Source organism: Oryctolagus cuniculus, chromosome 4 (genome assembly GCF_964237555.1).
Source record: "Oryctolagus cuniculus chromosome 4, mOryCun1.1, whole genome shotgun sequence".
NCBI lineage: Eukaryota > Metazoa > Chordata > Mammalia > Lagomorpha > Leporidae > Oryctolagus > Oryctolagus cuniculus.
In genome coordinates, this window is record NC_091435.1 from 18,291,575 (window position 1) to 18,363,663 (window position 72,089).

Sequence of the window (72,089 nt, forward strand, 5' to 3'; positions counted from 1 at the left end):
ACATTGGATTTGACACAGTTTTAGCATGAATGGACAAGTATTGTCCCATGTTTAATATCACTTATATGTTTAATAATACTTGGTCTATTTTTATTATTATTGGAACCAAAGGGAGGAGTGAGCCTTGTGTGAGAAAGAAGGTATCACCCGCCAGAAATAGGTCTATCTCTGTTGGTCTGGTTCTGAAACTGGAGCAGAAAGATTCTTTTTCTGGGACTATAAAGCACTTGAGGCTGGATTTCCATGGGTGATGATACCTGTCTATCCCACTGAGAGATGCCAAACTGCCAACCACACAGCAGATTTCTTGTGCTTAAATGAGGAGTCAATGTTCTGTTTGTTTGCAGTCTTGAAAACAATAGACTTTTCTAATGAAAATTATAATCACTTTTTTATTATAAATACTTTATTCCTGAGCTTTAGTAATGCTCTGCTGAAAGCCATACCCTGCCCAGAGTTGTGCTGTGGGGAATGAAGGAAGAAATGTCTCCTCTCAAACCTTTCGCTGAGATATGACAGTCAGGGGCCAACGAGAGCAAGCTTTGTCTCACAACATGGTTATCTCACAAAGGCAAACTCTACCAAAGGCAGCCACATGATTTTACCATGAATTCGTCAATTCCAAAGAACTTAGAAGTACACTTGAACTAATGCTGACGTAAGATACTCAGAAAGAGTTGGTGGGTTTGGATAGACACTTGAAAAATGATTTTTTGATTATGTAAGGAAATGCTTGTTTTAAATTTTTTTACTTGGACAGGTGATCAAGGAATGCTGCAAAATTTCCATATTGGGGGCTGGCATTGTGGCACAGTGGGTTAAGCTGCTCTCTGAGATGCCAGTATCCCGTATGAGAGCTGGTTCAAGTCCCTGTTGCTCCACTTCTGATCAAGCTCCCTGCTAATGTGCCTAGGAAAGCAGCGGAAGATGGCCCAAGTGTTTGGGCCCTGTACCTACATGGAGGCCAGGAAGGAGCCCCTGGTTCCTAGTTTCAGGTTGGTCCAGCTCTGTCTGTTGCGGGCATTTGGGGAGTGAACCAGTGAATGGAAGAGCTCTCTCTCTCCTTGTCTCTCCCTCACTCTCTCTCTGTAACTCTACCTTTCAAATAAATTAATAAATCTTTTAAAAAATTTCCATATTCTAAGTATTTATGAACATGCACATGAATGTTTTACATATATGTTTGTGTTATGTGCCCTGAAATGAAGTATGTATATACTAAATATATCTTACCTCTGTAGTTCTACATAAGTTATAAGGAAAAGGTGATTTTGTTTTCTATTCTCAAATACTGAAACAATTTATTTAAAATAGGTCAACAAATAAGCGAAAGTTTTAAGATAATTTATAGAAAAGTTAAATAGGCTCTTTTTTGTATTCTAGGGGAATAAAAGTAATTTTCTCTCTACTTTTTGTTTTAATTTTTTTGTTTTAATTAATTTGTAACAAATTCAACATGATTTGAAGATACAAGTCTAAGTACATAACTGATATTCTCTTCCTGCCTCCCTCCCTCCCACCATTCTTCCTTCTACCTTTCTCTTTGTGTTTTTGTTTTAGGTTTGAAATAACATATTATAAATTTACATTGCAGGCTGACACCAAGGCTCAATAGGCTAATCCTCCACCTAGCGGCGCCAGCACACCGGGTTCTAGTCCAAGTCGGGGCGCCGGATTCTGTCCCGGTTGCCCTTCTTCCAGGCCAGCTCTCTGCTATGGCCCAGGAGTGCAGTGGAGGATGGCCCAAGTCCTTGGGCCCTGCACCCCATAGGAGATCAACAGAAGCACCTGGCTCCTGCCTTCGGATCAGCGTGGTGCGCCGGCCACAGCGTGCCGGCCGCAGTGGCCATTGGAGAGTAAACCAACGGCAAAGGAAGACCTTTCTCTCTGTCTCTCTCTCTCACTGTCCACTCTGCCTGTCAAAAAAAAATTACATTGCAGAAAAAGTCTTAATACTTCACCAAATAAGTTTAATAAGTAAAAAGTAAAAAAGACCCTAATTTAGTGGCAGTGTAGACAATGGCTGGTTCCTATGTTGTAAATGTGTCCCCAAAGTTCATGTGTTGGAAACTTATTCTCCAATGCAAAAGTGTTGGGACATGGGACCTTCAGAAGGTGTTTTTGTGGTATTGACCTGAGGGCATGAACCTGAGGGCAATTTAGTGCCAGTGTAAAAGGGCTTGACAGAGGGAGTTCTCTTCTTTTTGCTTTTCCTTCTTCTGCCAAGTCAGGACATAGATGCTATATTCTCCCCTTGAGAGGACGCAGCGTTTAAGCTACCATCTTACAAGTAGAGACCAGATCTTCACCAGACAACTGACCTGGCAAGTGCCTGGATCTTAGACCGCCCAGTCATCATAATCATGAGAAAATAAGTTGCTATTCTCCATAAGTTAATAAGTCTGGCATTCTCTTACAGTACTACAAAATGGACCAAAACAGAATTTGGTTTTAATGTAGTGGACATAATAAGTACCTAAGCACGTGAAAGTAGAATGGTTTCAAAGCAAATGCAAGAAAACACTTGAGTTCTTATGGACAGAGAGCATTAAGAGCAGTTCAGGTGCGAGCTCAGGAAAGAACTACAGGAGAAGCCTCATTCTTGCTAAGATTACTTAATTGGTCACTCACAATGCTGATGGAAATACAGACAGCAAATACCATTCTGGAGTTCCTGATGGAAACGAGGAACAGGGTTCAAGAAACAAAAGAAAGGATTGCCCCTGATATAAAGTGACAAAATACTGGCTCAATCATGTTCATTTCCTAGCAGTTTCATGAAGGCACATCTTCAGAACAGTGAACTAGGGTATGTGGCAGAGGAAATAGCTAAGCACGAGCTATTAAGGATGTTGAATGTCTTCTCTTAACTGCTTGTAGCAAAATATGAGAGAGAAAAACAATTTGAAGATGGAATTTATAATGAAAAGAGAAGTAGCATTTAAAGACTTGATGGGCAGGTGCCGCGGCTCAATAGGCTAATCCACCACCTGCGGCGCCAGCACACCGGGTTCTAGTCCCAGTCGGGGTGCTGGATTCTGTCCCAGTTGCTCCTCTTCCAGTCCAGCTCTCTGCTGTGGCCCGGGAAGGCAGTGGAAGATGGCCCAAGTGCTTGGGCCCTGCACCCACATGGGAGACCAGGAGAAGCACCTGGCTCCTGGCTTCGGATCAGCGCAGCGCGCCGGCCGCAGCTGCCATTGGAGGGTGAACCAACAGAAAAGGAAGACCTTTCTCTCTGTCTCTCTCTCTCACTGTGCACTCTGCCTGTAAAATAAATAAATAAATACTTGAAGAATTCTGAGTCTGACCATTGATGTATAAAAAACTGCATGTAAAAGAGAAATTCAGAGGTCTTTGATAGTTTGATAAGGCAATTAATATAGATAGAAGAAAGAGAACTTGATACTTACCCTGAGGGCATTTCAGAGACATTTGAGGCTGCCCTTTCCATCATTGACCCAAAGTACCAGGACTTGGGGGCCCAGGTGTCCTTGGAACTCCAGAACACGGTGCCAAGGGCTGCATCATAGTTTCTTACTTTAATTTGTTACAGTGTCTCTCAACCACACTAGCTGTGGATCTAGAAGATGCAGATTCGATGTTGGCCACTGTTCTGTAGGTGCAAGCAGTAAGCCTTCATGGTGTGCATTTGATATCAATTCTGCAGACACACAAAGTGCAGGAGCTGAGGAAGTATCCTATTTACCCATAAGATTACAGAAGATGTTTCAGACAGCTTCAAAGAACAGGCAGGGAACTGTTGTAGGGCATACAGCCATCAGAGAGAGTCCTTTTAAAGGAGCTTAGCTGAGCTATGTTTGCAGTGCTGTGGGCAAAATCACAAAACATTAGAGACAGCTCTATGTAATACCAGCCTGGGAGAGCAATAGGCATGCAATTCCTACGCATGAGAGCTGAAATTACTGGCTGTGCCCAGCAAAGTCATGGCAACACAGTTTCCCAAGGCTTTGAATGTCTAACTTCTGCCCTAAAAAGTCCAAAGGACAGAACATGGAGTCATAGATGATTATTCTCAAATTTTAAGATTTAATGGTGTTTGAACTACTGTGTTTAGTACCTCCTTTGGACTTATTTCTCCTTGCATACTCCTTCTTTTGAAACAGAAATGTCTGTCTGGTACCTATCCTGTCACTGTGTTTTGAAAGCACGTAACTTGTAATATTTAACAAAGTCACACTGGAGGGAAATTAGCCTAAGGATGAATTGTGTCCTGACTCTCACACATATCTGATTTGGATTAGACTCCGAATTCCAAACTTCTGAATTAGTGCAAGAAAAGTAAAGAATTTTTGAAATCATTGCGCTCAAGTTAATGTCTTTTGTATATGGGAAGTACATGAATTTGGGCAGTCAGGAGTGAAATGCTGTAGTCTGAATGGGTCCTCTGAAGTTCTTGAATTGCCACCTTAATCCTTAATTCTTTCTACAACAGTGTTGGAAGATGGAGAGCTTTTGTTGTTATGAAGCCTCCACTTTTGTGAAGAGCTTAATACTGTTAGCAAGGGGCTTGAGAAATGGAGTTCTCCCCTTTCTGTCTGTCATTCTGCCTTCTACCACGGGAAGACAGAGTATTCTTCCATCTAGACGACATAGCATTTAAGGAACTATCTTGGAAGGAGAGGCCGTATACTCATTAGACAGCCCAACCTACAGTCACTTTGATCTTGGACTTCCCCAAAAACCATGAGAAAATATATTTCTATTCTATGTATAAACTAATCAGAGTGTAGAATTTTAGTACAGGAGCACAAAACTGAACATAGTTACCTTACAGTGAAAAACACAGACTTGTTTTATGCGAGACATCAGGGCACAATTCCATGTTGATTTCCAAAAGATATTATTATTTTGCTGATGTCAGTGTTATGTGATTTAGGACTATTAAAACAATTTATTTCCTCATTAACTTGAAAATTGAAACAATTTTTTCCCTCATTAACTTGAAAGTTGAAATAATTTGTCCCTCATTAACTTGAGTCATCCTTGAGTGTCTCTTTGTCCTCATTCTTAATAATAATGGAAAACGTTCTCTGTTTTCATCTTTGGTAACCCCATTTTTGAAAATAACATAAATATAATAGGAAATGCTGGTACTACTAACAACACTGATGATTTATACGTTTTTATATGTTTTCTCTATTCCTCCCAGTGTGATTTAATGCTTTGTGTTCTCCACAGAACTATTGGAGTGTTTGCACTTCATAATTCATGAAAGGCTTTCATATTTATAAAATACATCAATAATTTATTTGTATACACTGCAAAATCTTTCCCCATTCCTGATTCCTGCCCTCTTACTTGATTTGGTATGTTATGACAAACAGAAGATTTTTTAAGTATTTAAATCTGTTGAATTTTTTTTTTTTTTTTTTTTTTTTTTTTTTTTTTTTGACAGGCAGAGTGGACAGTGAGAGAGAGAGACAGAGAGAAAGGTCTTCCTTTTGCCGTTGGTTCACCCTCCAATGGCCGCCGCTGCAGCCGGCGCACCGTGCTGATCCGATGGCAGGAGCCAGGATCCAGGTGCTTTTCCTGGTCTCCCATGGGGTGCAGGGCCCAAGCACCTGGGCCATCCTCCACTGCACTCCCTGGCCATAGCAGAGAGCTGGCCTGGAAGAGGGGCAACCGGGACAGAATCCGGCGCCCCGACCGGGACTAGAACCCGGTGTGCCGGCGCCGCAAGGTGGAGGATTAGCCTATTGAGCCACGGCGCCGGCCTAAATCTGTTGAATTTATAATCCCTTTCTCAGTTCAGTCTTTAGTATCATATTAAGCAAAATCTACTAGTTGCATATGGTTTCATTTTGTATGTTAAGAACTTTAATCGAACTGGAATTTATTTTTTTAAAGTTGTGAAATAGGGATGTATTTTCCCTGTCATCTCCTCTCAAGTGTGCAGTTAATTTTCATCACCCTATTTTTTGAACAATCTTTAATTTTCTCATTTTTGAAATACCATTTTGGCAATTCACTAATTCTTATACATGCAGCTATACTTTTCTAAAGTTTTAGTTGAATTCTTTTGAGCTATTTCAATGTACCTAAATGATACATTTTTTACTTATTGTGATTGATTCTGTTAAGATAATTGATTCCTAAATAGATATAATTTTAAGGAATAGGTGAAAAGCAAGTCTACACAAACTACTAAGTCTGAGAATTGATTACATAAACCTACCAAGGATCAAGGACTGTGTAAGAATAAAAAAAAATTTGCTTCATGGAGTTTACACATATTTGAGAGGCTAGGTTTCAAGACTTTATATTACTTTTAAAAGGAGCAATAGCAGTTTAAAAATTATTAACTCCTTTCTTGGCTTCAAAAGTCTTTTTAAATAAGATGATTCTTCCAGTTAAATAAGAATATGTGCTATTCTTTTTCCTCAGACAAAATCTAAAAGCCCAAGAGGAAAAAAAAAAAAAAATCTTATGTAGGCAACAGGATCAGCCACTAGAGGAAGTAAATGCTTGCTTTGCGGAGCAGCAACACAGGAATGGGCTTATGCGAGGAAATCATTGCAGAGATTTATTCTACCTAATATAGTGCCCGGAAACTCTAGGAAAGGACTTTGAATTTATAATTTAGTAACTCAATCAGAGTATATAAATACATGCTTTAAAATAACCACATTTGACCGAAGGCAGTTAGAAAGTCCGTACAGTATGTAAAAGAAACAAAAGGAAAAAAACCCTGACATCTCAAGTAGATCATTGACTTTCAATTATTTAATTCATAAAACGTGACCCAATCATCTATCACAGTTGCTAGAATTTATGGAGAGCTAAAAGGGAGAAACATTGCCTTCTCTGCAAAAAAGGCAAAAGCAAGTTGTCAGAAATTGAAGTATTAAGCCTTTTTAATTGTAGAATTTACTTTGTAGAAAGGGCCACAGTCTTAAAGGCATTTAAATATGAGTCGGGACACATAGGTTTTAACCTGAGATAAACTAAAAGAAGCTGAAGAAACGCATTTTTCATTTTGTATTTTATTCTCATTTTTTTTTTACAAAATTGGAATCAAATCCCATTTAAAATGTAGTGACCAGGAGACAGCAATGTTTATTCATTAATAAATAATTAGTTTTGTGTAGCACCTTCCCTATTCAGCTATTGTGTTAAATACCTAGCACATCACACAAGCATGTGTAATTTATTTATTCATTTAACACACTTATGACTGTATTGTGTGCTGCACACCTTTATCTGTTCTCTGTCAATTACCCATGTTCTCTGTAACCACCAGGTGTCTTGAACTTGTGGTTCCCTTTACCTGGTACATTTTCCCATCAACTGCCTTATCTAGCAACTCTTTATCTTGTGAGTGACTATGTCCAATATTCTCCTACTAGTTCCCAAATTAGTCAAATGCCCTACTTCAGAATCATGGAATCTAGTATTGATTGCCTGTGTGAACTTCCACAGTGTTCACAATATTGCAAATCCCACAAGAGCTTCATTCATTCAAAAATATTTATTGAGTGTTGGTCTACTTTCTGGATATCAGAGTTTAAAATGAAACCAAAGAAACAAAATAGATTGAAATGGTGAAAACAAGCGTTTTATGCCTAATAGAATATAAATCTATTGTTATTTTTTGCATCATGTGATTCGTATGGATCAGCATTTCTTAGAGTCATTGAACAATAAGCCCATTTCTGCGTCCTAATCCAAGATTCTGGGTCAGGATAGCAGTGATGTATCTCAGAAACCTGCATTTTTATACAGTGCCCTATGTGGTTAAAATACGTAATGAACTGGGAGATCGATCCTTACTCAATAATGGAGAGACTGTTGTATTCAGGGCTGCCTGTAGAGTCCCTAGAACAAAGTGAGTTGTTATATAAGTTATGAACTGAGTGAATGAATGAGTTGCTGACAGCTTCAAGTTGTTTACATAACCCACACTCCCCAGAGAAGTAGGGCAGATTCTACAGAAGCACATGGAACTGCATGACTGACTCTTCATGGAGACCAGAAAACATTCACAGAGGTCTGTGATATATGCAATGGAGGATCAGAAAGTTGGGAGAGAAAACAAACAAACAAATAAACAGAAAAACAGCTAAGAGAGTATTCCCAACAGAAGGGAGAATAATAGTTAAGACTCATAAATTAAAGAGCATGAGATGTTCAGGAAACATCAATGTACGTTGCAAGACATCGCATAAACACAAAGGAAGCTATGGAACATAGAAAGTCTTACAGGTGTTCTGGTCTCTTCTGCAACTGATAGTGGTCCAGTGAAACCAACCAACTTGTCTCTGCACAGATAAGTCATGGCAAGCTTGTGGAGAATGGATTGTCTGTTTGGAGGCTGTGATAGAAAGCATTGAGACAGATGGCCATAAGTTTTATGAAAAGGAATTAGAAGGCAACATTTGTGGAATATTTATCAAACAGTCTACCAAACATAATGACCTTTGAAAGGATATACTAAGTATAACTAATGTCAATATTTTCATAAGGACATCTACAACAAAGTCCAAAAACTGTAAGAAACTGTTTATGCCAATGTTAAAATAATTAGCAATGCAATCATTCAAAGATTTGCATAGATCTTCAAATAATCTTATGACACTAAGATAGTTCTGATAATACTAGATGTTTACTGAGTTTTCTTGTGAAGTTTTATTATTAAAAGTAGATTTACTTTTTCATTAACATAACTAGATAAAAGATTAGTATGCTTGACCTTAGCAAATAATTTTAAAAGCAGTAGTAGACATAGATTTCAAGAGAGTTTCACTTTTAAAAATGGTTTTTAAAGATTGCCCTTGTTACCTACACATCAAGCCTGATAAAGTGTTGCTTCTAATGGTAGAAAATTTATACACCTTTAGATGGCATTTTATCTCTGGTTTCTCTGGATGTACTAGACAGAATAGCTAATATTCATTGATTAAAAAATGACATCTTATAGAAAAATGCATCTTTCTGTCTCCTGGGCGAGACAGAATTTAGGTGTCCCGGAGTACAAAAGAAATCATAATCGTATTTAATCCCCAAAAAAATGGAGGCCAAAATATTGTAACCTCCTCTTTTCTGGTTGCTTTTGAAAAGGTGTTGATTTCTCTTTGCAGAAAGTGCTGAGTGCAAACAAAAAGAAAAACACTTCAAGACTGAATCAAAGAGACAAGTTTAACCAGTCCTGTCAGAGGCATTTCATCAGGAAAAATGGAAATCCTTGTTTGCAATTATTTTGTCTGATTCATTTCTCCATTATGAAAAAATATTTTAAGAATATTCTCTTCCAATCTCAAGAAAAGGAAATTGCTGGCTCTGTAGAATTGACAAAAATTGGGAGAGAATTCTGAATACTATATAAAATTTTTAATTATGTGATCTCCTCCCTCTGTGATGTGTAAATATGCATATATGTTATCTATGTACATGCTTAATAAAGTAGTTCTCAAATGTGAGAGAAATTAGAGACATTTTATTGTGAAGTACTTTGGAAGGACTTCAGTCAAATGTACAATGTCCCACACACAGAACAGAGACTGAGAAGAAGATAACAGAGCATGTTACCAATTGTTATTCTGTCCTCTCTACAAGGGCTGTGAAACATCATATTGACGTGTTGAATTGAAGTCTGTCCTGTCTATCTTGGCTCAGATAACTCGTGCTTGAAAGTGAAACACCCAAGGCAGACAAAGTTCAAATTATTCATATTGTCCGATAGACATTCAATTCATTTTATACTGCATTCTTGTACTTTAACAGGTATCCTTGAATAAATATTTTAATGGCAATGTAAAGAGAAACCATTTTGATTATTAAAAATTTTGAATTCAGTCTTCTTCATCCTATAGAGCCAAAACAAAATCTAAGGAAAAGTTTTCTTTCCTTTCAAAGAATATTTGAAACAAAAGAAAATAAAAGAAAATAAAAGCATGTTTCTTTCTAAGTATTCTTTTACACATACTTTCTCGTCTGCTTTTTATCACTTTACCATGATACTTTCCATGAGTATCCAAGGTCATAAATTGGGAATTTAGTTAAGATTAACTGATACTATGATAAATGGGGCAATAGTGGAAATCATAACCTATAGCAGTAACTATTAAATAATGTAACAAAACAATTTAAGAAGACTTTTCCACCACTAATTAAAACCAATTTGGGTTTGTGGACCAAGACTGGTGCTCATGTGGTAAGAAGTGTGTTTCCAGAGGCAATGGCCTGATTGGTATCTTGACATGCACTAGTCAAGTGACTACAAGAAAATCACTTAAAATCTCTGTGCTTTACATCCCTCTTTTTTTAAAGGGGGGAAGGAAACAGTGTTCATAGCATAAAATTCTTTATTTACATTGAGATAGTTAATCTTTCTAAAGCACTTTCTTCTTGTGCACCACATCTAAGCCTTCAAGTTCACCTATCTCCAGGGACCTTGGCCATATATAGCCCACTTGCCCACTTTTGAGGCCTCAGAACCTGCCAACTTTCCTCTCAAACTTCCAGTAGCACAGTTGCTTGTGAGTAGTATCAAGCCTGCTCCATGCATCCCTCTCTCACCTTGTACCTCAAAGCCTGGGTGGTAGGACTAAGGCTTGAGGGATCACGGGACCAGGTTCGTGACTACACAAAAGGAACCCAGATGTGTTGAGATGTTAATGCACTGAAGAATTGAAAAGTATAAGGGAATCACGGAATTAGCACAGAAATGCTTTCTCTTCTCCCCCAGTGATTACTCCAGGAAATCTAGTTTACTTCACTACGAAGATGGTCCTGGGAGGTAGAGCAACCTCCTGTGTCTGGTTGCAAGAGCTGGGTAGATCAGGAGAACCCTGTTTATTCCTTTGCCCTTCATCCATGATTCAGTTGCATTCTCCTTCAACACGCTTCCTTAGGTTCACTCTTCCCAGTGAAGTATTAGAACATATGTGTTGTTGGAACATCCCATGGTGAGGAACTACATGAATTAGATCAAGCGACCCTTATGAAAAGGCTCATCAACCACATTATAAGAAAGAGCACCTGATTTTGGTAATTCTTTATTGCCATGTTACCCCCGTCACCTAATGCATTTCATAATTTAGTATTATTGCCTTCCCTTCCATTAGAATCAACACAACACATTCTTAGATTAGTTTCTTTACTAAATTTCTTTAACAACTAAAGTATTTTGGGGAGTCCAATCTCAAAAATCACTTCTAAAAGATCCATTGAGGACCACTCGATCTGAAGTTGTAATCTGCCCCTCAGCCCTTGTAACCAATCTCCTTTGGCATTTCTGTTTTTCTGCAATATATATCATTTTCTAAGTTACTATGTAATTTTTTTTGGGGGGGTTAGTTTATTATCGCCATTTATCACTATCATAGAAACATTATATAGCAATGTTTGTTGTGCATTGTTCTTTTTTCAGCTTTGTTTTTCTTATGAATCTATGTTTCCTACATATCTAAAACAGTACCCATCACACAGTGGGCACTTTATTTAATGAATGAGAACTGCTCTATATCAGAGATATGAAAATTGGCTATTGGTCACATGCTCCACTCAACCAGATAATCTGTGAGTCAGAATCTTGTACATTAGGTGTGGAGAATAAAACTCACAAATATAGAATGATTATCTGACTTTAAGAGACCAGAATTATCTCTCAAGATGTTAGAAAACAGGGGCTGGCATTGTGGCAAAACAGATAAAGCCACTGCCTGTGACCTGTGACACTGGCATCTGATATGGGTTCCATTTTTTGTCTCAGCTGCTCCAGTTCCAATCTGACTCCAGGTTAACAGGTTGGGAAAAGCAACAGGAGTTAGGGCTCAAGTGTTAGGGCTCACATGGGAGATCTGGATGAAGATCCTGGCTCCTGGCTTTGCACTGGCCCAGCACTGGATGTCATAGACATCTGGGGAGTGAACCAGCAAACCAAAAATCTATCTCTCCCTCTCTCTCTCCTCTTCCCCCATAAATCGGATTTTCAAATAAATAAATAAAACTTTTATGAAAGATGTTAGAAAATATATCAAAATGTTTTACTACCAGTTTACCAACAAAAACACCTTTCAAGAATTTTCTTTGATTGCATTTGTAAATTCCCCCATCAGCTATCTGTAAGTACAGTTTTCAGACCTTTCTGTAAAATTGTCATAGAAGTATATACAACTGAGATTCAATATATTTCCTCATTTCTGAAGAGATACCGAAGAGTATAAACTACTTTCTTCTTTTTACTTATTGTGGAAATTGGAATATGCATTTTTAATGGTAGCATAAACAGGGCCAGTGTTGTGACACAGCAGGTTAACCTTCAACCTTGTGAGGCTTACTGGAGTGATTGTCAAGTCCCGACTGTTCCAATTCAGCCTTCTGATAATGCACCTGAAAATGCAGTGAAAGGTGAGCCATGAATTTGGACTCCCCCCACCCATGTGGGAGACATGTTTGAAGTCTCTGGCCCTTACCTTCAGCCTGGTCCAGACTTGTCTGTTATGATAATATGGGGAGTGAACCAATAGATGGACAATCTGTCTCCCTCACTCCCTCTCTCCCTCTCTCTCTCTCTCTCTCTCTCTCTATATATATATATATATATATATATATCAAATAAATAAATTAATAAAATAAGTTACAAGTCACAGGACCTAAATGTCTTTCTAGAAGCATTTTGATCTTATATATAGTATAAATATAAAATACACATTGTGAAAGAATAATGAAAAATTCTTTATCACTACTCTGTTGTTAGTCTACTTCTTACTCCATTGATTACTAGTTTCTGCTGATTTCTGTACTAGCTTTAACCATACTCTGGCTTTAAATTTACAAAGTTATCATTTCTTGATCTACATGAAAACCCATGGGTAGGCATTTCGCAGAGAATAGACCCTTCTTGGGATGTCCATGTTCTGTATTGGAGTTCTTGAGTTCCAGTCCTGGCTCTGCTTTGAATGCCAGCTTACTGCTAATGAATACCCTGGGAGGCAGAAGAACACAGTTCAAGTTGTTGGGCTCCTTTCATCCACATGGAAGACTTGGATTGCGTTCCTGGCTTCTGGTTTCAGTCTGACCTAGGCCCAAATATTTCGGGCATTTGGGGGAGTAAACAATGATATGGGGACATTTCTGTTTTTGTCAGGATTAAGTACCCATTGATAAAGAAAAGAGCAGTATTACTATTGGTATCTTGGCTAAGGAATATGATAAAACTTTAATTCAAGGACAACTACCTCATATGTTAACAGCTAAACCATAAAAAAGCCTTGCATTAGGGAGTAGTTCCCTAAGCAAGCCACAGTAAAAGAATTAACCACTAGACTAGGTTAAATAAACAATCTATAGAACTCAACATTATCAGGATAGAGTTGGAAGGGAGGCAATTTTGGAATTGTCCTAATAGTTCTGTCCTATTTTAGAGCCAAAAGATTTCATTGGTTTTTGTATAATTATATACCACTAGAATATAGGATCAACATGTCAGAGAAAATGCAATTTTAGAAAATGTGTTTTTTCAGTTCGGATTGTTTTGGGAGGTTCAAATACATTGAGCTATGAATTTTTCAGTCCTTTTAAAATTTACATTTCAAAAATTTGTTTGAAATATTAAGAAGACATCTTCAATTTTCTTCAAGCTTTCAAATATATTTTAAGAAAGAGTGGCAGTAGACGGAGTGGAATGAATTAAAATTTACACCTATGTGATTAAAATAATGACATACGGTACACTGGAATAATTTAGAAATCAATGATCTCTGAGTCTCAGGCTGAGATTGGAAAAGTAATAGCCCATCATAGTTACATGCATTGGATCAAGAAAGACGTTATATCTATGTACTGAGTAATTATTAGTGGTGCTTGATTTCACTATACCAACTGTCACTAAATTGATTGAAAAACAATACCCAAAGCAGATGATAGAGCCAAAATCTGTTATGGTAGAATAGGTCATGGATATTAGGTCAAGAAGATTTGCAATGTCTAAGTAAATATATGACTAGTAGGGTTGTGGTGATACTTTAATTTTTATATTATAAGCAATTATTCTGGAAATGCAATAATAAGCTGAGCATATATAGGGATCTTAACACAAATATTGAAATCATTTAGAAACACAGTGTTTTGGCCCATTTGGGAAGCTATCACAATGTACTATAGACCAGATGACTTATGCATAACACGTATTTATTTCTCACAGTTCTGGAAGCTGGATAGTCCAAGATCAAGGCATTGGCACATTCATCTCCAGGTGCAGGTCTACTTTTTGATTCAACCATGTGATCTCATGCACTATATTCGCATGGCAGAAAGGTTGAGATATCTCTCTGGGGCCTCTTTTGTAAGAACAGCAACCCACTAAGGAGATTATCTAAACACATCCCCAAGGCTCCACCCAATAACATCACTGCAGAATGAAGATTTCAACTTTTAAAGGAACACACATCTTCAGACCATAAGACAAGACTTCAAAATGGCAACACAACATTTATTTTGTTTCAGGAACAGTTTAAATAGTAAATTAATTATTCAATTTAATCATCAAAACAGACTTTGGGTATTATTATTTTCATTTACGAGATGGTGAAAGTGAAATTGATAGAGGTTAAAAAATTCTCTAAATTTGCTCATGTTTCCTTTTTTTGACAGGAAGAGTGGACAGTGAGAGAGAGAGACAGAGAGAAATGTCTTCCTTTGCCGTTGGTTCACCCTCCAATGGCCACCGCAGCCGGCGCATCGCGTTGGTCCGAAGCCAGGAGCCAGGTGCTTCTCCTGGTCTCCCACGGGGTGCAGGGCCCAAGTACCTGGGCCATCCTCCACTGCACTCCCAGGCCACAGCAGAGAGCTGGCCTGGAAGAGGGGCAACTGGGACAGAATCCCGTGCCCCGACTGGGACTAGAACCTGGTGTACCGGCACTGCAAGGCGGAGGATTAGCCTAGTGAGCAGTGGCGCCGGCTGAAATTTGCTCATGTTTCTTGTGGTAGGACTGTAGTGTTACATCAGCTAGCTCCTTAAACCATCTCATTCTAAAACCCATGCTCATTTCTGCAATTCTTTGTGACATTAACATTTGGGGCCTGAATATTCATTGTGGCAGTAACTGTGCATTGTAGGCCGTTTTGCAGATCTCTGGCTTCTACTATATAGATATAATTTGTATTGCTCTTGTGTGATAGCTGAAAGTGTTCATAGGCAGTGCAGGTGTTCAATTTGAGTGCATATTGGCAGGAGGGAGCGAGTATAGGCTGTATAATTCCCCCTCCCCCTGCATGGAAGCCAATCATTACTCTACAGCTACTTGCATAGTAGGCATTAGTGATGTCAGTGACATTAGTAGAGAATTTATTTGTTTAGTTATCTCAACTCACGGCTCAAGACTATGCCTCAGTGGTATAAAATTTTTTAAATGAGATAATCAATCATATTTCCACCATGGAAAAAGAAAATCTTTGAAGCTCTACCTCTTGGATTGTATAAAAATCTTTTGAGATGATTTGATACATAAATTTGTCTTAGCAAATTCCTATAAGTGTCTTTTTCTTTTTACCTTTCTTTTAAAGATTTATTTATTTATTTGAGAGGCAGAGTTAGAGTTAGAGAGAGAGAGAGAGAGAATGAGAAAGAGATCTTCCGGACATTGGTTCACTCCCCAAATACTCAGAATGTCTAAGGCTGCCCCATACCAAAGCGGAGGGTCTGGAACTTAATTCAGATTTTCCTTTTGAGTGGCAAGGATGAACAACTTGAACCATCACCTGCTATATCCCAGAATGCACATTAGCAGGAAACTGCAATGAGGAGCAGAGCCAGAACTCAAAATCAGGTAATTTAATGTGCAATACAGATGTACCAGATGGAATCCTAACCATTATGCCAAACACTTTTCCCTCGTTCTCTTTTCTAAATAGCAGTGGAATGGAGAACTAGAAATTACCTATAGTTCTCGGCATGACAACAATTATTCTGTTTTCTTTCTAACACTGAAAAGGCCAGTAAGTCATCATTTGGAAGGCCAGGTGAAAGAGGATTAATTAACAGATCCTTAATTAATTATAAGTAATTAGCTGTAGCCAGAGCTCTCATCAACTAATCTAAGACACTGATTTCTGAAATTTATTTTATTCAATTTTTTTAGATTACATGAAATAATTTTACCCTTTTATGGTATATTTCAACACACGAGTGCTGTTAAAGTTACCAAATAAGGTACTCAGCATCTTCACTTCCCAACCCTTCTTCTCTATTTTGAGTTTACCAGATTGTCTTTTCCAGATTATTAATATTATTATTTTTAGTTTTTTTTTTAATTTCAGAGGCAAGGAGACATAGAGAGAGTGGGAGAGAAATGGGGACATAAAGAAACACACACACACACAGAGAGAGAGAAAGGTGAGAGGGAGATATTCCATTCACTGGGTCACTCCCCAAATGTCTGCAATGGCTTGGGCTGGCCTAAGGTAGAATCAGGACTTGGAATTCAATCCAGATTTCCCACATGGGTAACAGGGATTCAATTGCATGAGGCATTATTTGCTGCCTCTCAGAGTTCATTGGCAAGATGCTGGAGTTAGGAGCCGAAGACATGATTGAATCTAAGCATGTTGTGGGATGTGGGTGTCTTAGCAGCTAGGACAAACACCTGCTCCCCCTAGTTTTATATAGTGAAAATGTTATGATTTATAGTCATCCTACTGTGCAGTAAGTTTTGATATGCTGATCCTAAGAGTTTCCACCAGTCCTCTGTCTTATTTGTATTGGTCATGCATTTCAGTCTACAGATTTGTGCCTGGCAAAACTCATGTCACATAAACACTAAGTAAAACTCCACTGGCTCTTCACACAAAGTGGTACCAATACTGACAGTAACTTTTATTTTTTGCTATGAGTGTTCTTTTTCTTGTATCATGTGCATCTGCAGTTGAAATAGGTGGAGTAAATGATATTTTTCGTATTTCAATTCACCAATGAGATATAAAAAGAAATATGTTTCAGAATCATTTTTGTTGCAAAACTAATTTATATTCAGAGGGCTTTTCTGTTAATTCTTTAATGTTCTTGCTCAAACATGCTTATAAAAGAAAAAAAACAGTGAACTCTATTTTCTCTTGAAAAAGAATCTTGAAAAAATTAATATATGTGCTTATGTTAGATTATAGCAAACTTCCAGGTCAACAAATATTTATTGTGCTCATATGAGTTTCAAGGAATAAGGCTAAATAAAGCATAGAGTTACTATGAAAGCTATAACCCAGTATCCATGAGGAAGGGACCTGCAATATGATAGGAGTAGAAGACAAATACAATTGATACTAAGACGAGGTTGTGTAAGATAAGTGGCCTAAGAAAAGTTCAACCAAAGTTCATTGGATTTGAACATCTTAAAATATTGTGCTGAATGGGAGGATCAGAAAGGCCTTATGGATGAAGTGGTGTTTGAGATGTGACTTGGAATGATTGCAGTAAATGACAATGAGGTGGGAGGAAGCACTGGCCTATGTGAGCAAATAAAAATGCAGTGAGGGTAGAGTCAACACTGAGTTTAAACTGAGTTTAAAGAGCAGGGGCTAGAAAGTGTTGCCTAGTGAGCGAGGTATACATTTACAAAAAAAAAAAAAAAAAAAAAAAAAAAAAAAAAAAAAAAAGATAAATCGGAATGCCTGAGGCAGGCCTGATTGATTGACAACTGACTGATAATAGTGAATCCGTGCAGATCCTTCCCAAGTGCAGGGAAAAATCAGTCAACTCACATTAAGAAAAATTATACTTGAAGCTGCTGGGAATATCATGAATGTGTGAGTAAACTGAGGAGAAGGGCAGGCATTTGGCCTAGAGGTTAAGATATTTGTTACGACACTCACATCCCGTGTTGGATTACCTAAATTTGAATCCAAGCAACTCTCAATTCCAGCTTCTGCTAATTCAGACTCTTGGAGGCAACAGGTGGTGGCTCAAGTAGTGGGTCCCTGCCACCCCAATGGGAGCTCTGGCTTGAGTTCCTAGATCCTGGTTTTAGCCTGGCTCAGTCCCAGCTATTGCAGCCATTTGTGGATGGAACCAGTAGGTGGGAACTCTAACACTATTTCTTTGCCTCTCTAATAAACTAATTAATGTGAAAACATTAAAAATAAATGAACTGAGGGTAATGGAGCAGGGGGGCCTAAAATCTAGTTTTCCAGTAAGGAAAGATATAATGAAATTTATATATTATAGAATAAGAATGAACATACTTTAATCCTTACCATTGTGTTGTAAAAAACTAAATTTTCACATTATTGTGGCAGAAATTAAATCTTGAAAATACTTAGGATAGCAATTTTTTATTTTAATAATATTATAATGATGCAAAATATTTGCTAATTATTTTCCATGTATCAAGGACTGTGTCAGACTTTACCCACATTATCTCACTGAAACTTGACAGCAAAGCTATGAGAGGGAGACTATTACACATCTTCCTTTTATAGATGAGGACAGAAGAGTGTATTAAGTTGCAAAACTCACAGAAGATTAAGAGAGAGAAATAAGAAACTCAGCACTGAATTTTACAGTCTGTGCTACTGACCAACAGACTCTTCTAGATAATCAGTCTTTAAAAAGAAGGGACGTAAGCCAGAATCAGTCCATGAACACTGCTAAAAGAGCAATGGAAGTAGACACGTATCATATATGGAGCAATTCAAGAAACTGGGAAGTTTTGGGGGGGAGAAAGAGGAGTCTTTGATGGCAGAGTAGATCTTGTTGCCTAATAAATTGTCTAATATTTTCCATCCTATCTCTAGAAAACAAATGGCTGGGGTCAACTCCAAAAAGGCAGATTTGGGTGAAATGTAAAGAGTATTCTAAGAGCTAGAACTGTTCAGAGATGGAGTGAGCCATATCCTGACGCAGTGCCTAAAAATGCAATATTTGAACTAACCTGAGTAAGCACAGTGTATGGACGGTCCAAGCCGCACAGCACCGTGAAACTTGGGACACTTTTCTCACTGAGATGATTGTGCTTCTGTTAATAGCCCAGTCAATAATCCAGGGGCCAGAAGTCATGGTCACCAAAATAAAATAGAAGACATAGTGGGGTCTATTCCTTAGAGTTTAGTTTGTATATAACACTAGAGCAATTAATAAAAATTATAACAATAGGTAATATTTACTGAATACTAAAATGTATCAGGTTATGTGCTAAATATTATACTCAGATAATTTCATGTATCTCTTGACAATATCCTGATGAAACAACGCTATTTTATAAGAATTATTATTTAAATTTGTGTCCAGTTATTGTGGGACAAGATGTTCTGTTACTTTATCATACAATTCTGGATATTCAGACTTTAAATGAAATAGAAAGACGTGAAGCAATAATATGAGTCTTCCTCCTCCCAAGGTACAACGCTGTCCAAATTTAATATCCAAGCATGGGGAACACATTGCCTCAGGCATATGGTGCAATGCCAAGTTGGTGTATGATATATATGAATATGGTGCATATATATTACATATGACTTATTATATGATGTAAATGTTTTATAGAAATATATTTATATAAAAAGTATGTTTTATATAGTTCTAGTAAAATATGTTGCATGTATAGAAAACATAAGAATACTTAGAAATACTATTTTTACACATTTATATCCTTGAAATATTGTCACATGGAAAAATTAGATTTGTAATCTAGATCTAATAAATAGGGCAATCAGGTTTTTTGTTGTGAAGAAAATATAATAGCTCCTAACCTTTATTCATTTTATCTGTAAATAGGGAAATAGAAGAAAGTGCATGGAAAGAAATGATACAATAAGGCAGGAAATATATGCTTTGTAAGGTTCTGAGTTTCCACAATAACTTGATTCATTCAGATGTTGGGAGTCTGTGTACCTGACTGCTGTGTAAGGAAGAGATTCTTGATGAATTGATATAAGAACAAGACATAGATAGCATACCTAACATGTATTTGCTTTAATACTACTAAGAACCTAGACAATTTTTCCCCTCTTCCAAATGTCCAGGTCATTCAAACTAAAGGTAATTTTGCTAATAGTAAGTACTAATATTTGGGAAACTCTAATTTAGTTGGCCTAAATGGAAGAAATGCTGCACCTCAGTGAATTATTTAAAGATTTGTGATATACAGTAAAGATGATGTGCCACCTTTGTTAACTATCTTCAGATTTATTTCATATATATGCACATATATACTTATAATCTATACACGATTTATAATATATATGTACATGTAACAAAATAGACATTCAGCTCAGGTATTTGTTTACTTGTATTTGCTGTATTCATGATAACTACATTTTCAGTTAAGTTGAACATTATCATATTAATCTATCTTAAAATGATTGATGCTCAAAACTCAAAATTTGACAAAGGAGTTTAAGCATAATGTTATCCCAGTTCATAGCAGAGAGGTGTTCCCTAAAAAACTGGGAACAGGACATAAGCGATCAAACTACAGAGAGTTCTCGACAAAGACAGGATTTATTGTACAAAACAAATACCAGATGACTACTCTGTTTTCAGGTAAAAATATGGAAATGACCAAGATATCCATACTATCTTGAAAAATTATTTAGCAGCCATAGCATAAAGGTCTAAATATTTCATGACATTCTATTAACTTTAGGATTAAATATAGCTGAGCATTTAGCCTCAGGCATACATAACTTTATATGGAAAATGCAGACTGCTAGAAACATCTTTGCAAGCTTTTGTGCATTCCTATTTATATGCATGGTTTAGAGTTCATATAGAATGAAAGTGATTTACCAAAAAAAAAAAAAATGAGGTCACATACAGGACACAATATCCTCTTATTTGAAAGGTTCTGTATACAGATGAAAAGTGTGTGCCAAGTAAGGGTGAATGGGGGGGTTATTTTTTTATTGTTGTGATTTTCAAATGGATCAGTAGTGAAGACTTAAACCTTATGAAATAATTCCTTTGAAGGAGTAAAATCCTTTTGGGATGTTTATTTTCGGTGGTGAAATTTCCATGTCTCGTATTTCTGAATGTTACATTATAGGAATTTTTCAGTAAAATTATCTTGTTAATGACAGTAGAGGGAAAATGCTACAATCAAAATTTAAACTGTCTCCTGGAAATCCAAAATTATAAGTTGTGCCATAATTCCTAGATTTGAATACTCTTTTATAGCAAACATCACCTATAGGCCTAAATTATGGTGTAACTTTGCCTAATTCCTTTGATGTGAAGACAGTTGAATATGGAAATTATGCAATCTGATTAGCAGGATATTGAGAAAAAAGAAAATCTGTATGTTTTAAAATATTATATTTCATCTCTAAAAATTGAAATTTTCTTTTGTTAACAATAAAGTATATGATGGATAGCTCATTGATTAGATAGATGATAGATAATTAGATGGAAAGAAAGAAAGAAAGAAAGAAAGAAAGAAAGAAAGAAAGAAAGAAAGAAAGAAAGAAAGAAAGAAAGAAAGAAAGAAAGAAGGAAGGAAGGAAGGAAGGAAGGAAGGAAGGAAGGAAGGAAGGAAGGAAGGAAGGAAGGAAGAAAACATACGGGACAGAGACTGCTAACACTGTGGTGAGAATGTGAACTAGTACAGCCATGGTGGAAGACAGTGTGGAGAATCATCAGAAATCTGAAAATAGGTCTACCATCTTATGAGGCTGAGGCCTTTCCATTCCTGGGAATTTACCTGAAGGAAATGAAACCAGCATATGAAAAAGATCCCTGTTAGGAATTTGGAAAACATTATGCTGAGTGAAATAAGCCAATCCCAAAGGGACAAATACCACTTGTTCTCCTTGATAGGTGACAACTAACTGAGCACCAAAAAGGAAACCTGTTAAAGTGAAATGAACACTATGAGAAACGGTGACTTGATCAGCCCTCACCCTGACTGTTGATGAGCAACTTAATATGTTATCCCTCTTAGTATTGTTTTTTGTTTGTTCTACTTAATACTTTTGGTTGAATACTGTAATCAATACACAATACTTCTTAATGGCTGAAACTTAACTGAAAAGTGATTGCTGTTAAATGTAAGAGTGGGAATGAGAGAGGGAAGAGATGTGCAATTCGGGACATGCTCAAGCTGACTTACCTCAAACGGTAGAGTTAGAAACATACCAGGGGATTCCAATTCAATCCCATTGAGGTGGCATGTACCAATGCCATCTCACTAGTCCCAGAGATCAATTTCTGTTCACAATTGATCATAATGATAGGACTAACAACCAAAGGGATCACATAAACAAGAATAGTGTCTGCAAATACTAGCTGATAGAATCAAAAAGGGAGAGAATGATCCAACATGGGAAGTGAGATACACAGCAGACCCATAGAATGGCAGATGTCCTAAACAGCACTCTGGCCTCAGAATCAGCCCTTAAGGCATGTGGATCCAGCTGAAAAGCCCATGAGAGTATTTCAGGCATGGAAAGCCAAGACACTCTGGGGAAAAAAAAAAAAAAAAAAAACTAAACTAAATGAAAGATCTCCGCGAGTGAGATCCCAGTGGAAAGAACAGGTCATCAAAGAAGGAGGTACCTTTCTCTAAAGGGAGGAGAGAACTTCCACTTTGACCATGGCCTTGTCTAAACATGATCAGAGTCAGTGAACTCAGGGGCTTCCATAGCCTTGGCAACTCATGACAAGGGCCTAGGGTGATTACTGATGCCATAAACAAGAGTGTCAATTTGTTAAGTCAACAACAGGTGTCACTGTGCACTTACTCCTCATGTAGGATCTTTGTCTTTAGTGTGCTGTACATTGAGATTTAATGCTATAACTGGTACTCAAACAGTATTTTTCACTTTATGTTTCTGTGTGGGAGCAAACTGTTGAAATCTTTACTTAATGTATGCTAAACTGATCTTCTGTATATAAAGAGAAATGAAAATGAATCTTGCTGTGAATGGAAGGGGAGAGGGAGTGGGAAAGGGGAGGGTTGCAGGTGGGAGGGACGTTATGGGGGGGAAGCCATCGTAATCCATAAGCTGTACTTTGGAAATTTATATTCATTATATAAAAGTTACAAAAAAAAAAAAAGAAAAAGTTACCCATACTTCCATGACTTTAGCAGCTCACCTCAGACTAGCTAAGATATAGAATCAACCCAGATATCCATCAGCTGATGACTGAGTAAAGAAATTGTGGTATATGAACATGCTTGAACACTACCTAGCTCCAAAAATGAATGAAATCATGTCTTTCTCAAGAGAATGGATGCAACTGGAGAACATTATGCTTAGTGAAATAAGCTAGTCTCCAAAAGACAAATATCACTTGTTCTCCCTGATCTGTGGTAACTAATATATAGAGTACAAAAAAGGAATCCATATGAACAAAATTGTCATTTTGAGATTTGATTATTGTTTGTAGTCCTTGTCTATGATTGAAGAACAGTGGCTTACTACTTATTACTTGTTGAATTCTTTATCATTGGAGGTTTAAGCTTGTGATTATCAAGTAAATTGCAAGTATTTCATTGTAAAAATTAAAAGAAAAATAAATGGTAGAGGAGGTAAAGTGGAAAGGAGAGTAGCGAGAGAATATCATTATGCCCTTAAAACTGTATATGTTAGAGCCGGCGCCGCGGCTCACTAGGCTAATCCTCCGCCTAGCGGTGCCGGCACACCGGGTTCTAGTCCCGGTCAGGGCGCCGGATTCTGTCCCAGTTGCCCCTCTTCCAGGCCAGCTCTCTGCTGTGGCCAGGTAGTGCAGTGGAGGATGGCCCAAGTGCTTGTGCCCTGCACCCCATGGGAGACCAGGAAAAGCACCTGGCTCCTGGCTCCTGCCATCGGATCAGCGCGGTGCGCTGGCCGCAGCGCGCTGGCCGCGGCGGCCATTGGAGGGTGAACCAACGGCAAAAGAAGACCTTTCTCTCTGTCTCTCTCTCTCACTGTCCACTGTGCCTGTCAAAAAAAAAAAAAAACAAAAACAAAAAAAAAAAAAAAAACTGTATATGTTAAACACACGAAATTTGTTCCACTTATATAAATGAAAAAATGTAAAGCCACATTGTAGTATTAGCACTAGCTAAGAGAGAGATAGCTAACCAATCTAGATAGAGAACCTCAATAAACCATATATGGGAGAGGTTGTAACCTTGACAGGAACAATGTAAAAAATGGAGATATAGCCCCAGTTTTTTCTTTGTAACAAATTTGTCTTTCTGGGTAAGACAGGAAGATGAGGTTCAAAGCAAAGATGTGGACCTCAACAACAATATTAGCCATGTGATATGTATCCCTTTTTTTGAAAAGATTTATTTTATATATCTGTAGTTCACAGTTACAGAGAGAGAGAGAAAGAATCTTCCATCCTCTGGTTCACTCCTCAAATGGCTGCCATAACCAGGGCTAAGCCAGGCAAAGCCAGGAGCCAAGAATTTTTCCAGTTCTCCCACATGGGTGCAGGGGTCCAAGTACTGGTGCCATCCTGTCTCAGACAGATTAGCATAGAGCTGGATCGGAAGTGGAACAGCCAGGACTGAACATTGCCCATATGAGATGTCGATAGCTTAATCCTCTATGTCACAGTGCCAGCCCCCTCTATTATTTCTTGACTACCAGTCTTATACCTAGTACTGTGCTAGGCTCTTTGTATTCATAATTTTAATTAGTTCTTACTACTATTCTATGGGAACTATCTCTATTATAACCATGACCACTGAGAGTTAGTTTGCCCTAATTTGACCAAATGTTTACATATCAATGAAGACCTTTGAATCTTAAAGCTTACATATTTAATGAAAATATCTTATTTTTCATGCAAACAAGGACTAACTTGATGATATGAAATTCTTACAGTAGTGCTGCCCTCAATATAATGGCAGTTATGTAGATTTAGACTGATGAACCAGTGTAGCAGAGTATTAAATAATCTCTTGAAAGGTAATCTGTAATATAATGTATTATGAATATCTCACAATTATCTAATGAATCTTGCTTCCAAATGGTAAACTAGCTCAGACAGGTTCTTACCTGGGAATGAAAGATACTTATAACCTAGCCAGAAATTGACATAATTATAGGGTGTGCCATATGTCTGATGGTGGTTCTGTTATTTTCATCATGAATTTATTCTTATTTATTTAGTTTGCTGTAATGTGCATACATTGTGTCTTATCTCTGCTACAACAATTTACAATTTTAAATCTGATGTCCAGTCATGGCATAAAAATCTTTACTTCCAGCTTCCAAATGCCACCACCACACACATACATACACACACACACACATACACACACAATCCATTTTGCTCACCAGAAAACCAAGATGCGTTTTCCACGGCAGAGGTGGTGGGATCTGCTTCTTTGACTGGTTATATGTTTGATATGGCTATTAATAATGTGAAACAAAGCGTAATTTCTTATTTCCCAATAGGATAAGGGAAACCTAAGAAGTGGCATATTGATCATCCCATCCAGACTAAGCTATAATATGATGGGAAAAGCTACACTGACTAGAAGTCAGAAGATTTTCGTGTGGCTAAGATAAATATCCTGTGAAAATTGCCAAAGAACTTTCCTTTACCTCATATCACATGATATTGTTGAGCTACGTGATAGTTGAGGATTAGCATCATCTTAATTCAGACTTTCAATCAGTCCCAAATTAAATCAGTATCTTTTAGCTTAAGGAGAGGCATTTTAAAATGTCTCCTCATTTTCCTATAATTATGTGAACCATCTACAGAAACAAGCATAGTAAGTTTCAAAAGAAATTTTCAATGAAAATAGAAAATTGACTATTTTCAACTTCTCTTGTATAAATGATTCTTTTAGAAGCTAGTTAAAAGTCTTGAGTCATCAGAACATTAATTAGAAATCAAATTATTTATAGGAAGTACTAAATTGAGGGCCGGCACCATGGCTAACTTGGTTAATCCTCTGCCTGTGGTGCATGCCGGTATCCAATATGGGCGCCGGATTCTGTCCCTGTTGCTCCCCTTCCAGTCCTGCTCTCTGCTGTGGCCCAGGAGGGCAGTGGAGGATGGCCTAAGTGCTTGGGCTCCTGCACCCACATGGGAGATCAGGAAGAAGCACCTGGCTCCTGGCTTCAGATCAGCGTAGTTCCAGCCATAGTGGCCATTTGGAGAGTGAACCAACGGAAGGAAGATCTTTCTCTCTGTCTCTCTCACTGTCTATAACTCTACCAGTCAAATAAATTTTTAAAAAAAAGAAGTACTAAATTGAAATAATTGTCTTCTATGATTCACATAGTTTTTATTTAATAGTTCCCTCCTTCCAGAAAATCTTCTTGATAGTACAAGCAAATATACACTGAACAGTCTATGTTGCATCATGTTTATTGTATTTTCACCTATTTTTCCTAACATATCTGGAAGCCTTTGAAAGCAGACATACTGTATATCCCAATTTAGAGATTCTAACAGCATGCATTTAAACAGATTCCTTAGAGTTCATATTTCACATTAAAAATATAAATTAGGCATTCATCCTACTTTAAGTCAGTAGCCTTCAGTAAATTGTATATTTCCTTTACTGTAACAATTATTGAAATAATTTAGTAAAAAGAGTATATAAGAATAGTTAAATAAATAAAAATAAATATATATTAACATTATTTGTAGATGAACAAATATATAGAATATATGTGAAACTATATTAAACTATTATTTATTTTATAAGTAATGCATCCCAGTTTGTCCTATAATAATTACAGTATCATTACACCAAGTGTTTAAAAATATATTTTTTTTGACAGGCAGAGTGGACAGTGAGAGAGAGAGACAGAGAGAAAGGTCTTCCTTTTTGCCATTGGTTCACCCTCCAATGGCCGCCGCGGCCGGCACACTGCGGCCGGCGCACCACACTGATCAGATGGCAGGAGCCAGGTGCTCCTCCTGGTCTCCCATGGGGTGCAGGGCCCAAGAACTTGGGCCATCCTCCACTGCACTCCCTGGCCAGAGCAGAGAGCTGGCCTGGAAGAGGGGCAACCGGGACAGAATCCGGCGCCCCGACTGGGACTAGAACCCGGTGTGCTGGCGCCGTAAGGCGGCGGCTTGGCCTAGTGAGCTGCAGCGCCGGCCTAAAAATATTTTTAATTAATTTGTTCGTTTGGAATTGAGAGTTACAGAAAGATTGTCCATCCATTGGTCCACTCCCCAACTGGCCGCAAAGGCCAGTGATAGCCCACACCAATCCAGAAGCCCGGAACTCCTTCCAGATCTCCCCCATGTGGCTAGCGCCCGAGCACTTGGGTCATCTTCCACTGCTTTTCCACGTGCATTAGCAGGGAGCTAGATTAGAAGTGGAGCAACTGGGACTCAAATTGGGACTTGAACAAGCACTCATATGAGATGCTGGCATCTCAGGATGCAGCTCAACCTGCTGCGCCACAACACTGACCCAAAGTACGCTAAACCAATTGCAGTGAAGAAGACTGTGATGGTGAGCATACTCAATTCCTATATTCTGGCCAATCCCTTAGAATTTCTTTATCAGATTTTCATAGCCAGGAGTCTTGGAATCTGTAAAGAAAAACATTTTTCTTCACAAATGGGTCTTTTTCACTCTTACCCTCTTCCAAATGTGTAATGGAAATTTCCAGAATTGATAGGACACATGATGATATTATCACTATGGCTAAAAATGGAATATGCTATCTGTGTGTTTTTTTATATTTTAAAATTTTCAGGAGCATCATAGGTCTTCAGAACAAAGGCTTGAAAACCTGCCATGTTGGGGAAGACAGTTGGACCAAGTAGGAAATACTATAGCAGGAGGTTAATAGGATAACCATGTTACTTGGCATTTATTTCCTACTTCTGAAGATGTAGACTCTGAGTCTTCTAAAATTACAGAATGAATTTATAAAAAATGATATTTGTTAGGTATTTAATCCTGTGGTTTCTATAACTTAGCAATGTCAGATGATTTTAATCAAAGCTGTGGATGTGCTTAATAAAAAATACATCTCCCAAAGGAGAAATGCATTGCTAAAGAAAATTGTATTTCTTATATTTTGTATAGACTATGATATTTTCAAACTTTAACAGATTATTTTTTGCTCCCAAAGAGAGGAAAGACAAATCCTTTATTTCCCCAATTGTAACCAACATCATTCCAAGCATGAACATTTTACACAGAAATTGAAGTAAAGTATTAAAGTATTTTTCAAAAGAGACTGGAGCAGCAGTTTCTTTTCCACTATTTAAAATATGTTCCTTCAAAAGAAGGGAACATCTTGTCCAAAGTACAGGCTTCCTCACAGTGAAAATTTGGAGGGATTGCTTTTTTTCCATGGTGACAATATCCAGATCTGAATTACTTCATCAAAGAGGTGTGTCCCTTGCCGTTAGCCAAACTGGAGGGTTCCCAGTATCATAGCCTGGATTTTCAACCGAAAAATCACTTCTGAGGAGTAACTGAGCACTCCTGAGTACACGTTCAAGCCTTCAGAGTTATATTTATTAACCAATAAACATGCACATCTGGTTTTCTCCAAATGGGTTGTGAAATTATTATCAAAGAAAATAAAACCAAAATATTTTTATTACTCAAGGTCAGAACCTACTTTCTTTTTATTTTATGACCACCAGTCTGCTTTAATGAAAACTTGCAGAAGTTTTCAGTCTCAAAAGTCCACTGAAAGCACACAATGAATGAGCATTTTTGAAAGATTTGCTGTTTAGAATAGCATTATTGACTCAGCAGAATGGATAGAGACCTGAGCAGTTGCTCCCCTCTCCAATCCCTTGCACAGGTGTGGCCCCTAGGAATGCTGGGAATTGAGTGCAGCACTCTTTGCTTGTTTCTTGTACATTACAGCAGCCCCTGTGGGAGGCACCAATGACTGACTTACATGAAGGGCCCCAAAACCTGCCCTTTGAAAAATGCCGCTGGGACTTAGACCTCACCGCAGTCCCACTGAAGACTGGGCATGGCACACAAACAAGGCCAGCTCACAGACCGCTTAGCTCCCTTAAATGCCCTGCCTACATCTACTTAAAAGATATTAGTAATCACTTAACAAACGATTTATGGAGCCCGAATGGTGTCAAATGGTGTTAGGCTGTTAGGACAATGGTGCAGCAAACAGCAATGATAGCTCACATCATGAAATTCTAATGGTTGAAATGGACAAAAAAAAGCAAGGTAAAGAATAATTGTTAATTGTGATGTGACATGAACAGAATTGACAAGGGCCTGAGTTAATAGGAGAAATAGGGAGAGAGATATGTGAAATAAAGGAGTAGGGGTGGCTTTTATGATAAGAAATCCTCCAAAAGAGAGCCAGAGAGCGTAACTGTCAGCATAAAGCACCATTCAGAGAAGAACTCAGGAGTGCCTGACGTGGGAGAGAGCGGCAGAGTGCCTCCACCCACCGGGCTCAGGTTTTTGTGAGGAATGGATACTGTGGTTCTGAACTATGAACCGATGACGGGTGCAATGATTATATTTTACTGATGAAGGAAAGGAAAAAAGGCAGGATGGGGAAGAAGGAGGGAAGAAAAGAGGGAGGAGCTAATCCCAGAGCACACTGCTGATCTGATCTCATGGGACAAGAAAATGGATACAACTGGAAACCATGATGCTTAGTGAAATGTCAGTCCCCATAAGACAAGTACCACATGTTTTCTCTGATATGTGGCAGTCAATATAGAATACAAAAAAAAAAAAAAAAGAACAGGAGGGAAACTGACATCTTGTGCTATGATTGTTGTTTCAGCCCTTGTGTATACTCTCTTGTGGAACTGTGATCTTTCTTTTATGCTCTTTGAATATTATGATTAGTGGTGAATTAAGCCTGCGATTATACAGACAGCTGAAACTGTGTCTTTGCAAAAATTAAGGAAAAAAAGGAATGAGTGAAGGAAAGAAATAGGAAGATTGAGGGAGGGAAGCATTTGTACCATCTTAGAACTGTACCCATGAATTACGTGAAATCTGTTCTCTTTATATTAATAAAGATAATAAAAATAAATCTACAGTAGGGGAGCTCATGCAGTCAAATGATAATATGTGGACTATGCTTTGTCAGAGTCTATGGAATTATGATAAGGAACTATCGTGAAATATGAGAAATTTATTTGGTCTTTATACGTGTACCGATATGTGTATATATGTATGTGTATAATTGTATATGTATATATATTTATCTATCTTTACATTTATTGATCTAGAGTTCTTTTTTTATTTGATTCTCTAATGGTTTTGTTTTAATAGAATGGATAATTGACTTTTTTCAGGCATACTTAAACATGGTCATAAATTTCCAAGAGATTCTTTGTCCTTGTTCAAGGTAATTGTACGAAGTCATACAGGAAAAAGAAGTTTCTGATCACATCACTAAATTTCAGATTGTAGAGACTATCAAGGACAAAATAAACAACATTTACTCTTCAAATAATTAAAACATGATTCTTAATTATATCTGAGACTTTCTATCACACACATTTATAATAAAATGTCAATCCCACCATGAGTAAGAAGAGAAGACCCATGATCTGGTACTGGATAAAGGTCAGCTGCACCCTCAGGGCATATTCTATACTTTAGTCTAATAGACTTGATACAGGATTAACTGGTCATTGATATTCACAGTCAGGAAACAAGTTATACTTAATAAATATCTTTTTGTTATATAATGTGAGGACTCAAATTATGCTGAGGAATTTCAACTTAACTTCTACGTTCTAATTCTGTGTGAGTGATGTTTCATAGATACTTCCCCATGGTATTTGTATCCTTCATACTAACTTTAAATGATAGTTAACAAGTATGTCTAATTTTCATTGAAAATATATGAGATAATTCATTATTATTATTTATTATTATTAGAAATGTTTCAGTATCTTTAAATATTAATTAACTTTGTATGTGCATTATCTGAATAGTTTGGAGGAACTGGTGATTCGTGTTTATTGAGAAAAAAATGTAACCTGATTTCATTTAAAAAAAGAATTAAATCAGCTGTTACATGAATCGTCCATTACGTAGTGCTGTTTCCAACTTCGACCTATAAGAATAAAGAGATGAATCGATGTTAACTGTATTTATTTCACTCTTAAAATATTACTCATTGTTTATCTTGCTATTCTTCACACCATCGCTAAGGAATCTCAAGATCAAAAATGACTGTTTAATAGCTCATATATTTAAAATATATAAAAGCAATAGTTAATTTAGTCATCTATTCCATTTCAGCTGTTGAGATACCAAGATGGTTAATTTTAGGTTGCAACTAGAGTGGATTAAGTGATGCTTCAGTAGCTGATAAAGTATTATTTCTGGGTGTGTCTAGGATGATTTTTCTGTAGATTGGTATGAGTCAGTGGAAAAAGATCCACTTCAATGTGGGTGGTGCCTATCACTTGGTTTGGGGGCCCAGATACAGTAAAAAGGTGGAGGAAGAGCAAACCCTGTGCTCGTGTTCTCTCTCTCTCTTTCTCTGTTTTTCTCTCCTTTTCTCTCTCTCCCCAGCCCCCAAGCCCAGGCATATTTTTTCTGCCATTAAATATTAGAGCTCCAGATTCTTCAGATAGTGGGGCTCAGCACTATCAAAGGCATCCTACTGGACTCTCAGGCCTTCAGTCTCTGACCAAGAATTACACCATCTTAATTCATGGGCCTACTAATTAGATCAAGCCATGCTACTGGATTCCGTGTTTCTCTAGCAAGCAAACATCCTCTCATTGGACTTCTCAGCTCCCAAAGTCATGTGAGCCCATTTCACTCATAGAATTCCTCTCCTCTCCTATCTATCATCTATCTATCTATCTATCTATCTATCTATCTATCTATCCATCCATCCATCTATCATCTATCATCAATTGATACTGGTGAATATTGATAAACACAAATGCAAACAAGAAAAACAGAAGTACCACAAAGGACCCTGCTGTACTATATATTCTACATCTCACATAGGTCAATATTTGATGAAAGAAATGGACTTGGAGATACTTCCTATAGCAATCTTCTTTTATATCTGACCTGCAGGGGACATGTTCTAAAATCTTCCATGGACGTCTAAAACCACAAGTCATACTGGATTCTAAACATACTGCTCTTTCTTAAACTCAAACCTACATATCTGTGTTAAAGCTTAATGTATAAACTAGGCACAGTAGGAGAGTCACAATAGTATCTAAAAATAAATTTGAATAATTATAAAGATAATAAAGTTATCTTTAAATTTCTCATGTGGGACAATAGTTGCTTTTAAAATAATTATAAAGTTACTAAAAATAGGATGATGTGGTCTTCTCTCTCTTAACAATGTTCTGTTGTACAGTACCATTCTTCTTATGATGAAGTGAGAAGATGCAATGCCTATGTGATGAGGTGAAGTAAGGCATGTTGACACAGTATTAGGTTACCATGTAAAGGTACTGGAACACAAACAATGGAATACTGCAGTAATTGATCTGATAACAAGAACACTACCACATGACTAATGGGTGGATAGCGGATACAACATGGATCTGCTGGGCGAAGGGATGATTCACTTCCCAAGCAGGATGGAGTGGGATGGCATGGGATTTCCTCATGCTACTCAGAATGATGCCCAAATCAGAAACTATCAATTGTTTATTTCTGGAATTTACCTTTAATATTTTTGGACTATCATTGACCACAGGTAATTGAAGACACAGAGAGTAAAATCACAGGTGAGGGAATTGGCTAAGGTATTTATGCCAATGTATTTTTCCCCCTTTTTCCCTCTGTTTACATTTTGTTCCTATACACTGTTGCAATGGAATTTACACATCATCAATCATAACTTTCTGAAAAATCATTCTACCACTCTTCTAACTGGTACAATTTTCATATTTGGAAGTTAACTACTGCAAACTTCATAAATCTACAAATCCTTACAGGTAGTCATATCTTGGATTCTTATACCCATAATTATACTTCATATCTTTTGAGAGACCCTGAATATTACAATAATGTATTTGTCTTATTTGACTACATGTTTTCATTCACTTACTAGCCTGTGACCCATCACCAGGAAATGCCACATTTAATCAGGAAGAGAGTTTGGAGTGTACTTGTTCAGCAGAAATTCTGTGAGTTCTATGTGTAGAACAGAGTAATGAAACATCACAGATCATGAGAGTAGACTGTAGCCGAGAAAGTGGTGCTTTCATCAGAAGAAGAATGGTAATGCACAACAGAATATTGTTAAGAGAGAGAAGACCACAGGCACTCCAGCTGTTCATCACCATGTACATTTTCTGGTCACCTTAAATGGGGTAATATGAGTACCTAGATTGATAAATGGGGCCGAGTATAAATTTGTGCCACATTGGAGGTAAGAGTAGGAAAAGATCATGTACAATTCTCCATTCTCTTGCTTAGTCTGTGGATGCTGCAGCAAGGTCATATATTGAGGATGGTGCAGTTAGAAGATGATGAGCTTCAAAACATCCAAGTACAGTGAAATCATGTGGTAAATATGGTAGACTTTTGGGCAGGCAGGACCCTGGGTTGGCAGAGTCAGCTGCAAATCTTGGTGGAGCAGTAGCATAGACAAAATATTAATTTCTATATGATTAATTCAGAAATATATGGAGAACTCATTGTTAGTGTTATAACACACAGATGACTTTCTGGTTAAAATAAGATATTACATTAGCTGTTTGAGATTAAATTAATTTCATGAAAGATATAGATAATATACAAGTAAATATATAACTTAAATGTATATATAAGTATATTAGTGTACAGGTAAATATCAACTACATATAGATATATCATAATTAAATAAAACTATTGTTTTCAATTTATGAGACTAGACAACATTAAATCTTTTAGTTACATAGTCTATCAGTCAGTGAGTTAAATGCCCAAAGAATTTATAAATATATTCTATATTTATCTTAATACTATTAGTTTTAGGCCCGCTATATAATCATAGGTCTTGGGAGAGAAATCACTTGCTTTTCCTATTAGCTGATCGTATTTCAGTGAAGGGTATTTTCCTCAAGGGATGTTTCAATTTTAAAATGTTGAAATTCAGTTTCAAGTGTCATTACTCTCTGAAATGGATTTTGTTCCAGAGGGGTACTTAATTAATTTTTATTGCATCTGGGCAGAAGAAATGACTTGTCACCTGTCATCCTATCATTTTAGTTGTGTTCCTCAGACACTTGGCTATTATTCAACTAAAGTTTTTGGCTACATTTAAAGTTCTCTTGGTTCATATTGTGTCTGTTACATGTCAAGCTAATATCTTCAGGGGAATTTATAAAGGTGTGCTACATTCTAGTTTATAAGTCATAAGATCTGAGAGAATAACAGTATTTATAGACATGTGAAAAGTGTATAAATTATGATACAAGTATGCCTAAACTTGATACTCTTTAAAGAAATACATAAGGCAAAAAAATGATTCAGAACAGGAAGATACAGAGTCTGACTCAAGATGAGTCAACCTGAGAAACAATCAATAGGAGAAGGAAGGAGGGAGGAGATTAAACTTATTTTACAAGGTATAGGCTTGAATGCTTGATGCCTTTTATGATGGTGGGCGCTGGTTAGTAAGTGCAAAAGTCAGAAATCTCCAAGACAGCCACCAGGAAAGGCAAGCAGGCACATAGGGCTTGCAAGCGCATTCTGGAAGCTGCAGTCCACATGCAGAATTTCTTTTTCAAGTCCATCATATCTACTCTGAAGACTTTCAGCTGACTGACTGTAGTCCACCCTGATTACCTATGATTATCTCCCTTATTTTAAGTTAACTAATGACAGACATTTTATCCTAACTCAAAAATATCATCTCAGAAGCACTTAGATCAGTGGTTAATGGATTCATTGAGGACCATACCCTTGTTTTTTTTTTTTCCTTTTTTCACTTTTATTTAATAAATATAAATTTCCAAAGTACAGCTTATGGATTACAATGGCTTCCCCCCCCCATAACTTCCCTCTCACCTGCAACCCTCCCATCTCCTGCTCCCTCTCCACTTCCATTCATATCAAGATTCATTTTCAATTCTCTTTATATACAGGAGATCAATTTAGTATATATTAAGTAAAGATTTCAACAGTTTGCACCCACACAGAAACATAAAGTGTAAAATACTGTTTGAGTACTAGTTATAGCATTAATTCACATTGAACAACACATTAAGGACAGAGATCCTACATGAGGAGTAAGTGCACAGTGACTCCTGTTGTTGACTTAACAAATTGACACTCTTGTTTATGGCATCAGTAATCTCCCTAGGCTCTAGTCATGAGTTTCCAAGGCTATGGAAGCCTTTTGAGTTCACCGACTCCATTCTTATTTAGACAAGGTCACAGTACATTAAATTCTTTCACCAAAATAAAATATTTTAATTCCATCTTCTATGAACATGTTGCAGTACATATAAATATATATTTTTAATTGATTTTGTTTCTCTGGAGAACCTTGAAAAGTGCATCATATTTATTTCCAGGTTTCCCATCCATTGTCATTTCATTAGTAGTTTTATCCACATTGTGATTATTTGACTTTTTTCCTTTAGTTATAACGCAGGAGGGAAGATCCTGCTGATGGCTTTCCTGTAGGAGGTGGTCTATAGCAGTCCCATTCTGTTGAGTCTGTCTCAGGTGCTTCAGAAACAGCGGCCCTTTTCAAGGGTTATGGTTGTGCAGTCCTAGCGGTCAGGCTTGCCCTAGGAGATGATCTTAGGATTGGTCTAATTTAGAAATGAGGACCATACCCTTGTAACGTTGACACATCAAGAAGACCAATTTCTTCTGTTTGGGAGCCCTGATTCCACGCCAAAAGGCGTCAAAAGTACCAGAAGCTGTAACCCTCTCACTGCATATATTCATTACAGAGAATTCACCGGTAAGAAGAATCGTCGTTACTATACTTTGGGGAGTAAGTGAGCCTGAATACCAAAAGGAGCTAAGTTTTCTACTACAAATGCGAGCAAAAGGACTATTTTGTGAACCACAGGCCATCACTAGTGCATTTCCTCTTGCTCCTCTTTCCGGGGCATATTATAACACTATAATTGCAACCATCACAGCTCAACAGAAAAAAAAAAAAAGTATTCCATTGGGAATGAAAGTGTGAATTATTTGCCAAAGTGAACCATCTATCCATCCCAAAGTGCTGTGAATTGGGAAGGGAGATCTCAAAGGGACAGTGGAGAAAGAGGGCCATGAAACTTCTTTCAGTTCTAGTGCTGCAAAAAGGATCCGAACTTTTTCCACTGATCCTCCGGCATGAAGACTTTAGAGTCAATCACAACCAGGCCGTGTCCCTGAAATTTCCATGATGGATTTGACTCCATGGGATTTCAGGGAGGATTCTTGGCAGAAGAGGGGTGAGCTCTCTAGGAGAACTGTTGTGTGTACTCTTAGGTCTCCTTACTGCAACGTTACTCTTGCTGTAGCAATCAGCTGCACAGAGGTGATCCTGACAATGTCTTGTTTCAGCGTGGCCAGCCCTTCCTGGTGCAGTGAAGAGAATCTACTTGGCACAGAAGTTTAAGAAAAATTTCATCCCTTGGGGCTGTCCTTTATCATTGGGAGATGAAAGTTGTTGAATGAAAGAGAAGACCAGATATTCCTTTCCTAATGCGAATAATCTTAGGGTAATAACGAATTGAGCCCAAATTCTTAAAGTTAAGATGGACTTCCACCTCCTTTTCTAGCCCTTTTCCAAGTTCTTTAGGATCTTGACTTAAGATAGGGAAGGTGGAATTGAGGTTAACTGATCTCTACTAAATACAGCGTATGCTTCATGTAGGAGAAAAACTTTAATTAATGAAGAACCAAACATCAACACTAACTAATGCTTGTAGCTTTTAAAAAGTACCTATGTATTTGAGAGAGAGTATGTGTGCTCTCCTATCTTTTGTTGCTCACTGATCAAATGCCAGGAAATAAATGTGGGTGGCAAAACCCAATTACTTGAGCTATCACCATTGTCTTACAGGGTCTGCATTAACGGAATCTGTAGTCAGGAGCTGCAGATGGGACTTGAACCCAGGCACTCTGATGTGGAATGTGGGTATCTTTTTTTTAAGATGTATTTATTTATTTGATAGTTACACAGAGAGAGGAGAGGCAGAGAGAGGGAGAGAGGTCTTCCATCCGATGGTTCACTCCCCAATTGGCCGCAATGGCCAGAGCTGCACCAGTCCAGAGCGAGGAGCCAGGAGCTTCTTCTGGGTCTCCCACAAAGTTGCAGGGGCCCACGGACTTGGGCCATCCTACTAATTTCCCAGGCCATAGCAGAGAGCTGGATTGGAAGTGGAGCAGCTGGGTCTCGAACCAGCACTCATTTGGGACGCCAGGGTGTTAACCCGCTACACCACAGCACCAGTGAATGTGGGTATCTTAACTGCTAGAATAAATGCCCATTCTTAAAAATTTTTCTTTTTAATATAAATTAAAAATACTTTGAAATTATTTTATTCCTAGGAGCCTACCTTTTAAACAGCAGCTCACAAGTAACAGTTGATCATTGCTTATACATCGTAAATATCTTGTTCATAAATAAACAGGCAGTTGTGTAGTTTTAGGCTCAGGATCTAGAGACAGCAGAAAAGCTTGGAAACATTACAATATGTAAATTTAGTCATATTTACTTCTATTTGCATGTATGCAAATCACTGTTCAACAGAAATATGTGTTCACTAGCTACTATAATTAATCATTTTTGTTTTTGCCAAAATGTAGAATATATTTTAAATCACTGCAATGTAGACAGGTAGGTAGCCAATGAATGAGAAGTTCAGGACTTGCAGCAACACCTGCACATGTGCACACCTTCTTCCTCATACCCTTCCCTCTTCCATGTGTACCAGCTGGAAAAATACGGGAAGACAGCAGGGTTGTCACATGTATTCCCCATCATGCACCTCAGCTTCATTTCCCATTATGGGCGATCTCATGAGGCTGCCTGCCTACCCCATGCAGTTAGCCTGACTGCTGGCAGGCGGTGGGACCCCCAAGCACATTTCCTCCACCCCTGACTTCTGCCAATCAAGTAAACTGCTCCTGGGTGTGGCCCAGACCCACCTGGAAACCTATCCTAGCTACCTGACCTTCCGCTGATTGGAGAGGCATGTTGGCGCCAGGGTCAGTTCTTTCCTACAGAGTGACTCTTGCCCTGAGTTAGCCACGCCCCTTATGCCTGCTCTTCAAAAGTGTACGTGGCTGTGAATAAAGGCGGACGTGTTCACTGAAGCCTGTCCCCAGTGCTTCTTGTAGAAGAACACCATTGCCCCCTCTCCTGGGCAGTGCGGCCTCACAGAATGAGTCTGCATCCCATCATTTAGAAGACTCAATGACACTTTCCTAGAATGGACCATGTGTGTGCTCCATCCCTATGTGCAGACACCTTGACTCTTTTTAGATTCCCAAAAAAAGCAACATGAAAACAGCAGTACTCCAACTCTACCCAAACTCTACCTACTTTGAATAGTTAGTTAGACGCTACCTTATAGTAGGATGACCCTCATTTTGGTGGGGGCAGCATCCGTTCCTTTCTCATGAAGACAGGTTGCTGGTACTCATGTCTAAGTGTTTGCTATCCCTTCAAATAAATCATGCCTCCCTATACACCTTTAAATCTCCTCCTTGAATTATTTTCTTGTATGGATACAAGACCTTGGAACAAGCCCAGCTGGGGGTTCAGCTGTCCACAATAGTACAGCTTTATAATAAATTCTGTTAATTCTGAATTAATCTCCTCAAAAATATTTTTCCATCTACTTTTTGTGAACAGCTCTTTCCTGTTCATGAGAAAGAAAATAATCTCAAGTACAATACAGCCTTTTCCAAAATGAAATTGTATTCTCAAAAAAATTTCTCCAGCAAAGTGAATATGAGTTTAATATGTTTGCTTTAACATGCTATAGAACTCCCTTGAAAGCTCTTCTTTCACACGTTTTCTAGAATAATGGTCCTTGAGAAGCCATTTGAGATAGTTCATTTACCCTCCAAGGCTGCCTTGGATTTACTTCACCAGTTGCAAAGACAAGATTTTCTCCTCTGCAGGTCAAAACATCAGGTTTTGTGAGATTAGATTCACGTTTTTTTATTGCTTCTCTTTCATCTAGCTGCCTCATTCCTGCCAGGAAAAGACTTCTAAGCATCATAGAGTTAGAAAAAAAAAAAAAAAAGGTAATGAACACTCAAATAGATAGTGTTTTATAGACTCTCTAATTTGGGGATTGTATTCTATCCTTGAAATCCATCCAACTGGACGAGATTTTCCTTTTCAGAGCTGAAACCCTGACATGTAGATCACGGGTAAGCACATAATTGTAGGATCTTCCTATTTCAGCAGAGGAAGGAAACTGCTCAGCCAGATGGACGTCAGTGGGGCCGGATTTGCTGCTGAATAGATGCTCACCTTAGCTAGGCAGGAAAATGTGCTGTTGCTAAGCTACTGATAGGCTTTGCCCTTCCTCTGCTTCATGGGCAGTCTCCGGGTCAAGGCACAAATGATGACGTTAAAGATGGCTTTTTTTTGCCAATTGAATAGCTCCATAGGAAGTGTCTAAACGTTTCCTCTAAATTAGGTGTTACCCTTTGCTATTCCCTGACCTTCGCTCCTGAAGTGAAGGGTGGGACATAGGCAATGCCTCGTGTGAGTGAGCCTGAGAGATGCAAGGGATGGAAGATGTACTAAATAATGAAACTGGGAAAAATTAACAACACATGGATGTCCTACAGTTGCATAAAAATAATGAAGTTTCAAAGTTCAAAATACCTTGTAGTAACAAAGCAAGGGGGACAACTATTTCAAATACCCTAGCCTTGACTGCATCTTTGTCCTCCTAATTTTCCTAATGGTAAAGGATTGTGAAGTTTGAGTTTAAACTTCAAAAGTCATCTTCTCCCAGAACTAGAAGAATAAAATCAGTCTGAGAAACTAATGGGAAGAATCCAGAGTCACAAGATACTTAGTCTTCTATGGTTTTGTTCAATGAATGTGGGTTTTGTTGCCTATCTCTGGCTCACTCACATAAAGCAGCATGCCTTAGGTCTTAACTTAACTAAGCCTCTGTAGTCCTATTTTACCTCAGGCTTCTGAGTTATTGAGTTATTGCCCTCCTGAGAAGTTCTGTTTGAGAGAGGAGGTACAATGTCTCCCTTGTAGCTGAGAAGAATGGATAAATAAGATTTCTGAGTGATTTTTTCTGAGCACTTACTGGAGGTAGGCACTGTGCTAGATGCTGGACATACAGTAGAGACAATTACTACCTCCACAATGTTCACAGTCATTCACAATCTGAAACTGGGCCCAGACTAGGGATCCCAGGCTGATGCTTTCATTGGGGATACATGGAAAGGAATTTGAGGAAAAGTGTCATTAAGGCACAAGAGCTGTTAGATGTACAGGGATCTAAGTAGAGTTGGAGTTGGATTTTCCAACGGTATGGGGGAGAAAAATGCATTTACTCTATTATTTTAAAGAAAAATGTATAATTTTAAAGTTACTAATATTTCATTTCTACTAGCAGTGACAATGTCATCTTGTAACAGCTTTTTGTTTTGGAAAAGTTACTCAAATGCTCATTATAAGACCATTACATATAAGACAAATAACTTCCTAAATTCCTGACAAGAGTGACAAAACAATTATTAAGGGCTGGACTGAGAGCAGATGGAACTGTGTTATCTTCATGTTCCTTTGTATGCATGCCTCAAATGTTTCTAGAAATGTGTTTTCAAAATTGTATAAGCCTCAAGGAGTCATCTGGGATTGAGTTTCTTTCACATTTTGGTTGAAGTTAGGGTTATGACAAGAACTGGAGGAGTTTCTGAAACAAGCTAAATAGAAGAAACAAATAGAACCAGTAAGTAAAAACACGCACATGCACACACACTCAGAAGGCAAGAATGTGAGAAAGGAACAGTGAGGTTCCCTCTGTACCAGTATGTGATTTAAAGGCAGATAACTGGATCGTTCATTTTAAGCACTGAAGAGTGCTGACTCTGAGCTCTCTGCTAAATCAGTCACTCCAAAACTCTAGGTACATTCTGTGTGCATATGGAGGTAAAACAGAAAAAAGGTCATTGGTGAATTAATATTGAGAGCCATTTTCTAATTTCTATTACCTCTAAGAAAATTCAGATATCAGCTACAGTTATACATCTACCAAGCATTCCCTACTCTTATAATGTATTACAATTTATTATGGAGAAATACATGCACATACACACACACAAATTCTAGGTATTGGTGACAATGATAGATTTGGTCTTTGTCTAACTTGTACTGGTAGTTGAGTTCAGTGATAACTAATAGTTAATGTGGGGTACAAAGCTATGTAATCATTGGGAATTTTTAAAATTGTTAGGGAGTGAATTTTTAAAAGAATTATTTATTTGAAAAGCAAAGGAACCAAAAATAATGTGGAGAGGGAGCAACAGAGGGAGAGAGAGAGGGAGAGCAAACAGGTGCAGTAGCCACATCTGGGTGATGATGAAGCTGAAAGATTGGAATTTCGTCGGTGTTTCCAACGTGAGTGGTGTACCTAACCACTTGGCCCATTTCCTGCTGTCTTCACAGGCACATTAGCGGTAAGCTTATCAGAAGTGGAGCCACTGGGACTTAAACCAGCACTCTGATACTGAACACCAGCATTGCAAATGCCTCCAGTGAATTGTTAAGTAGTCTGGATAAATACAAAACCTGGAGGGGTGACAGGAATTTAAGTTAGATAGACGGTCAAGGAAGGTCTCTTTGTAGAGGTAATATTTGAGTAGAGTCCCAAAGGAATGAAGTGATCGTGCCATTTGAAGGTCTTAGTGAAAATTACTCCAGGGAAATACTTGTTCAGGAGAAAGACAAGGATCTCCTAGAGAACAGTGAGCAGTGGGCTTAGCAGAGGGGAATGTTTAGTGATGTAGCCAAGAGTTAGATCATAGAGAACTTTGTAAATCAACAGCAGGTTTTGGATTTTCTTCTTAGTAGCAATGGGAAGCAAATAAAGGATTACACTTCAGGAAGTTAAGTGTTATGATTTGTATTTTAGGAGAAGTCTGTCTTATGTGTTGAGAATGAGTTCTAGAGGGACAAGAGTTGAAGGAGAAAGCTGAATTAGAAAATTTTCTATGGCTGAGGTGAGAGATGTTACTAAGATAGACCACAAATAGAAGTGATGATGGATACATATGGTTGGATTCTGGACCCATTTTTAAGATAGAGATAGAAGGCTTTCCACTTAATTGCCCATGAGGAGTACAAAAAGATGAATGGGTTAAATGATAGCACTTTCAGTGATGTGAAACTATGATGGTTAATTTTGTTGTCCACTTGACTGGGACTGAGATACCCATACATTTGGCCAAACATTATTCTGGGTGTGTTTATGAAAGTGTTTCTGGATGAGAGTCATATTTGAGTCAGTGGACTGACTCAAATTGGATTAGTAAAGTGGACTGTCCCACCTAGTGTGAAAGGATCTAACCTAACCAATTGAAAACTTGAGTAGAGTGAATAAAACAGAGTAGGAAGTGTTTCTGTCTGACTGACATGGGACATTAAAGTTTCTTTGGCCTCCAGATTCAAACTGGAAAATCAGTTTTCTGACTGGCACTTATGCCATTGTCTCTTCTTATTCTCTATCCTGTGAAAGCAGACTGGAACTACATATTCAGCTTTCCTGGGTCTCCAGCTTGATGAATGCAAATCTTGAGACTTCTCAGTTTCAATAATCATACTACCCAGTTCTTTTAATTATCTATCTGTCTTTCCATGTATCATCCATTTATCTATACTATCGAGTCTATTTTTCTGGGGGAACCTAACAAGACAACATTGGGAAAAGAAAAGGATTTTGTTTATTCCATTTGTTTTTGTTCTCATTTCTCTTTTTGATGATGTACTGAGAATATCAAGTGCATTGGCTCTTACAGTCTTGAGAAAACCTGGAACTATGAAAATATTTGTGAAACTTATCAGTATAAAAGCTTTTAAAAAATAGTTTAGTAACTTCTGAGAGTTGACAAATTCCATCAAAATCTACTAATTAGCAAAAAGGAAGACTGATAACTGACCACTGGATTTGACAGCTTTGATGTCATTAATGAGCATGCATGAAGTAGTTAGAAGAAGGTGGTAGATGCTAGGACACGTGTTGTGGCATGGTAGATAAAACTGTTGCCTGCAAAGCCAGTATCACATGCGGGCACTAGTTCATGTCCATGAAGCTCACGTCTGATACAGCTCTGTGATAATGGCCTGGAAAAAGCAAATGTAGCCCAAGTGTTTGAGTGCCTTCTACCTACGTCAGAGGTCCAGATGAAGCTCCTGGTTCCTGGCTTCAGCCTGACTCAGCCATGGCTGATATGACCATCTGGGGGATGAATCAGTAGATGGAAGATATCTTTGTCTCTCTCTCTGTGTAATTCCAGCTTTCAAGTACATAAATAAATCTTTGAAATAAATGAAAGTGATAGATGCCAATAAGTTCAAAAGAGAATAAGAGAAGTGGAAGGAAGAGAAAATACCCATAATTTTGTTATTATTGAGAAACCCTGCCATAATGGTATGAATAAAAATGAGATGATAAATGGAAAATGTTAAGATAGGTCATTATATTAAATTAAATATATTTTAAAGAAGATAGAAGATCACTACCATGTTTGTTAGGTAAATGAATGAACCAGTAGAGAAGGAAAAATGTCTGATTGAGAAAAGATAGGACATAAATGTAAGTACAACTTTGAAGAGTAGCCAAGATGATAAGGAATCTACCTCAAGTATTTTAGAAAATGTGTCTTTAAGAGAAGAGAGGTACATGAACCCTCTAAAAGAGCAGCAAAGGCATGGTACACTTTTGCTAAAGCTGTTAATTCTATTATACTTGGTTTGAGATACAAAAATCGTTGGATTTTCAAATTTACCAGAGTGCAAATATCTGGTTTTTTCAATGTTTATTTCAAATTATATGCAAAGCGCATCTTTATTAGAATCATGGTTCCTGCTATTTCTACCTGTAGGCTAGTTGAGTTTATGTTCATCTTGCACAATGGAATAAGTGGAAATGACCCAAGTCATCCAAAACACATTGATAGTTTCAATATTTACTTATTGTTGCTCATAATGTTACTTCCTTGATGATGTCTGCATTGCTTCCCAGGCATTTCCAATAACAATTTTATCAAGAATTTTGTTATCAAATTATTATTGATTAATTTTATGAAATTGTTTTTCAGTGGTATTATAGAGATCAACAGTCTGAAAAATCTGAATTTTCCATGTCTGTATTTAAAACCACTTCTTTAATAGCAGCATTCTGTTATAAATTCCAAAATAGTTCTTGGTTCCCTGCCTTTGCTCCATCAGGAAGCATGCTATAAAAATTAGGCTTCCCCTAGAAGGCATACTTTCCAATGCTCACTTCAGATGTGGCCATAGAGATTGAAGAAAACAAAGGAAATGCCTACTGCTGTGATAAAGTATCAAAATATTAGAGGCTTAAAACAATAGAAATTTATTGTTTCACAATTGAATTGTGGAGCCTAGAAGTCTGAAACCAGAGTATCAGAAACCAGTTTCCCTATGAAATGGCAGGTGACTCCTCCCTGTTCTCTTCCTTGCCTCTGGTGACCAGCTGGCGATCTTTGATGGTCCTTGGCTTGTGCATGCCTCTTTCCAGTTCTCCATCATCACATGATATTCTCCCAGTGTCCATGTCTGTGTCCCTTCCTGAACGCCTAAGTCTTATCAGACTTAATTTACAAATATTTCCCCCTTGTGTAAGTTGTCTCTTCACTATGCTCATTGATTTCTCTGCTGTGCAAGTTTTTTTTTTTCCAATCTAATGATTCCCATTTGCTATTTTTGTTTTTACCTCTCATCCTTTTTATATCAAAAATTATTTTCCCATATCACTGTTCAGAATTGTTTCCCTTGTGTTTTCTTCTAGCAATTTTATAGTTTAGGATTTTATATCTAAGTCCTTTTTTTTTTTTTTTTTGACAGATAGACAGTGAGAGAGAGAGACAGAAAGGTCTTCCTTCCATTGGTACATCCCCAAAATGGCTGCTATGGCCGGAGCTATGCTGATCCAAAGCCAGGAGCCAGGTGCCTCCCACCAGTCTCCCATGTAGGTGCAGGAACCCAAGCACTTGGGCCATCCTCCACTGCCCTCCCAGGCCACAATAGAGAGCTGGACTGGAAGAGGAGCACTGGGACTAGAACCCAGTGCCCATCTGGGATGCTGGCGCTGCAGGTGGAAGATTAACCAAGTGTTCCACGGCTCCAGCCCCAATATCTAAGTCCTTAACTCATTATGAGTTGATGGTTATATGTTATGAGGGTGTTTAATTCTTCTGCATGTGGACATCCAGTTCTCCCAGAGTGGTTTATTGAATTGAGTGCCCTTGCCCTTGTTTGTTCATGATGGCTTTGTTGAAAATAATTTGACTATAGGGCTATGCGTTTATTTCTAGGTTCTTTTTTTTTTTTCATTCCATTTGTCTATTTATAAGCCATGCCATGCTGTTAATGTTAAGTGAAATAAGCCAGGATCAGAAAAATAACACATGATTTCAGTCGTATGTGAGATCTAAAAAAATACTGAGCTGAAAAAAGTAGGGAATAGAATGGTGGTTGCCAGAAGTAATGGAAGAGAGGTGGAGAACCCGGCAGAGATTAAAAGGAGTAAAATGTTAGTTCCATAGGAGCAATGAGTTCTGGTGCATTGTTTCTTGATAGTATTAATACAGGACAGTATTGCATGTTATAAACCAAATTAGCCACAATTGATACTAATCATTTGGGTTCTCATAAAAAATAAACAATCAATATTTAAGATGATGGAGAACTTCAAGATATACACATGTACAAAATTTCACTCTGTATCCCATAAATGTGTATAATTACCATTTTCAATTAAGAATAAAGAGTACTTTATAAATTAGAAGTTGTAAGAAAAAAATCAATAAATGTAGTAGGTGATATCATCAGTGCACTATATACACAACAAAGTGAAGGAACAAAAAGCTAATATTTATCTGACATAAACAAAGCAACACAGTTCTGTTTTCACTTTTAAAGTCTGACAAAAATATAAGAACTCACTAACCAAAGAAGAGACATGTAACTCTCTCTCTAACAATTTCAGCTGCTTATCACATGTTTAATAATCCCACATAAAATGGTAGAAAAAAGTAAATATTGGTCAGATTCCATTTGTCATTGTTAGAATTACAAGTAGTTTCAAATGCTTCCAATTTAATAAGATTTAAAGTCCAAACAGGAAATCTTTCCTAAGAAAATAATATGCAAGAGGAAATCCATAAGACCAAAAAAGCCAAGAAAAATGACACTATGATAAAATTATCTACCTCTATATAATAAACACAGAACATTATTATTTATTTATTCAACCAATTTTATTATATTTATATTTATATTATTCAACCAATTTTTCATTCAATCAACTTTTGTTGAGCACCTATCTTGAAGACATAATGGCAAATAGGTTAAGAGAAAAGATGACCCTCAAGAGAGTATTGACACAATGCAATACATAGATTTAAATGGCCACAATAGAGGAGAGAACTTCCACTTTGACTATGACCTTGTCTAAATAAGATAAGAGTCAGTGAACTCAAAAGGCTTCCATAGCCTTGGAAACTCATGACTGGAGCATAGGGAGAGTACTGACGCCATAAACAGGAGTGTCAATTTGTTAAGTCAACAACAGGAGACAATGTGCACTTACTCCTCATGTAGGATCTCTGTCCTTAGTGTGCTGTACATTGAGATTTAATGCTATAACGAGTACTCAAATAGTATTTTTCACTTTGTGTTTCTTTGTGGGTGCAAACTGTTGAAATCTTTACTTAATGTATACTAAACTGATCTTCTGGATATAAAGAAAATTGAAAATGAATCTTGATATGAATGGAAGGGGAGAGAGAGTGGGAAAGGGGAGGGCTGCGGGTGGGAGGGAAGTCATTGGCGGGGGGGGGGGGGGAGGCAATGTAATCCATAAGCTGTACTTTGGAAATTTATATTCATTAAATAAAAGTTAAAAAAAAGAAAGAATGGCACAATAGAAAGCCTAGGAAATATTCAAAACATGCTCTATTATGTATTCTTCTCTATTTTTCGCATATTAGGGTGATACATATATAGGGACACTATAAACTGAAAGAATGTTAACTGAATTGAAAGAGAATGCTCTGGGCTGACATTTGACTCAGAGATTGAGATTTCACTTATTTGAGTGTCTTGACTGAGTTCCCACCACTACTCCAGATCCAGGTTCCTGCTGATGCACATCTTGGGAGAGCACATGATGGCCCAAATAGTTGGTTTCCTTCCATCCACCTAGGGGACCTGGATTGAGATTGAGTTCCAATCTCCTGCCTTCATCTTGTCCCAGTTGTGGTTGTTGTGGGCATTTGGGGAGTGAACCAGCCAACAGAACACCATTTCTCTCTCTCTCTCTCTCTCTCTCTCTCTCTCTCTTTCTCTTTCTCTTTCTTTCTCCCTCTCCCTCCCTCCATCTCTCTCCCTCTCTTTTCCTTTAAAATAAGATGAATAGGGGCCAGCATTGGGGCTCACTTGGTTAATCCTCCACCTGTGGTGCTGGCATCCCATGTGGGTGCCGTATTCTAGTCCAGGTGGCTCCTCTTCCAGTCCAGCTTTCTGCTATGGCCCAGGAGGGCAGTGGAGGATGGGCCAAGTACTTGGGCCCCTGTACCTGCATGGGAGATCAGGAAGAAGCACCTGGCTCCTGGCTTCAGATTGGTGTAGCTCCAGTCATAGTAGCTAATTTGGGGAGTGAACCAATGGAGGGAAAACCTTTCTCTCTGTCTCTCTCTCTCTCACTAACTCTGTCAAATAAAAAAAAAAAAAAAGATGAATGAAGTATCATAGTAAAATTACTATAGAATTCAGAAGACTTTGGTCCAGGTACCTAGCAGTGCATACTTCCCCAGTATCCATACTCACAATACAACTATTTGAAACTCCCAAATAATACAGTATTGAACTTGTTGAATCAGAACAAGGAGGTGGATTTCCTAGAAGAAGATAGACTCTGAATAGGTCTAAAACGCCTGTCCTGGAGTCTAAAGCATCATATCACCATTTCTTCCCTAAAGAATGGGACAAAGAAAACGAACAGGAAATGAGAAGAGAAAGCTTCAAGATGAGATTATTCTACCCACCACTTCTTGAGAAACAATTGGAGGATAACATTTACGGTCTGGAAGGGAAAGTGTCGATGATGTTTGCTAAAACTTATCAATAGAAGTTGAGTTTGGAGTAAAAATAAAATAGGTAAAAGAATCATGGACTGAAGAAGGAGCTGTAGTAAGCAGAAACAAACCTAATTCTCATTGAGTAGAGTTCAACACACAAGGGTGTGTAATTAATAGATAAAACAAAAGTGAGCTGGATTTTGACAACAAATAAACTTTTATCACTGGTGAAGAGTTTCAAGCGTTGAAGCAGGCTTTTGGCCAGCTTCCTGTTAATGCAGACTCAGGGAATAAGTGGTGATAGTTCAAGTAGTTCCATCTCTGCTACCCCTTTGCAAGACCTGATTGAGTTCCTAACTCCTGCTTTCAGCCTTTGACAGCCTCAGCAATTGCAGGCATTGGGGAGTTAAACAGTATATGAGGATGCTCTCTCTCTCTCTCTCTCTCTCTCTCTTTCTCCCTCTCATATAAAAAAGAGATTCAAACATAAATATATTTTCAGTCATTGAAAAAAGCCAAGAATAAGAGTAAAAGATTCAAAATACTTTCTTTTATATTACCTTTATGTCACAATTATTATATTTTTGGTTGATAATAACATAACACCAAAGAATAGGTAACTTACAAAGAAAAGAGATTTATTTTGGCTCAAGTTCTGTCCAACAACAGGGGGTCAAATCTGGTGATGAATTTCTGCTGGCATAGGTCTAAGAACAGGGCATTAGACAGTGAGAGACAGACAAGAGACTTTTATAACAAACCCACTCTTGAGATCATTAGCACATTGATCCATTATTCTTATTAATAAATTAATCCAATATTGTTGGCAAAGACCTCATCCCTCTTACAAATCCTACTGGTCCTGCCTTTTCATATCTCATCACAGGGACTTAATCTCAACGTGACTTTCAGAAAGGACAAGCCATATTCAAACCACAGCAATATGTACATGCAAGGGCACTTGACAAATTCTGTGGAAAATGTGATTAAAAGATAAGCTGATTTTCGTGTAAAAATATGCTATTCATGGATAATTTTTCATAATATGTTTTCCAAAATGTTTTTCAAGATCACTAATTTGTATTAATTCCAGAATCACTTTTCCATATGAATTTCTTTTTTATTGTTATAAACACTTCATGATTTTCTTTTTGTACATACTGTTAGGGTACAGTGTGATATCCCAATATGTGTATACATTCATACTGATTATGTCAGGGTGATTAGCATTTCCTGAAGCACATTTCAATTTACAATAATTAACAAATCTCATTAAAAACCTTATTAGTCTAAGAACTTTGTTTTCAATTTATACCTTGATTTTTCAACTAGCAAGCATGATGATGAAGTTTATTTGCATTAGAAGCTGCAGATGAGAGTCCAGCATTGTCTGCCACCTGTGATGCTTTCATCCCATATGGGTGCCAGTTCAAGTCCCGACAGCTCCACCTCCAATCCAGCTTCCTGCTAATGTGTTTGGGAAAAGCATAAAAAATGACCCAAACGCTTCGGCCCTGCCAACCACATGGGGCCCTCAAAGAAGCTACTGGCTCCTGGCATTGGCCTGACCCAGTCCCGGCAAGCCCATGTGGATATGTGAGGAATGAACCAGCAGATGATTCTCTCTCTCTCTCTCTCTGCCTTTCAAATAAATAAATGCAGGCTTAAAAAAAAAAAAAAAAAGGAATAAGAAACTCAAGATAAGATTTGGGACTCTCAAAATTCAAATTTAAAGAAAACACTGTATATCACTATTGAAAATTATCAAACTAATTTATTTCTCTCCCCTTTCTCTACTTTTGCCTTTTATTTATCTATCTTGTAGCCACTATTTCTAAGCATCTACTTTGAAGCAAACGAGGTTTTTGTGAAAGACAAATTCCTTGCCCTATGAAGATTATAGAGCCATGAAAATGAGGAGTTAAATAAATAAAATAAGCATGGAATGTGATGAGAACTAGGAAGGCAATTAAAGAGAATAACAGGCCGGCACCGCGGCTCACTAGGCTAATCCTCTGGCTTGCGGTGCCAGCACACCGGGTTCTAGTCCCGGTCGGGGCGCCGGATTCTATCCCAGTTGCCCCTCTTCCAGGCCAGCTCTCTGCTGTGGCCCGGGAGTGCAGTGGAGGATGGCCCAAGTACTTGGGCCCTGCACCCCATGGGAGACCAGGAGAAGCACCTGGCTCCTACCTTTGGATTAGCGCAGCGCGCGAGCCGCGGCAGCCATTGGAGGGTGAACCAACGGCAAAGGAAGACCTTTCTCTCTGTCTCTCTCTCTCACTGTCCACTCTGCCTGTCAAAAAAAAAAAAAAAAAAAAGAGAGAATAACAGATGACTAGGGGAAGAGCATTGTGGAAATCCGTATCAAGGAAGTCTCCCAAGGAGATATTTCAACTGGGATATGGATGCTATAAAGGAAGTAATCATTAAGACCGCCAGGTGAGGAAAATTGCAGGTGAAGCTCCTTAGGTAGAAATATTCGTTGCTAGAGCATTACAGGAAGGCAGACATGACTGAAGTATGTGATCAGATGAGCATGATAGGAAATGAGTTGACACATATAGGAAATTACTAGATTATTCTAGGCCTGAAGTGCATGCTGAAGAGTTTGGGGTTTGTTCAAAATGTAATCTGGAAACGCTGCCAAGTATTGAACTTTAAAATATTTATTTACTTATTATTTTTTTATTTGAGAGAGAGAGAGAGAGAGAGAGAAATAGACAGAGACCTCATTATTGCTTCATTCCTCTGTTCTATTCCTCGAATACCTACAAGGGTCATGGAGACAGAAATTGAATTCAGGAGACAGAAACTGAATGAAGTTCTCCTATATGGTGGCAGAAACCAAATTATTAGAGCCATTACCACTACCTCCCACTACCTGTGAAGCTAGAATCAGGAGCCACAACCAGGTATCAAACCCAAGCACTATAATGTGGGATGCGGATTCCCATGAAGCTTAACTACCAACGCAAATGCCTTTCCCTCAATTGCATTTTAAAACACTACTTCTCATGCTGTATAGATAACGGACTTATAAAAGAAAAATATTCAAACCATATGCATGATTTTGGAAGTTGTTGCAGTAAAAAATCAGATTAAAGATATTGGTTTAGAACTAATGAGACAGCTGAGAGAGTGATGGAATGTTGAAGACTGTTGAATTTGGAGACATTCTGAAGGTGATTCAATAAGCACAAGCTCATGGATGATATGTGTGGAGTCAGAAAATATTGTAATTTTATGCCTTGAGTAACTGAGTAGTAGAGCTTTGCATTGAAATGGGTATGAAGGAGAGTATAGCACATTTCAAAAAGAAAATAAAATGTTCTCTTTTAAATATGTTAAGGCTAAATGTTAAATAGACATATGAGTGCACTTCTAAAGTAGATGAATTTATTGATTTTGTGCTAGATAGGCTGAGACTAAGTTTGAAGATCTTCCAAGCCATGAAATTGTATCCTGTGAACTAGGGAGTTTTGAGGTGGAGAACAAAAATGGCCCGATTTTGCATACTAGGGCACATGATCATTTGGGGGAGAGAATGGAAGAGAAATGTAAAACAATAAGGTGAAAGAAGCTGAGAGACTGAGATTTCTTGAAAGTCCAATGCTAATGTTTTCAAGAAAAAAGTGACAGATTTTAACAAATACCACTGAGAAGTAGGAATTAAGTTTTGGAGCTGGCAAGATAGAAGATTGTGAAAATTTTAACAACATTTTCCGTGGCAGAGTAGGTATGAAACTAAAGTGGAGGTAATCATTGAATATTGATGTGTTAAACAGAAGATGTTTGCTCTAAAGTTGGGGCTGAGGTAGCAGGTCGAGAGAGTTGTGGAATCATGGGATTGCTTGTAACATTAGCTTTGTTTGACATTTTTAGTTTTCATGAAGGGGAGAGTGAAGAGTGTCTATATGCTGTTTGAAATGATCCAACATAAAGAAAACCTGGTACTGGTGTTGTGGCACATCCTGTGATGCCAGCATTCTATATCAGTGCACTGGTTCAAATACCAGATTCTCCACTTCAGATCCAGTTCCCTGTTAATGCACCTGGAAAAAAAAGCAAAAGATGGCTCAAGTGCTTGGGACCTTGCAACCCATGCAACAGACTGAGGTGCTCCGGGCTCCTAACTTCAGACTAACCAGGCCCTGGTCCTTGAGGCTGTTAGAGAGCGAACCAGCAGATGGGAAGACCTCTTTTCTACCTCTCCTTCTCTATGTCATCTTGTCTTTCACACAAATAGATAAATCTAAGTCTTTGTAAAAATAAAAAGTAAAAATAAGAAAGGAAGAAGGAGGCAGGATAGGAGAGAGGGCAGGAAGGAGGATAGAGCAGGAAGTATTATTATGCTCTTAAATTTGAATATATGAAATACATGAAATCTGTTCACTTTATAAAAGCAAAAAGATTTTAAAAAAGTAAACAAGGGGGCCATCTCCGCGACTCACTAGGATAATCCTCTGCCTGCCGCGTAGGCACCCCAGGTTCTAGTCCCGGTCAGGGTGCTGGATTTGTCCCGATTGCTCCTCGTCCAGTCCAGGTCTCTGCTATGGCCCGGGTGTGCAGTGGAGGATAGCCCAGGTGCTTGGCCCTGCACCCGCATGGGAGACCAGGAAAAGCACCTGGCTCCTGGCTTCGGATCAGTGCAGCGCACCAGCCGCAGCTGCCATTGGAGGGTGAACCAACAGAAATGGAAGACCTTTCTCTCTCTCTCTCTCACTGTCTACTCTGCCTGTCCAAAAAAAAAAAAAAAAAAAAAAAATTAAACAGAGGGCCAGCCCTGTGGCTTAGTGGGTAAAGCTGCCACCCGTAGTGCTGGCATCCCATATGGTTTCCAGTTCGAGTCCCAGTAGCTCCACTTCCAATCCAGCTCTCTGCTATGGCCTGGAAAAGCAGTAGACGATGGCCCAGGTCCTTGGGCCCTGCATCCACATGGGAGACCTGGAAAAGGCTCCTGGCTTCTGGGTTCAGATCAGTGGATCTCAGGTCATTGCAGCCAATTGGACAGTGAACCAGCAGATGAAAGACCTCTCTCCCTCTCTCTCTCTCTCCCTCTTTGCCTCTCATTCTCCCTCTGTGTAACTCTGACTTTCAAACAAATAAATATTTAAGAAAAATTAAACAAAAAATGTGATTAGGGTAGAGAAAAAAATCATTACAGGAGTACAGTTCTTGAATACATGGAAATATATGAGAATTGAGGAAACAAGCAAGGAGCAGGGAGCTGGCCTGAGATAGGAACAGGAACATTCTTCCATTGTAAAATAAGAAACAAATGTGGGAACAGGAATACATGAGTAATCAAAGTTGGCAGCCATGTTTTTTTCAAGCTGTGCATTGAGAGCTAGACGGTGTTCCACAGAGAAATCAGTAAAGCAGAGGCAGAGAGAAGGAGAGGGAGAGGGAGAGGGAGAGGGAGAGGGAGAGGGAGAGGGAGAGGGAGAGGGAGAGGGAGAGGGAGAGGGAGAGAGAGAAGTTTGCTGAACCCTGTCTCTATTCTGTTTCTGATCCACAACTTCATCCCCATCCCTACGTGGCACTGCTTTTTTATGTCATATTCGTTTTGTGGTCAAACAAAATACTGGACAAATCTCTTTTCTTGCAACCAACATAGTCATATTTAATACAAACGGGAATTGCATTTTTCTGTTCTGTGAACTTCATTTTGGGAAATTTCTAAGTTTTCCACCTCTCTACAAAAACTTCAGGCCAGATGCTTCCCCATCCCTTGCCCAGGTTAGTCATTCCGATGATGACATGCAAAATTACGTGTCCATATTTCCTTCTTAGAATGATTACTTGACAGTGTTTCCTACACTTTGTCCAAACATTGATTTGCTTTATAGTATGATCAGCAAAATTCTGTCAGCTGGTGTTGTGTACAAGCCAACTCTCTTTAAGCCTTTATTTAATTCATCTGACTTGCTTCCATTTTTAAGAAGGGCATACTGACCTCATTCTAGAAATCTGACTAACGGACCATGGCAGTCCAGCAGACCTGTTGTCAGTGAACTATGCAGCAATCCTAAGAATCTTTTTTCATTTCTAATCACTAGTGAGGTTTTCTTGGCCTTGAATATAAGAGAAGTGGGTAAAGTTTTGCTCACTGTAACATCAGCCCAATTCATTTTTTAACTTTTATTTAATAAATTTAAATTTCCAAAGTACAACTTTTGAATTATAGCGGCTTATTCCCCCCATAACCTTCCGCCCACCTGCAACCATCCCATCTCCCACTTGCTCTCCCATCCCATTCACATCAATATTCATTTTCAATTATCTTTATACACAGAAGATCAGTTTAGTATATACAAAGCAAAGATTTCAACACTTTGCACCCACAGAGAAACACAAAGTATCAAGTACTATTTGAGTACTAGTTATGCCGTTAATTCACATAATACAACACATTAAGGACAGAGATCCTACCTGGGGAGTAAGTGCACAGTGACTCCTGTTGTAAATCATGAAGTTCTTTGAAATTCTTTCACATGAGAGTTAAAGAAGCTTTGTTCAGCATGAACCATGCAGAGTGAGTAAATATGGAGCAAACCTATGGTGAACTCTCAGTGTCAGTCAGAATTCTCTAGAGAAACAGAACCAATAGGCGACGTAAATATAGATACATAAGAGATTTATTTGGGAAACTGACTAATTATTAGGACAAAACTCACACAATATGTTGTCTGGAAGCTAGGGAACTGGGTAAGCTGGTGGATTCTACAGTCCAAGTTCAAAGGCCTGAGAACCTGCACAATCAACACTGTACCTCCTAGTGGGAGGCTGGAGTTACAAGAACTATTGAGTGCTGCTGGTGTCAGTCCTACAGACCATAAGCCCGAGAACCAGGAGCCCAAATGTCTAATGGTGAGAGAAAATGGATGGTCCACCACAAAGAGAGAGAAAGTGCCCTCTCTCTGCCTTTTTGCTTTATTCATGTGCACTCGCAACGGATTGAGCAATACCTCTCCACCTTAGTGAGGGCAAATATTCCTTACTCAGTCAAATGTTAAGGAAAACTCACATTAAAAAATTACTCTTTTTTTGACAGGCAGAGTTAGACAGTGAGAGAGAGAGACAGAGTGAAAGGTCTTCCATTTTCCATTGGTTCACTCCTGAAGTGGCTGCTATAGACAGCACATTGCGGTCAGCATGCTGCACCGATCCGAAGCCAGGAGCCAGGTGCTTCCTCCTGGTCTCCCATGCAGGTGCAGGGCCCAAGGACATGCGCCATCCTCCACTGCCTTCCCGGGCAACAGCAGAGAGCTAGACTGGAAGAGGAACAACCGGGACAGAACCCAGTGCCCCAACAGGGACTAGAACCCCAGGGCGCTGGCGCCACAGGTGGAGGATTAGCCTAGTGAGCCGCGGCGCCAGCCTACTCTCTTGATTAGTACCACTTTGCCCTAACCACATTTCAGTGAAGTTTTATCTGGTTTTTATTCATGTAAAGTGAGTTTTTCTAGGCATACATTTGTAGACTTAAGCACATGATGAATTCGATTAACTCAGAGGACTATCAAAGACCCTTAAGGTCTGCATACAAAATTACTATGTTACAGTGGGGTGATCACAGCTTTCTACAATGTATTATCTACTACACAAACCTGGAGGGAGTGGGCGTTCAGCTGAGAATTTAGCACACCTACATCCCACATCAGAGCGCCTGGCTTCCCTTCCCAAATCTATTTCCTTATCCAACTTCTTGTTAATGTGCAACCTGGGTGGCAGTAGGCGAAGGCCCAAGTACTCGGCTCTGTACCATTCATAGTGGATACTTGGATTGAATTTCTGGCTTTTGACTCTAGCCTAGCTTACCCTGGCTATTGAGAGCATTTAGGAAGTGAACCAACGTATGGAGCTCTGCCTGTGTCTGTCTATCTCTCTATCAACTTCTCACATTTGAGCCCAACTGTTTATTGGGCAGCATCAGAAGCCTCCAACAATTAGAGGTTAGGGAGGAGTTTCTTCCTCCAATACTGCAATGGCAACAACAAGGTACATATTGCAATAAGCAATGCTGACGCCATCACAGGCGTTTATTAATAAGTGGGTACTATGTCAGCCCTGTATGCTTTCTATCCATGTATTCAGACCTTCTATCTGGCAAATGTCATGAATGGAAGGCTCATTCTGAGGCTATGCAATGCTATTCTAATAGCAGAATACATGTACCATGAGCCAATATATATTAAAGAACTGTAAGATATATAAACACAACATGGCCAAATCATATACTCATTTTGTATATATTTGTTGAATGAATCTGTGGACCAAATGAAATGAATTGGTAGAAGATATAAAACATCCTTTATAGAATTCAATAACAACTCTTAAAATATAAACTTTAGGGTAAATAGAACCTGCCTTCATTCATGGGCTTTTGTAGAAATTATTCAATTCTGGAAGGCACCATAGATACCATGTACAGTTCACTATTGTAAGCAATTATGAATTAGGAAGTAGTGAATGGATGAAACCAGAAGAGGGGCTGGCATTGTGGTTCAGTGGGTTAAGCTGCCACCTGCTACACCCTCTGCCTCCTGCTATCTCAAATGGGCAATAGGTTGGGTCCAAGCTGTTCCACTTCCAATCCAGCTCCCTGCTAATATGCCTGGGAAAGCAGTGGAAGATGGTCCAAGTGATTGAGTCCTTGCTATCCATATGGGAGACCTGGAAGGAGTTCCTGGCTCCTGGCTTTGGCCTGGCTTAGCTCTAACAGTCATGGCCATTTGGGGAGTGAAAGAATAGATGGCAGATCTCTCTCCTACTCTCTCTGTCATTGTGTCTTTCAAATAGATAAATAATCTTCTTAAAAAAGAAACTAGAAGAAACAATCAAGGCACTGTGATAAATTTAGGTTTAGAAAAGTTAAATTTGGATTGAATCAACTGTCCTTAACTAAGGATAAATAGTTGTGAAGTAAGACATGCAGCCACTTTCACAGAAGTAAAAATTCAACTTGAGGACATGTCTTCAAAGATTTCTTCTAGTTCATTAAGGTTTACTTCCTAAAATTTTATATTAATATTGAAATAGAATATTAATGAAGGGCATATACACATAATTATATATAAAAACCCATACTGGGGGATATTCAAAAATTTCATGAAAATGTATGTTATAAAAAATTGTACACTGACTTCAATATTTTTGAACCAAAATAAACTTAGTTTTTAATTCCATTTTTCACAAACATTAAAAATTATTCTTGTACATAATATATAGCATGTATACTTACATATAAAAACATATTTAATTCTAACTTCATATGCAACAGCCAAAGGAAATTATAGAAATCTTTAACTTTCTTTTTTTTTTTTTTTCCATGAGTGTAACCCTGGTAACTATTCTTAAGATTAATTCCATGGGAATAAGAGAGGAAAGAGATGTACAGTTTGGGCCATGCTCAAGCTGACTTGCCCCAAACGGTAGAGTTAGAAAAATACCAGGAGATTCCAATTTAATCCCATCAAGGTAGCATGTACCAATGCCATCTCACTAGTCCAAATGATCAATTTCTGCTCACAATTGATCATAATGATAGGACTAAGAGTCAAAGGGATCACATAAACAAGACTAGTGTCTGAAAATACTAACCAATAAAATAAAGGGAGAGAACGATCCAACATGGGAAGCGGGATACACAGCAGACTCATAGAATGTTAGATGTCCTAAAGAGCACTCTGGCCTCAGAATCAGCCCTTAAGGCATTCAGATCCAGCTGAAAAGCCCATGAGAGTATTTTAGACATGGAAAGCCAAGACACTCTGGAAAAAAAAAAAAAAAAAAAAAAAAAAAAACCTAAATGAAAGATCTCCGTGAGTGAGATCCCAGTGGAAAAAACAGATCATCAGAGAAGGAGGTAGCTTTCTCTGAAGGGAGGAGAGAACTTTGACTATGACCTTGTCTAAATATGATCAGAGTCGGTGAACTCAAAAGGCTTCCATAGCCTTGGCAGCTCATGACAAGAGCCTAGGGTGATTACTGATGCCATAAACAAGAGTGTCAATTTGTTAAGTCAACAACAGGAGTCACTATGCACTTACTCCTCATGTAGGATCTCTGTCCTTAGTGTGCTGTACATTGAGATTTAATGCTATAACTAGTACTCAAACAGTATTTTCACTTTGTGTGTCTATGTGGGTGCAAACTGTTGAAATCTTTACTTAATGTATACTAAACTGATCTTCTGTATATAAAGAGAATTGAAAATGAATCTTGATGTGAATGGAAGGGGAGAGGGAACGGGAGAGGGGAGGGATGTGGGTGGGAGGGAAGTTATGGGGTGGGGGGAGCCATTGTAATCCATAAGCTGTACTTTGGAAATTTATATTTACTAAATAAAAATTTAAAAATACTTTTATAATACATAAAATTTTTTTTGTTTGTTTTTTGTTTTTTTGTTTTGTTTTGGTTTGTTTGTTTTTGTGTGTGTTTTTTTTTTTTTTTTTTTTTTTTTTTTTTTTTTGCAGCAAGAGGATTTTATTACCAACTAGCTGGGGCTCCTACCTGCACATAAGATGTAGCACAGTGCTGAGGCGAGAAGCTCTCTCTTGTCTCTCCTGTCTCCCTCCCAGCATTTTTATGCAAAGAGTAAACAAGTACAAAGGTCACTACACAGGTAGGCAAGTTCCTTATTCCTTATATGGCAATTACTTGAATTTATGCATTTTATTGGTGCATTTGAGCACCAATGAAGTATTTTTTTTACAGTAACTCCTAGCTGTGGTGGTTTGTTAAACTTCTCTTTCAGTCTGGGTCACAGGTTTCCTTAAGCATAACTCAGCCCGATTTATTAAATCTTCAGTGCCTTTGGCTACTAAAGCACTGTTATTTCAGTGAACAGGATTCAACCTTGTCAGTTTCAAGACTCCAACCTCATTCTCAAGTCAATCCTCCCCTCTCCAGCACACAGAGATGCAGCAAGCTTTATCTCCCCGGAAATCCCTGCAACTTCCTTCTTCCCCAAGGGGGCCTGCCGTGAGGTTCCCTGTTGAGTGTGACATCCCCTTCTTTGCAGGGAGCCAATGCATCAAGTTCCTAAAAAACTAGATAGACCCTAAAAAAATAATAATTCCTTAGCATCTGTAATGGATTGGAGCTACTTGGTGTGCACTATTTCCTCTGCCTATTACATGGAAAAAGGAACTGCCACACAAAATGTATGTTCGGTTCGACCTACTGGACATTTCAACCCTCAACACTAATGATACTTTGGGCCAAGAAAGTTTTCACTGTGAAGGATTTGATCTAGAAATAATAGAAGAACCATAAAATGAAAAATGAACAAAGGATATAAATTAATAATCAAATACATGGATTAATGTTTTCTCATTGCACTAAAATAAACACCTAACAAAAACAAAGAGCATTAAGATGTTGGCATCCCATATAAAGAACTTAGTTTCAAGTCTTGGCTCTGACTCATGACTTCGGCTTCCTGTTAGTGCAGACCCTGGGAGATAGAAAAGATAGTTTACATAATAGAGCTCCCACCAGTCATATAAGAGACTAGTACTGCATTTCCAGTTCTCAGCTGCAGTCCCAGTCAAGCCCTGGACATTAAGGATATTTGGAAATGAACCAGTAGGTGGGAGCGTGTTTTCTGTCTCTATTTCTCTCCCTCTTGCCGTCCCCCACCCCAAATCTTTGAGGGAAAAAGAGAGAGGGAGACTGTATGTGTGTGTGTGAGTATGTGTGTTAGGGGAGCAGGGAGGGAGGGACCTAAGACTTCAAATAACTAAAATCACTGACAAAAAAATAATGAAAAAGACATGTATTTTTTGTAGCCTAGTAACAGCTTTGATGTCCAAGGATTAAGGAGATATTTCCAGGTTTCCAGGCAGCTAACTTACCAGCATATTTGAAAAGGAAAGAAAATTAGGTTTACAACAGTTTCCTGTTCTACTGAAGTTGAAGCCAGAATTTACTGTATTTTGACAGACCAAGTAACAATTCCCAAATTTTTCCTATATAAAGGCAAAAGAAACAGAAACAGATATTATCTGGAACCATAATTTACAGAATTAATTCAATCAAAAGAAAATCAAATTATCTTGAAAATATAAAAGTAAAGAAAATAAATCGTATAAGAAAGAATTATCGGAACATGGCAGAGTAGGGAGGAAGCTTGCTGTTTAGTCAGGGGAGGATACTTTTTAAAAAGTGGAAAGAGTGCAATCTCAGGGAAGAATTAGGGAGAAAACTGCAGAAGAAACTCCACATAATTAGACAGGGATGCTGTGGGTTTATATGGAGGGTGTGTATATGCACAGCTGAAGTCCCCAGCAGCCAAGAGCCTCAGAACCAGCTTTGTAATGTGAGGTGAGACCAGAATGCAACAGCCCAAGCCACTGGCGTTAAAGCTGCAGGAAGAGCCTGGCATGAGTCTAGATTGGAGATTAGTGGAAGACAGTGTACCTGCCAACCTAAAGGGGGAAAAAAAAGAGGGAGGGCATGTTTCTCTCTCCTCAACTACCCAGTCCTGGTGTCCTGTAACTAGCTCAGAGAGGGTGGGTGCCGTTCTGAACACACGTAACAACTGTACCTGCTTGTGTCTGCAGCGAGCAACCAGCTGAGAGCAGACACCTGAGCCTGGCTAGGAGAATTGGCAGGTGGCTGGACACTACGACTGCAAGAGACTTGTGTGCTAGGAATGACTGTGAAAACAATGTAGCTGCACGGGAGGGTGCAGGGTGTGGCTGGGTCTCTGAATAGTCACTGTGGGTGGCTCCACATGCTCAGGGCTCCCTGATTGCCTGATGACAGTCATTGCTACAGGATCCATGCTCACACTGAGGACTGCACAGATCTTTGTGTGGTTCTAATGGCAATGCAGATGAATATTGCATCCACTGTGGCTAGGTGCCGGGAAATTATTCTCCATAGAGCAGAGGAGGTGAGCATGAAACCACACCAACAGAGCTGATCAAACATTTCCCTCTGATTAAAAAAAAAAAAAGATGGGATTTGCCACAGCTAACTTGGGTGTCACCTTGTACACATTCCTCTTATCACGGAACAATGAACAAACCTCCTTGGTCACACGCAGCACACACTTCTGGGTATTGACTGAATGAACAGACACACCACTAACCCACAGAAGAAGAGTCCAAAGTTAAAAGCCATCCCAGGGGGAAAAAACAACAATTATCTCCAGAAGAGCCTAAAAAGAAATGCAAAAATTCAAGAAACAAGAATAAGAACACCAAATGATGCCCCCAAAGGAATACAACAACACTTCAATACTAGAATGTGAAGATGAAGAGACTGAAGAAACACTGGAAACAGAGTTCAAAAATTGATCATAGGATTACTTAGAAGGAATCAGAAGCAAATACAAAAATTATAGAAATCCATACATGACATGAGTGAGCATTGTTCCCATAAAATTGAGATTTTAAAGAGAAATCAAAATGAAATATTGGAAATTAAGGGTTCAATAGATCAAACAGTAAATGCAATGGAAAACCTTAACAACAGACTTGGTGACACAGAAGAATATACAAGCTAGAAGACAAATCTCTGGAAATTTTAAAGTCACACATCCTCCCCTTCCACCCCCCCAAAAAAACAAACAAACAAACAAACAAAACAAACAAACAAACAAACAAAAAAAAAAAACAAGAAGAAAGTAGAAAACTAAAAAACAGTGTTGGAGATTTATGGGATATTATCAAATGACCCAATATACGGGTCTTTGAAGTTCCTGAAGGTGTGGAAAGAAAGAATGGATTAAAAACATTTTTTAGTGAAATAATTACAGAAAACTTCCCTAATTTGGAGAAAGAAAAGGATATCCCAGTGCAGGAGGCACAAAGAACTCCTAGTAGACATGACCAGCAAAAATACCATGATACATTGTAATCAAAATCTCTACAATAAAACATAAAATATTTTAAAATGTGCATGAGATAAATCCCAGAATAATTTCAGAGGGTCTCCAATTAGACTCATGGTGGACTTCTCATCAGAAACCACACAGGCTAAGAGAAAATGACAAAATATATTCCAAGTGTTAAGAAAAAAACTATCAGACCAGAATGCTGCACTCTTCAAAGCTCTCATTTATGAATGAAGGTGAAATAAAGACCTTGCATAACATACAGAATTTGAAAGAATTTATCACCACTCATCCAGCCTTACAAAAAGATGCAAAAGGATGTGCTACATACAGAAACACAGGAACATGGTCAACACTATTAAAGAAAGTAAAGGCAGAAAATCTCCCAGTAAAAGTACAAAGGAAATCTAAAGTAAAGAATAGGAATATTTATGGGTAAATGGCATGGCCACTTCATTACTTATCAATAGTCACCTTGAATGTAAATGGCCTCAACTCTCCAGTTAAAAGATACAGACTGAGTGGATTTTGAAAAAAAGACCCATCTATTTGCTTCCTACAAGAAACACATCTAACCAACAAAAATACATACATGCAGACTAAAAGTGAAAGGATGGAAAAAATATACCATGCTAACAGAAACCAAAAAATAGCTGGTGTGATCATGCTAATGTCAGACAAAATAGACTTAACAAAAACTGTTAAAAGACACAAAGAAGGGCACTATGTCATGATTAAAGGGTCAATTCAACAGGAAGATATAATAAAAGTATGTGCACCTAATTACAGGGTACTGGGCTATTTAAAAGAAATGTTAATGGATACAAAGGAAAACATAGACTCCAAAACAATAGTACGGAGGGACTACAATACCACACTTTCAGAGTTAATCAACATTATAGACCAAGTGGACCTAATGGTTATCTACAGAAGCTTTTATCCTACAGTTGCAGAATACACATTTTTCTCACCAGTGTATGGAACTTTCTATAGGATCAACCACATCCTTGGCCATAAAACAAGTCTCAGCAAATTAAAAAAAATCTAAATAGTAACATACATCTCTCTCCAAAGTGGAATGAAACTGAAACTCAACAACTCAAGAATCTCTAGAAAATATGAAAACACATGGAGACTGAACAACATGCTTCTGAATTAACAGGGAGTAATAGGAGGAATGAAAAATTTTTGGAAATGAAGGAAAACAATAAAATATATCAAAACTGATGGGATACAGCAAAATCAGTGTTAACAGGGAAGTTTAGACCAATTGGTTCCTACATTAAGAAACTGGAGAGGTATGAAACAAGAGAGTTATCAATGCATCTCAAGGACCTAGAAAAACAGCATTAAATCAAACTCAAAATTAGTAGGAGAAAATAAATAGTTAAAAATAGAGAAAAATAAAGAAAATTAAATCCCTAAAAAATACAAAAGATCAGCGAAGTAAAGAGCTGGATCATTTGAAAAAAAAAATGACACACCATAAGATGAAGTACTCTTAAAAAAAAAAGGAGGGGGAAGACCCAAATCAATGAAATTAGAAGTGAAAAAGGAAATATAACAACAGATACCACAGAAATAAAATGATTCATCAGAAATTAGTAGAAAGAGCTGTTTACCAACAAATTGGAAACCCTAGAAGAATTGGATAGATTTCTGGACACAAGTAACCTACAAAAATTGAGCCATGGAGACATAGAAAACTTAAACAGATCAATAGCCAAGATGGAAATTGAGTCAATAATAAAGGTCCTCCCAGCAAAGAAAAGCCTAGGACTGTATGGCTTCACTGCTGAATTCCACCATACATTTAAAGAAGAACTAACTTCAATTATTCTCAAGCTATTCAAGACAATTGAAATGAAGGGAATTCTCCAAAGCTCCTCCTATGAAACCAAAATAACCTTAATTCCTCAACCTGAATATGATACAGTAGAAAAGGAAAACTACTGGCCAGTTTCCCTGATGAACATGGGTGGAAAAATCCTCAACAAATACTAGCCAATAAAATACAAGTGCAGATTAGAAAGATCATTCACCCAGACCATGTTGGGTTTATCCCTGCTATGCAGGAGTGGTTCAACATTCACAAATCAATAAATGAGATACATCACATTGACAAACTGAAGAACAAAAACCATATCATTATCTCAATAGATGCAGGGAAAGCATTTGATAAAATAGAACATCACTTCATAACGAAAGATTTAAGGAATTTGTCTACAGAAGGAACATTCCTCAACACAATCAAGGTAATCTATGACAAACCCATGGCCAACATCCTATTGAATGAGGAAAAGTTGGAAGCATCCCCACTAAGATCTGGAACCAGACTAGTAGGCCCACTCTCGCCATTGCTATTCTATAGTTCTGGAAGTTTTAGCCAGAGCCATTAGGCAACAAAAATAAATCAAGGGGATATAAATTGGGAAGAAGGAACTCAAAGTATTCCTATTTGCAGATGGCATGATTCTATATATAGGGGATTCAAAAGACGACATTATGAGGATATCAGGACTCACTAAATAGCTTGGTAAAATGACAGAATATAAAATCAACACACAGAAACCATTAGCCTTTGTATACACAGATAATACCACAGCTGAGAAAGAACTTGGAAGCTCAATCTCATTCACAACAACCGCAAAAAAAATAAATAAATAAATAAATAAATACCTTGGGATAAATTTAACCAAAGATCTCTATGATGATAATTACAAAACAATAAAGAAATAGAAGACAACATAAAAACTGGAAAAATCTTCATGTTCATGGATTGGAAGAATAAAAGAATCAATATCATAAAAATGTCCATGCAATTTACAGATTCAATGTGATACCAATCAAAATCCCAAGGGCATTCTTCTCAGATATAGAAAAAATGATGCTGAAATTTATATGGAAATACAGGAGATCCCAAATAGCTCAGCAATCTTATACAACAACAACAACAAAGCTGGAGTCTTTTCACAATACCGATTTCAGGACATACTACAAGACCAGTTATAATCAAAAGAGCCTGCCGCTGGCACAAAAGAGATGGATAAACCAGTGGAGCAGAATAGAAACTCTGGAAATCATACCACACATCTACAACAACTAACTTTGAAAAAGGAACTAAAATTAATCCCTGGAGCAAGAACAATCTCTTCAACAAATGGTGCTGTGAAAAAACTATATCTGTGCATTTACCAGGGGACTCCAATTTAATCCCATCAAGGTGGCATGTACCAATGCCATCTCACTAGTCCCAGTGATCAATTTCAGTTCACAATGGATCCTAATGAAAGGACTAAGAGTCAAAGGGAGCACATAAACAAGTCTAGTACCTGCTAATACTAACCGATAGAATAAATAAAGGGGAGAGTGATCCAACATGGGAAGCGAGATACTCAGCAGACTCATAGAATGGCAGATGTCCTAAATAGCACTCTGGCCTCAGAATCAGCCCTAAAGGCATTCCGATCTGGCTGAAAAGCCCATGAGAGTATTTCAGCATGGAAAGCTAAGACACTCTGGCAAAAAAAAAAAAAAAAAAAAAAAAAAAAAAAAAAAAAAAAAAAACAAACACACACCTAAATGAAAGATCTCTGCGAGTGAGATCCCAGTGGAAAGAACAGGTCTTCAAAGAAGGAGGTACCTTTCTCTGAAGGGAGGAGAGAACCTCCACTTTGATTATGACCTTGTCTAAACAAGATAAGAGTCAGAGAACTCAAGGGGCTTCCATAGCCTTGGAAACTCATGACTGGTGCATAGGGAGATTACTGATGCCATAAACAGGAGTGTCAATTTGTAAAGTCAACAACAGGAGTCACTGTGCACTTACTCCTCATGCAGGATCTCTGTCCTTAATGCACTGTACATTGAGACTTAATGCTATAATGAGTACTCAAACAGTATATTTCACTTTGTGTTTCTATGGGGGTGCAAACTGTTGAAATCTTTACTTAATGTATACTAAACTGATCTTCTGTAAAAAAAAAAGAAGAAGAAATTATCAATTCCCAACTTGACTCTCACTGGGATTAAACATGACAATAGGTCTGATCTGATTTCATCATCATTTAAAAAAAATCATCTATTATTTTTCACTTTATGTTTCTGTGTGGGAGCAAACTGTTGAAATCTTTACTTAATGTATGCTAAACTGATCTTCTGTACATAAAGAGAATCGAAAATGAATCTTGATGTGAATGGAAGGGGAGAGGGAGTGGGAAAGGGGAGGGTTGCGGGTGGGAGGGATGTTATGGGGGGGGAAGCCATTGTAATCCATAAGCTGTACTTTGGAAATTTATATTCATTAAATAAAAGTTTAAAAAAAAATTCCATCTTGAAAAAAAAAAGAACAATATCCCTACCTTACAACTTACAAAAAAAATCCTCTAAAATGGATAAAAGACATAAATGTATTAATCAGTAGCAACAAATTATCAGAAAACATTGGGGAAACCCTGCAAGACATTGGCATAGGCACAGAGTTCTTGCAAAAGAGACACAGATAATCAATGTCAAAATTGACATATGGGATTACATCAAATTTAGGAACTTCTGCACTACAAAAGAAACACTCAGCAAAGTAATGAGGCAACTGAAAGAATGGGAGAAATTATTTTCAAATTATACAACTGATAAAGGGTTAATATCCATAATGTATAAAAAGTTCAAAGAACTCAGCAACAACAAAACAAACAGCCTAGTTAAGAAATGGGCAAAAGACTTGAACAGGTATTTTCAAAAGAGGAAATTCAAACAGCCAACATACATTTGAAAAAATGCTCAGGATCACTAGCCTTCAGGGAAATTTAAGTCAAAACCACAGTGAGATTTTACCTCAACCTGTTAGAATGGCTTTCATACAGAAATCAACAAACAGTAAATGCTGGCTAGGATGTGGGGGAAAAGGTTACCTAATCCACTGTTGATTGAATGTAATCTGGTACAGCCTTTGTGAAAGACAGTATTAAGATACTTCAGAAATCTGAATATAGACCTGTCATATGACCCAGCCATCACACTCTTAGGAATTTACCCAAGGGAAATGAAATCATCATATGAAAATGTTATCTGTAACCCCATATTTATTGCAGCTCAATTTGCAATAGCTAAAATATGGCATTAATTCAAATGTCTATTAACTGTAGACTGGATAAAAAATTGGGGGATATGAACACCATGGAATACTAAACAACAGTAAAAAAAATGCAACAAAATTGATGCAGCCAGAAAACAAACATTATACTTAGTTTAATAAGTCAATCCCAAAAGGACAAATACCATATGTCCTCCCTAATCTGTGGTAACTAACAGAGTACCTAAAAGGAAGTCTGAAATCAAAACTGATACTTTGAGATGTGATGACTTTGTCTCCACTGTTAAGGAACAGGGTTTTTTTATAATATTTGTTGAAACTCAAATGGTAGAGTTAGAAACATACCAGGGGATTCCAATTCAATCCCATCAAGGTGGCATGTACCAATGCCATCTCACTATTCCAAGTGATCAATTTCAGTTCACAATTGATCCTAATGAAAGGACTAAGAGTCAAAGGGAGCACATAAACAAGTCTAGTACCTGCTAACACTAACCGATAGAATAAATAAAGGGGAGAGTGATCCAACATGGGAAGTGAGATACTCAGCAGACTCATAGAATGGCAGATGTCCTAAATAGCACTCTACTTTGCTTCTAATTCCAGTTTCCTACAAATGTGCATGCTGGAAGGCAGCATGGGATGGCTCAAGTAACATCCATGTTGCTTATGAAATAAGAAAACCATGTTTACTTTGTTAATTTCTTAATTATATTTTTAATTTTGTAATTTTAATTTCCTAAATCCTAATATAGTACCTTCATTATTAGGCTTTAGAGTGAGCTATTTAGTATCTCTGAAGAAGTTTTATTGAAGAAAATTGAAATCTTGCTCTGGAAAACAAGGAAATATGATGATTTTGGAAAACAAACCTTGTTACAGTACAGTACTAATCTTTGGATATCTTCCATTGACTATTGTCAAGGCAAGCTCAATTTCAAAGACAAGATGAATTCTCTTGATTAAATCAATATTCATCTCTGACAGCCACTGAGAGAAGATGAGATGAACTCAGGAGCCATAGTTGTACAAAGGGGGCCCCACTGGAGCTAAATATGTATTAGTGTATTTATAATGGCCTAAATCCCACAATCTAGCCAGAGAGTAGATTATATCACAATGGGCACATTTTCAGAGTCATCATCTAAGAAGGCATGCAACTGGCTTTCAGATGATTACCACATAGTCTGTCGGATTTTTAAGGGTTGCATTATATTTTTCAAGTAGTCTTCTCTTTCACCATTTAAAAGAAATACTAGAAAAAAATGCAAGAAATCTATTATTATGCAATCTCTCCCTCCTACTTTTCAGACTGTAGTATTTTGTTTGTTCCTTATTTTTTGCTGGAGGGCACATAACATTTCTAAAGGTTTCTTAGTTAGACATAAGAATCAGATGGCTTTCAGTAGACAAAATGATACGGATAATAAGTGCCATGCATCAAATCAAAACACTTTCCTAATGTTTTTCACCCTGACTTTATTGAAGTTCCATTTGGAAATCCTTTCTGTGCAAACTGGATGTGCTTTTTCAGTGCCAGGGATGACAAAGGTTAAAGAATGCGCCCAGCTGTTTCCCACATGCTGGGCTTGCAGAGCATAGTGTCCAGTTTCCTTCCCTTACTGGTGCCTCCCCTGTGTTCTTATCTGGCTTCACCCCCTCCACTCCCTGAATGACAGCCCTGGCTTGGTTTTTGTGACCCTGGGTAACTGTAATGTAGCAGGTTTTGATAAGAGACAGGATGTGCAAGGGTTCTTCTGAAACAAAATTGTACTAAAAATGCACCACCCAGTTTTGTATACCAGGCACACCCCTAGGTACATGCACATGACTGCCTCAACAATTTCCCAATCACCTGAATAAATAAGAACATGACAGGTAAAATAACATTTTGAAAAGATGAAGAAAGTTCCCATGATTAAATTACCAGGCCACATTAATGGATACCTGTAGGGGAAGGAATTTTGAAGTGAGATTTTTGGTTCAGTATCTTCTCTTCTTTCTGGCTCATGATATCCTGTTTCAGAAAGAGAGATTCAGAGAGACAGAGGGACACACACACAGACACGTTTCCAGACATTAAAATGGGGAAAATAACCTGGATATCCAGAGAAGCTCAATCATATGAGCCCTTCAAAGAAAACTTTCCCTGGTTGGCATCAGAGATTGGTAAGGAAGAAAGCATAAGAGAAAGTCACAAGGCTTGCAAACATGACTTCAGTGTGCCCCTGATTGCTCCTAACTACAGGGCATCAACAGTAAAGACTGACAAAAGGACTCTATGAGACCTGTCCAGTCCCAGCTCACAAAATAAAGAGATGGGAACTACAGACCTATAGTCAACAGGAACTGAATACAGCCAACAGACTGATTCTTTCCCACTGTCTCAGGTAAGCAAACTCACTGTCCTGACACCTAGATTTTAGTCCAGACAGACCTGTGTTTTATTTAGAACCTGTGGCACTCAAACCACTAATTCTGTGGTAATGAGTTACAGCATGACAAGAAGACATATAAGGACAGATAGTTGAATACACACACACACACACACACCCCTCTTAGGATCTCAGCCTAAGATATGGTAAAGTAGAATTAAAGCAGGAGTCCGACCTTGGAGTCCTGACAGGAGACCAGTTAGGCACATTTAAAACCCAAAACTAAATCTTAAAATGAACAAGTGTCTTAAAAATATCATTTAACTTTTTGTGTACTCTCTCTCATCACTCATGAACCTTTGACTAAACGTTAAGAGTTGGTATTCAATAAGGAAGAAATTTATGCAACTTCTCTTTTCTTAGTTTTAAAAGACTTTTTTAAGAGGAAGAAAATATATTCAAATAAATGATTTGACAGTGAATGTAAAAACCATGACATACAGCACCATTCCTATTTGAAAACATGAAGCACAGAGTCATGAAATGTGACTATCTCTGTACTTTCTGGCTTCCCTCCCCCAGAGTAATCACCTCCCACTAATCTAGGAAAATCTGGGAATATAGCACAGGGTAAGAACACTTCATCATGGTAATCAAAGTTCTGGAAATGTGCAATGGAAAAGTAAACATCTCGGCATTGCTTTTATTCTGAGACTCTGATAAAGAATTTTCCCAGCCACCTCATTGATGTTAGGGTGATTGGATAATTCTGAGACAATCTGGTTGGGAACTGAGGTATTGTTGGGTGTCACTTGAAAATTCAGTCTCAACATTATATGAGCCCTGAATCAAACCTAAAGCATGTGCCACGCTGTCCCTGCAGCTAAAAGCTCATAGTTGACCACAGCTGGAATTTGTTGACTGGCAGAAAGCAGGGAAAAGACAGCACGCACTGGGCTATTTTCTAGCCTGGATGAGGCCTGAAATTGCCAAGGGGAATGGCATGGCAAAGACTCTGCTACTGACAGTCTCTGGATCCAGCTTTCTCACCACGACTCTGCCAAAGGAAGCTGGTTAAACTCAGAAAGCACTGTGAAGATCGATTAAGGCAAAGAAGCACTGATTTTATAAGAAGAGGTTAAAAGAATTTTATGTGTGTTATTTGGCTGTGCAAACATGAAATTGCAATATGAAAATGATTAATAAATACTTGCCAGATCCAACTTATTGGGAGGGGGGTTTAGCAGCATCCACTCAACATATTTAAGAGAAATAAATAGAAGAAGCCAAATCATTTCAGACTTAAATATTATTAAAAGGTACAGAGCATAAACACTTTATTCTCACTTAGGGAAAGATTAGAGGATATAATCACTCCTGCCACCCCCAGTGCCGCAGAATGGCTCAAGGGTCTAAATTCCAGACTGCTTCTGAGATGGACTGACTCTGTGCGGATGGAGACGTGCAGATGTGAACACTCAGCACTGCTCCGTTGGGTAAGGCAGAGTGCATTTTGAGGCCAAGCTGATTCACTGTGCCCGTTCGGCACTCAGAGAACACTCTCTAGCCATTTCCAGAAAAGCTGAAAGTTGACCCTGAGTGTTGGCATCAACAATGTCAGCAAGTTGCTGCAGAAAAAAGGATCACATGTCCCTCACAAGTGTGTGCCTCACCAAGTTCCTCAGGCTGAATGCAAAACAGGCTCATTCCTCTGTCTTTCTGCTCCAGTGCAAGGTCCTCATCCCTATGGAAGATGGAGAATCCTCAGATGGTAAAAAACGGAATCCCTGTACTTTCCTACACTGCTTGCAGCATGTAAAAGAATAGACACAGGGAAGGCTGGACAGTCAGTCCCAGTAGGATACCCACCACAAAGCAAAACTGCATAACCAGGGGCCAAACACAAGTTCTTTGCTCTTTCTCTGTCCCCAGAGAGTACAACCTCACTGATTACATCACAAGGCACTAGGGAGCCTGGTTGCTGTTTTGTTGGCTAATCTGTTCTCGAGACCTTGCAAAATGTCTTTCAGATGAGCATGTCACACATTATTTAAAATCCAAGTGAAAATTCTTTGGCTTCCAATTAAAGATAAAGAGAGAGAAAAGATTTTTTAAGATTTTCAGTTAGAAAAGAGTAAGCTTAAGGCATCTGTTGTACACATGGTGAAAATAATTAATAACAATATATTATATAGTTGAAATTGCTGAAATAGAGATTTTGTGCCCTGTCACGATAAAGAAAATGTTTATGAGGTGCTAGAATGTGTCAGTTAGTTTGACTGATCTATTCTTCAATAATTACATACATCAAAACAACATCTTGGGGCCGGCACTGTGGCATAGCGGGTAAAGCAGCCACCTCCAATGCTGGCATCCTATATGGGAGCTAGTTTGTGTCCTGGCTGCTCCACTTCTGATTCAGCTCTCTGCTATGGCCTGGGAAAACAGTAGAGGATGGCCCAGGTGCTTGGGCCCCTGCATGCACTTGGGGGACACGGAAGAAGATTCTGGCTCCTAGTTTCTGATCGGTGCATCTCCGGCCCTTGCAGCCAACTGGAGAGTGAACAACAGCGGACAGAAGATCTCTCTCTCTCTCTCTCTCTGACTTTCAAATAAATAAATAAATCTTTTAAAAACCCACATCATCTTAAGCA